The 70,800-nt window shown below is 41.6% G+C and overlaps 4 protein-coding genes across 4 annotated transcripts; all 4 read left to right on the plus strand.

Moving 5' to 3' along the window:
- The first annotated feature begins 3,270 nt into the window (after positions 1-3,270).
- rgmb (repulsive guidance molecule BMP co-receptor b) lies at positions 3,271-16,850 on the plus strand. Its single transcript, XM_036527323.1, has 3 exons — positions 3,271-3,794; positions 10,931-11,436; positions 16,057-16,850. The coding sequence occupies exons 1-3, from the start codon at positions 3,683-3,685 to the stop codon at positions 16,771-16,773; spliced, it is 1,335 nt and encodes a 444-aa protein (XP_036383216.1). The 5' UTR covers positions 3,271-3,682; the 3' UTR covers positions 16,774-16,850.
- A 10,890-nt stretch (positions 16,851-27,740) lies between these two features.
- LOC118776965 (endoplasmic reticulum aminopeptidase 2-like) lies at positions 27,741-38,412 on the plus strand. Its single transcript, XM_036527634.1, has 19 exons — positions 27,741-27,814; positions 28,360-29,038; positions 29,678-29,816; positions 30,194-30,328; positions 30,826-30,946; positions 31,352-31,506; positions 31,639-31,752; positions 31,918-32,049; positions 32,380-32,511; positions 32,610-32,678; positions 32,858-33,033; positions 33,267-33,346; positions 33,474-33,657; positions 34,096-34,252; positions 36,044-36,228; positions 36,351-36,512; positions 36,650-36,790; positions 37,125-37,206; positions 37,483-38,412. The coding sequence occupies exons 2-19, from the start codon at positions 28,539-28,541 to the stop codon at positions 37,627-37,629; spliced, it is 2,811 nt and encodes a 936-aa protein (XP_036383527.1). The 5' UTR covers positions 27,741-27,814; positions 28,360-28,538; the 3' UTR covers positions 37,630-38,412.
- A 1,027-nt stretch (positions 38,413-39,439) lies between these two features.
- Positions 39,440-50,909, plus strand: LOC118777018 (endoplasmic reticulum aminopeptidase 2-like). Its single transcript, XM_036527711.1, has 19 exons — positions 39,440-39,648; positions 39,903-40,497; positions 40,825-40,963; positions 41,115-41,249; positions 41,881-42,001; positions 42,114-42,268; positions 42,359-42,472; positions 42,601-42,732; positions 42,957-43,088; positions 43,201-43,269; positions 43,549-43,724; positions 43,986-44,065; positions 44,216-44,399; positions 44,874-45,030; positions 45,327-45,511; positions 46,250-46,411; positions 46,817-46,957; positions 49,679-49,760; positions 50,576-50,909. Exons 2-19 carry the CDS (start codon positions 40,001-40,003, stop codon positions 50,744-50,746), a joined length of 2,832 nt encoding a protein of 943 aa, XP_036383604.1. The 5' UTR covers positions 39,440-39,648; positions 39,903-40,000; the 3' UTR covers positions 50,747-50,909.
- Positions 50,910-53,227: 2,318 nt separating this feature from the next.
- LOC118776728 (leucyl/cystinyl aminopeptidase) lies at positions 53,228-66,841 on the plus strand. Its single transcript, XM_036527254.1, has 18 exons — positions 53,228-53,628; positions 56,800-57,625; positions 58,819-58,957; positions 59,385-59,516; positions 59,783-59,903; positions 60,233-60,384; positions 60,603-60,716; positions 61,604-61,735; positions 62,114-62,245; positions 63,473-63,633; positions 63,989-64,080; positions 64,211-64,394; positions 64,505-64,655; positions 64,948-65,132; positions 65,265-65,426; positions 65,697-65,837; positions 66,480-66,561; positions 66,654-66,841. The coding sequence occupies exons 1-18, from the start codon at positions 53,610-53,612 to the stop codon at positions 66,783-66,785; spliced, it is 3,057 nt and encodes a 1,018-aa protein (XP_036383147.1). The 5' UTR covers positions 53,228-53,609; the 3' UTR covers positions 66,786-66,841.
- Positions 66,842-70,800: the final 3,959 nt, after the last annotated feature.

A 70,800-nucleotide genomic window follows, 5' to 3' on the forward strand; every position in this document is an offset into this window, starting at 1 on the left:
GCGATTTAAAAAATTAAACATATAAACTCGTGGCCATCCTGAGATGCTAATTTGAACAGAAATTCCCACTGGCTCTGCCAAAGCGTTCCCAACACCTTGCGGAGTTTGGACAGACTACTTATACTGTGGGAGAGTGAAGGGATTAAGGCAGTAAATCCCAACCCTCCACACCTTCCCCCAGCTGTTAGTCTGATGCAGAACAAGACAACCGGCCCACAGACTCGCTTTCTCCCTCTGCCGCTTACAAAAACATCTGTGTTTTCCAGCGCGCACAATATACACACTGTTCAGGCGCGCTGGCAGCCCAGGAAGAGGGACAGAGCGGAGGGGAGAGCGTAATAAAACGGGCGATGCCAACAGCTGTGGGGACATCAGCTAGGCAGGGAACGGAGGCGCAAAAAGAGAGAGGGAAAACGAAAAGGCGACGTTATTTCTCATCTCCTTCAACTGGGACTGGATAAATGTTGCAGCCGTTTCTCACCAAAGAGGCGTTTTGTCACCGACGCCGTGGCTTTCATATGACAAGAATTAGCCCACACACTCGCCGCTGTCCAAAAAGGCTCGAGGAGGTCAGTTATAATTAAACTCGGCATCCGAGCGCACGAAAGCAAATGCAGGGAGACAGCAGGCAGTGTTTCACGCCACTCTCAAAGGGTGCTTTGTAGCACCGGGTCTGGGTGAGGGATAAAGGGGGGAATGGGGGTGGGGGTGGAGGGTCGAGAGGCATCTTCAAAGGAGGAAACAGATGATAAAACAGATGCATTTTATAAGCCACAATGGCAGAGGAAGAAACGAGCCCCCAATAATGGTTACCATAGGAATGGGATAATAGTTAGCCTGTATTTCCTGAATGGAGTCACACATGCTTTCACATGTTCGAATGTCAGCAAACAAACATCTCTTTGTGAACATGAAAAACGACACCAACACGCGTGAAGTTTTAGAATGGTGGCAAAACAAGAAAATAGGGTAAAAAAATATTTTAAGTGTGTTTGATTTTTGAAGCAATTAAAACTAGGCAATGGAATTTTTTGATGTTCTGTGTTTAAAAACAAAATTATCATCTGAACTACTGAAAATTATCATGCAATCCACCTCAGAAACTACCGCCTAATTTTGTTATGGTAATGGGTAACAGTTTAAAAATTTTCTTTCATGTCATTTACATATAAAATGAATCCACTCATTATCCAAATGATCTTGCCTTCAATAGAAATATGTTTTTGAGACTCATATCAGTCCATTATTGACCTGTAATGATCCTAATAAAATGGTATTATCCAATAGAATAGAGGAATATATCCTTATTTGCATAATGAATGCCAGCGGTAGACGTGGGTAGTAAAATTGCATCCCGCCTCATCCCGGTTTTCTCGCCATTAAAATAACTAAGGCTGGGGAATGAAGGAGACCTGCGTCTAATTGCTTTTGGCAGAAAAAAATGAGTATGCAAAACTACACCACATTTTGAACTGAGCAGTTGCAACCTGTCATACGTTATCGTTAAAATTATGGACCTGCTACCTATGATATTCGCTTGGAAAGGAGAAAAAAGTGAGAAAACCTACTGTATATGAAACATTAAGCCCTTAAAGTATGTATTTATGGACAGTCTCCAGATGAAGTGTTCAGGAGTGATATGCAGTGTCATTTCATGACAATTAATGGTCTTAAAATAACCCAAATAGTTTAAGAGGGGCAGTACTTTCACTTAAAGCACTTATTTTCTCGCAAAATAAGTGATTTAAATTGTATTTTATTAAATTTTGCTAAGCAGCATCCACCATGAAATTGATCAACAGTATTTCAAGCGCATACCCGACGGCGAGAGTTTCAATAAAATCAACTGAGAGCAGGAAACACTTGATTCATTAATCTGTTTATGGGCGTAAACTGCATACATGGCCGATGTATTATAATAGTATATGTACTACACAAATGTAGGTATTGGTAGTTATGGCTACACAAAACAGTAATCCTAAGACCATATCATGCTCGACATTTTAACATAATCGTTGTCCTGTATTAAATTCACAAATATATTTCTAAACTGGACATGAGATAGCCCGTAATTGTCTCCGTCTATAATATAATTTAACCACGTTGATTTTTTAAACTCTTGTGCTCCCCTTGTGGACACTGAGGGAGGTACCACCCAGCTACTTGGTAGCGCTTCAGACCCGCAAGTATCTCCTCTTGTCACTACAGCGTCTGCCTAGGAAATGAGGCTTCATGCAGGAACGAGCAGTTAATTCTTAAGCATGAAGTACATGCTCACCTGACTGTTCGTAAGACCATACCAGATTTGATCACTGAAATTAATTGATATACAACTTCAAATAATTTCGGGCTATTACCGTATTTCCTCATTATTACCAGTCATGTCAAATAAGCAGGGCCGTGCTTTATCTTTTTGAAAATTACTTAAGATCCTTTAGCCTACGTGAATGCATTGTTTTTCACGTCTGACCACATCGTTCTACTATGTTGTTATTATAAATATATATTTTTCTCAAACAGACATATTCATAGATATATACATTTTAAGTTCAAACAAGATTATTTTACTGTCATATAAAATGAAATATACATTATGCTTATTTTGTGTTTTTAATGTTTTTCCCTGTCTTTTCCATGGTGTACAGCTAATTGACGTTTACATCGGGACGATCTCAACCTAACATGATAGGGGAAATTCAACAATCATACATTGGACGAAGAGAGTGAAACAGACTCTGACCAATGGCCAAAGTAAATCTTGCGGCTATTTAGGTTTGAGTCTGAGCAGGGGTGGTCAGTGGTTCAAATGCTCAAGATAGCAGAATTAGTATTTTAAGAGCGGCTTGAAAGGCTACGCACATACCGTCTGCACCAAACGGTAGTTCTAGAGCTGCAAAGTCAGTTTTAACGTTGAAATCGTCCTTCCCTGCACATAAAGTTTCAGCCTGTGTTGTGTGCGGCTGTACTATTGAATCTGGTGCTTCGTGCGCCATCAAATATAAAGTAACATGAATGATGTGTACCTCGTGTCCACTGCATGACTTTATTTTACGGGAACACGTCGAAAGGACACACTGACTACAGCAGTTTTCTTTCGTGGGTCTCATGTGCTCTTCCCCATAGGACAGCAGACTCTGCCCCGTTGGCGTCTGAAAGCTCACGGGAACTCCACTGCTGCCTGGGCGGTGCTAGTGTTCATTAGGGGCGGGTGTTCCGCTCAGCCAAGGGTTAGGTTGATTTGCAATTGATCACTTGGAAAACGGGGTGGTGGGGGGAGGCAAATTTTCCTGGTGTGAGAGATGTGTTGTGTGCGTGTCTAGGGTGAGTGCAGAGCAGAGATTGATCGGAGCACCGAGACGAGCAACGACAGGATACTGCCAACACCAGCCCAACGCCAAATCTTGTTTAAAAACAAACTATCGCCCACGCAGGTGACCAGACAAGGACTGTTGCTGATTGGACTTTTCCCACTACTTTTGTTTCGTCCACTGCTAGATTTACTCTGATAGTGGACTCGTACGCTTCCTGCACCCGCTCCGTTTTTAATGCAATTGCGCGTCCGAGGCGTCGGGAGCGCAGTGGGAAGGAGGAGAGCAGAGGCCCGATTTCCCGGCATCGCGGCGAGTCCACCTCTGTTTCTCCCGTGGAGTATTTGAGTCCCTCACCACCGCGACCTGGATGGATGGGTATGGGGAAAGCAGGATTTTACTACCCAGGGGCTGACCGCCTCCTTCACCCACCTCCACTGCTGTCTCTCCTGGTACTGATCACTTTCTCATCCAGGGTCCAAATAGGTAACTTATTTCTTTTTTTGTTACTAATGTGTTTTGATACTAATAATAATGCTCACTGACACCTATGCGGTTACCTTTTAAAAGTTTTGGATAAACATTTAACTGCATGTGGTAATTTGATGTGAACACTAACAAGATGTCAATGACGATGCTGATTTTGATGGAGAGTGATAAAACAAAAAAAGGTGTAATGGATAGTAATTGTCGCCTTATAATAGCGCAAGGACACTTTCACTAATATGTTTATGAAACTTATCCGTATTTTTCAGTGCATTTTCGTTCTCACGCGGTTTACCCTGCGCTGTTTATAGAGTTCGGGTTGTGTTTCCTTCGACTACCTTATCTTGCTGTGGCGTTATGGATGCAAACTAAAAGGAATCTGTTCTTTTCAAAAACATATGTAATTATTGGTTGCTCGTGAATAACAGCATAGAAGCAAACTAATAAAACAACCAGTTATTAACGATGAATGGTTTTGTAAAAAGACTCATCAAATGATATTATGTTTTCAGTTTTTCTAAGGAGGAGATACTGATGCATTCATTTTTGTATTTACTCAACTTAATAAACGTAGCAAACTATATTTTGTTTGTGCTCACGACTCTGAAGATTTAATCGGCATGCAATATAAGTAAGTCTAGGCCCTAAATATTTTCATTAACTTCGAAGAATTTTAAATTTAATATTTTTAAGCATGTTATAACGGTGGTAATAAATAATATGGGTATTATGTAGCTATTTGGAATATTGGAAAAGGCATATGTTGCCTTCTAGTTCCTAATACTTAAATGGTAATTGAGTTTCGAAAAAGTGCTCTTTTAAATTTTACTTGACTGATTTTCGCGACAATGAAACATCAACCAAAGTGCATCTGCCGCAGACAGGGCGGCGTGGCAACATCGTGCAGTATTGTGTGGAATAGATTACACTGCGATGTAACCGTTAAAGCAGTGGAATTTTCAAACCGAGAACATCGTTTAGTCTCGTGTCATTCACGTTTGCGAACTGTTCCAGGGAGTTTTGCTTGAATCCGTTTTCGGTGCACAACGCCTTGCGCGTTTTCAAAAGGAATCTTAATTCGGTGGAGTGTTAAGAATTTGGCTTTCACGCCTCGGCTTCACTCTTATAAGCGGCAAATGCCTATCAATCAAAAAAAAAAAAAAAAATAGCCTGTTAGGTCAGGTCTTCTCTGAAGGCGATTTAAATGAGCCCTAAGAGGTTGAGTTGGCCAGTGAATAGGGGGCTGTTATTGCTGCACATCGGGTGCACTGTTTTCAGCTGGCTGTCTGACAGCTGCTCCACTTTGGGTGTCCTGGCCATAGCGAGTGTGCGTTGCCATTATAAATTAATGGAGAAGGAATGTTACTGGGTGTCCATTGAGCAGTCACACCTTCATAATTAATTTAACATGGCCATGGGCAGCTGGACACAACACACTTTGATAGCTCCTCTGAAGAAAAAAAAAAAGGAAACTAGCCATCTTTCTGAAGAGGCATTGTAGCCTATCCACACAATGAATGCAATTTGTAGAATGTTGGTATGGTCAAGTTCACTGTAGCTTTGCTTTCCAGGAATGAGGTGTCTTCCAAGAGAGGAAAGGATTTTGTTATTGTTATTATTATTATTATTTTACCATGGTTAGAGGGGAATTCAGTATGTTTTCACTACATTGGAGTTACCTGACCTGAGGATTCTTGTGGGAGAGTAGCTTATTCCCCAAGAAACTAGGCAGCTGGGAATCACAGAGGGTGGCAGCCTTCCCCACATCTTCTGCAGCCACATGATATATCATACTGTATTCTACAGCATTAGCCGCCATCAGTCACCCATGGCTGTACAGAACACCCATGTAGAATGCAGATGAAGTGAATGACAGTCCTAATAGTGATCCTATATTTTTTATGCTCTTGATTTTGCCAAGCAAATGGAATCATATGAGAAGTCCTAGGATGCTTCATAATGTATATGGCCCACAAGTAAGAGCCAGAATGCGGTTAAAAATAGAAATGTGAATCCCTGGATCCTAGCACTTTTGGTCCGTGCATTAGGTCATTACCACGGCCCATTATGGTTGGTACATTGTTATTCTCAAACTCCAGCTACATTTGATGGGATCGGAATGGAAGTGCTTGTGTTGGTAGTTATCCTAAAAACACAGAAGGGTTGTGGTTTCAACAGTCTTGTTTCTGCCCACATATCTAAGTAGCTACATTAAAAATAACATTGATCACATGAGCGAAAGGGTAAATGAGGCTCTATTTTTCCTCTTTGATACACCTTTAAAATGCCCTGGGACAGTGGAAGGTTTTATGTTTGAAGGAGTGGTGACCTGGATTTTTTTTTTTTTTTTTTTACCTTTTTATGGATGTTTCTCAATACTTCAAGGAAGTGAGCGAAACCTAGTTGAACAGAATTGACTTAGTTTTTGAAGGTAGATTAAGTCCCCAGTCAAAATAATCCTTCATTGGTTGTTTTAGCTCAAATGCTAAATGCAGAATGCTCAGATGTGTGACTGTAAACCTAACAAACAAGGGAAATGTAGTCCAATTCATGTCCTAACAGTATTAACAGAGGTGTTTTGTTCATTATAGTGTCGTCTGCTTTTGGTTTTGATTTTAATGCAACAAGTTCATTGCAATGTGAATGATAACAAGCTGGAAACTATGCTAATTGCATATCTTGATCAGGTTGCTCTCCAAACGTATTGCTGATCACTGTTAGAGGTGGATAAAACTGAAATATTTTAGTCTCTGTCAAATTCTGTGTAAGACTCTATGTGCAAAACATGTTGATTGTACCTCAGTCTGACTTCATTCTTATTTTGCACTTGAAAAACCAAGGCGTAATAGAAAGACTGGTTTTAGAATAAACATTTATGAGATGGCAAGTGAGAAGTGAAAGAAAAAAAAAACAAAGCAAAACAAACACAGCAGAGAGGACATTCAGAGCTTCACTTAGTGTGTACTTTAATGCCGGGTTAATACGCAATGGTATTAGCGCATACTTGTACAAAGGGAGCTCTCAGATTGGTGGCAGCGGCTTGGAAGAGGCACCGGAAGGCTGACAATGTCGTTCGAACGGCGGGCCGAGGGAAGCCCACCTCCCGCCTGCTCTCGCGGTTGTTAAAGTTCGCTCCTTGAGGAGGTGTGGAGCTATTGACCTCCCTGCCCTGGCCAAATTCCACGTCTTGAAATTTCACTCTGGCGCATGGCTGGGCCCCTTCGCTGCAGAGGAACGGGTGCTCAGAGTAGGCTGCCCTCACAAAATATTTCCATGCAGCTAATTGTGTTAAGGGTGTGTTGTTGTACTCTAACCAGACATTTTGCACTCTGTCTCTGAGGCCGGAATCATACATTAATTGAGCAGCACTGGAACAAACAGAAGTCTGTGGGTTTTTCTTTCGCTGTTGTGCCATTGTGTTTTTGAGTCTGTGGATAAGCTGTACAAAGCGTATGTTTTTCTCCACCATTAGCCCTGCCTCAAGATGGTTTTAACTGGTGTTCTGGGAGGGAAGAAAAGTGTAGCATTTGCTTTGGTTTGTTTGCTAAAAGTCAGCCAAGACACTCCAGGTCAGTCAGAACACCTTGAGCTGGACAATATGGAGTATGGTTTCATAGACCCTAATGGCACTGATCAATGACTGCTGCATGTTTAACATGAGTGAACTTGCCTGGGGATAGGAAGATCAAGAAAACTGAACACCAGCATTGAATTGCCTCTTACTTTCCATGAGAATGTGTTGCTGGTGGTTGTCAAGTCTTGTTTTAATGTCCCTTTCATTCTTCAGATGATCTGTGTCATCATTTTGGTTTGGGAATTAGCACTGTCTGCAGTTTAACACAAGTAATGAGACAGAATTTGCTTCTTAAGAGTATATTTTCTTTTAAGAGTATTCCTTTTCCCTTAATATTGAGAGGTTACTTTAACATGTATTCAATTTGTTACTCAAAGTTAAGAACAAAGTAATGTTGTGGCTGTATAGAATACACCCTGCCGTTTGTATTTGAGAAATTAAACTGTGCCTTTTAGACCGCAGTGGAGAATAAATGTAAACACATAAAATCATCTGAAGTGTTATAACTGGCCAATCATCTTGTTATATATTTATAGATTTGTCAGAAGTATGATTTCTTCATTGATATTTTCCTTTTGTATCCTTACATTCCTTTTATTAATTCACAGATTAGTTAATCCACTTCAGGAGCCGGGCATAATTAAATATGAAAGAGTGTCCTGGGTTGAATGTTAGCATTGCAGTTTAACACAGAATTGAGAAATTCTGACACTGACTGTGATTGTGCAATGTTTTCGCTCCACGTACTTTCTTGTAAATTTTAAGGATCTACTGCCCCCATGTGGTAAGAAATTTTGTGAGTTGTTTTGCCAGAGCAGGACCCACACGAAGTCAGTCTGAGACCCAGGCATCTGATTCTCCAGCTGTCCTTTTTTCCTCTTCTTCCAAAACCTTGGGTGCAAATACACTACCCCTGTCAGATTTAAGTGCAATCCCCACAGTATGACTGAAAGCAGGTGCAGTACACATCAGCCCTTCATATCATTTCATGTCATGTGATGTTCTGTATGTATATACTGGTTGCTGTAAGCATAGCTGACAGAACAACTTATAAGAAGGAAACGGCACAGAAAAAAGCCCTCTGTTGGTTGTGGCTGTATTCATGAGGGACAAAGAGACGTTCGCCTCCCGATTCACTCACGTTTGGTGATGAGAAACCCTGAAGCTCAGGAGCTGTATGAAAAGATGGGGTTGTATGGGGCTTACTGGATTGCCATGAAAAGGTCCTCTGTTCTGTTGCGGTCTCATGCGCGTGCTTTCGTTCAGCAAAGTCTTATTCATCTTGCCCCTTTTTATATTAAGACATGTATGTTTTTAAAATATACAAATATGATGCAGACCTGTGTCCTATGGACACTGTGCAGTTAAAGACATCTTGTTAAACAGTACGCATTCGCAAACACCTTGGCTTTGTGACTGGAAAGTTACTGAACATTTCAGCCTTTTTTTAATTGAGATAAGTGACAGGCAGAAGGAACTTGTACTAATGAAGCTGCAATTTGGTTTCCTTGCTGCCTGGCAGAGAATTTGAATGTGTCCTGCAGTCTTCTGATGGTGGGCGAGATAGTGGCCTCGGCAATTTAACCACAGCAAGATGACAAAGCCGGAGTGGGCGGGAGAGAGAGAGTTGCTGCTTTTTATCCCTGGATGCCCTGGCTGCATCAGTTCTATTATATCCCAAGATCATGTGAGGCAGAGCTTAATTTTGATTGACGATGTGCATTGATTGTTTAAAAAAAACACATATTTTTTCTTTCCGTTTTAAGACGTGCCTCTCGGGGAGAGGGTTTGACGTGTTCGTTGGTGTCCGGTAGTGAATTACGCGATAACCAAATTAGCTGCTTCTGAATCCATTCCAGTGTGAGTTATTGGCAGCTGATGCTGAGATGGGGAGTCTTTCTGCGTGTAAGATTCAGTGATTAAAGGCGTGTTAATGGAGAGGCAGGGGGAGGCATCAGATCAGAATGCCTCTCTCCGAGGTAATCAAATTTGGCTACACTTTGCTGTTCCATTACAGCCCCTCTCGTACCTCTCAACAGGATGGTGGGGGCTGTTTTTATATTTGGCTTAATGCTTCCTCACTATTTGTTTATGTTAGGTTATTTTCGGGATATACACATCGGTGCAGGGGAGGTAAGATTAGGGGGTCAACCCCCAAAGGGTGGACGCTTCTGTCAAAGGCTAAACAACTGGAATATGGCCATAACTTGTCGTGGAACTCAGAGGTGCTCTTCTGCTTATAGCCACAATAGAATGACAAACCTTTGTCTTGAGGCAGTTAATGGAACTGTAGTTCCAAGTTCCTTTTCCAGTTCTTACCCACATCAGTCTGATTTAGCTGTAATGATTCTCTCTTTGAATCTACTCTTTAATGTATACCCCCAATACTTTTTGTGGGTTGAATGTTTGGATGTCAGCTTGAATAGTTCACAAATAAATTATTTCATTATTGCCTGAAAATGAAACGCAAATCAATAACCAGATAGGCTGGTTATGATCCGAACAAAGGATTTAACTGGGCGCTAATTGCTTTATGGATTCGTCGCATTCTCATTGTGCCGTTTGTTAACACAGGTCTTTTCCTGCCTCCTGCATTCATTCATTCAGATTCAGTACACCTTTCCTCTAGGTGCATTAACATGATAAAAAGCACCTCTTGAGCTCCTCAGCTTTTGAACTTGAGTCACAAGCACTGAAGTCGGTTGACATTATCTTCAGATTTTATTGAACCTAATCTCTGAAGACGATTTATGGGGTTTTTCTCCCACGGTCAGAGTTTTATTTGGGCTGTATGGCTTCTTTTAAAGATTAAAGGGGATTTCACACCCTCAGCCAGCTGACCTTGTGAATATGAGGGACGCTTATCGCCATCGAGATTAAGCTGATCCAGGTTACAAAAGTAAGTGTCGGCAAGAACAGACATGGCCATGCAAATGAAGGGACTCTACGTGGTCTTTAGCGTACAATCATTTTTATGGAGCTGAATCCATGCCCTCTGGCAATCATATTAATCTCATCCATTTAAATGGAGTTGGTATTTTTTATGTTCTCTTCGTGTTCTTTAACCAAGTTCCTAAAGACTCTTTTTTTTTTTTTTCTCCCAGTCTGAAGAAGTAACCGAGCGCTTCTGTTGATGGTCTTGTGACCAGATGGTTGCTCCGTCATGCCTTTGAACTTAATGAGTCGGCTAATTTTTTCCAGCCAGCCCCAGGTGTATAAATTGACCCCATTACATTATTGCATTACATTATTTGCTTAAGAGGCCCTTGTCCAGGATGGCTTGCATAGCTTACCTTTTATATGCCGTGCATTTTCAGTGACTTCAGTTCAAGTGTCTCGCTAAAGGGCAGCACTGTCCCACCTGGGTTTTGAACATGCAGACTTTGCTTTGTGAGTCCAGGTCCCTGGCTTCTAGTCCACACCACACCCTTGAGCATGTTTGAAAGGAAAGGTGTGTGTTGTACGGCTGTAGAGATGTAGGCTGGGCTGGACAGGGACGCTGTGTGTGAGTGTTGACAGAATCATGGTCGCACTGACGTGGCTGTGGCGTTTTGTTTCCCAGGGGAGTGCCAAGTACAGACCCCGCAGTGCCGGATCCAGAAGTGCACCACGGACTTCGTGTCCCTCACCTCCCACCTGAACCCCTCGCTGGATGGCTTCGACACGGAGTTCTGCAAGGCGCTGCGGGCCTACTCGGCCTGCACGCAGCGCACGGCCAAGAGCTGCCGCGGCAACCTGGTGTTCCACTCGGCCATGCTGGGCATCAGCGACCTCATGAGCCAGCGCAACTGCTCCAAGGACGGGCCCACGTCCTCCACCCACCCTGAGGCCACCGTGGAGCCCTGCAACTACCACAGCCGTCGTCACGGCCCGCGGGCCGCCGACCACCCGCGCCCCACCTACCTCTTCTGCGGCCTGTTTGGGGACCCCCACCTTAGGACTTTCAAAGACCACTTTCAGACCTGCAAGGTCGAGGGGGCGTGGCCCCTCATCGACAACAACTACCTGTCGGTGCAGGTCACCAACGTGCCTGTGGTCGCTGGCTCCAGCGCCACGGCGACTAACAAGGTGAGTGACCCCCCCCCGCTCCCCACCGCCGACCCTCTCAGCTGCACTCACGCTCTGAAAAAGCAACTCGCGCTGCAGTTGGGCTGTGGAAATTTTCTTATCGAACGCTCGGCGTGTTACGTAACCCATAAATTGCTCCCACGCCAGATTAGAGAAAAGAACGTAAACTCCGTGACCAGCCCTTACCTTGACCGCTCAGCTCGACGGAATCGGTCCGCTTAGATTCTGGTTTCTGGGAAGAGATAGGTGCACGTTTATCGCTGATGCACTCGCACTGATCCCTTGCGGTAATTTGTTTGGCTCTGAGGGTTAAAGAGCGTTGAGAAAGCCCGCAGATGGATCTGTTGATATGCAAAAGAGAGGGATGTGGGAGGAGGGGGGGGGGGGTCCTGCTGGCTTTGCTCCAGCCGAAGTCAAAAGCCTGACGCTCCTGCAGTTGGAGCGGAGTAACTGCTAATAAAACAGGGCCGTGTTTTTTAAACAAATGAAAGCGGGCTCCCCGGACGGACGCTGCATTACTGTGGCAGGGCTCTCAGGAAGTGTACATTTGTGCGGAGCAACCCTGCGACATGTTGCTCTTTAATGCAGTCGGAGATGATGAATGTGGTCGAGTGGCACGCGGAACCTCCACAGATGCTCCGCTTCGTATACACTGGTATTTCGAGGGATGTCTGGAGTCAGTCGCCCGGCTACTTAAAGAGAGTGGTGCAAAGTGTCGGAGAGAGCCCGTCAGGTCGCCATACTGAGCGGTCAGCGCGGCGGCGCTCGCTAAATGTCTCCCCATCGTTTTTCACGAGGCCGAGTGCACCGCAAAAGGGCGAAATGCTCTTCTAAAGTGGCTGTTTGTCTACAGCGTTGGGGTTTGGACACCATGCGGAATGCGATCGGTTAGAATAACAGGGCATTGAGGCTAACAAGTCCTAATGCACTCTCAAGACTACACAAATTTCAGAGATGATTGATTGTGTTGGTAGGCTGACACACGATATCTGAGCTTTAGCATCAAACAGAAGTATAATGAGAAAGCAAAATATTGCTTTCTGTAAACTTGGCATTCCTTTGAAGAGCTGTCAAAGCTTGGATCCAAAATACAGGCCCTTTTCCAAGGGCAAACAAAAGTACATGACAGAGCAGTTTACAGGCATTTGCAACTTTCATAAACAGACTTGCAGTTTTTCTTGCTTTCAAAAGTACATGTGCTTTTGATAACATATTCTTTTCCATGAACAAATGAAACTTTTTTTTACTGATATGACAGATGGCTTGGAACACAAAGCATTTAGTATGAATGGCAAGGATTTAGCATAAGAACATTTGCACTTTTGCAGAATTTGCAGTTCACAGGCAAAGCTAAATTGCTTGGAATGGGATGAACAGGCCAGCTATCAACAATACAAAAACACGTTGCTCGTGTAGGGTATAGAGGCACAGTCTGTGTCCCATGTGCCCATGATAGCTGTGTTAACCCTGTGTGTATTGCAGATTTCTTTTCTCTGAAGGTAGAATGTAAACTTTGTCACTTGTAATCTTTAAAAGAGCATGATTAAATAGTATTTCAGTAGTTCAATACGTCAATAGTATTTACATTGAAATAATGCAAGAAAAAGTGCAGCAAAATAACTTGTGAAGGTTATGACACCTGACATTCTACTTTTATAGTATGAAATGGTGCAAAACATTTTATTTTATGTAATATTTTTAATGTGATTAGGATGCCTAATGTTTCATATGAGGTAATCTTTGCTGCTGGGGCTTACAGTTGCTCCCAAACTGTATGATTATGTCTTATTGGAATATTCATTGTCCAGCGAATGTCTTATGAAGTGATTATGATAGTAATTACCGCCATTACGAAACGCACATGTTCAAGCGTGTTCCAAGAGGAAGACCACTGGATGGAAAAACCTCCATGCTCTGACCTAAAAATGGAAGTCAACAGGATAATTCTGGTGTAAATTATGGCCACTTAAACTCATTAAAACATTTCTGAAACAAGGGCAGTTGAAATCGGCATTCCATGGGGCCAGATCGATTTGTGAAACCTCATCGTTTCCTGATCTCTCGCTGCTCTCTCTGGTCGATGTGTTCATTGCCGCCCGTTTTCGAAAGAAGTGACCTTTGTATCAGCTGAGATTTAATTTTTCCGACAGTGTAAAACCACCGCTGCGCTCTCGATGCCAATCTGCTCCACTCAGCTCAAATGTTTGCACATGTGCGCAGCGTCAGCTCGTACTCGGATTTATGCTCGGAAGTGTGCTGCTATGCGGGTATTCGTACTCAGCAGCTCTTAGTGCGTTATTAAGAAAGTGGATCATCAAGAACCGTGGTCATGAAGTCGTTGCAATGCACAATGCGAAGAGGCACAGTCCAATGATTGTTTTGTGGTTACTACCCTCATTCATCTCAAGGGTGGGCCCTCGATTTGCTTTACAAATGCAATGAGAATCGAGCGTGATGCATGTATTTTAATCTCCATTCTCCCCCAGCTCACGGCCACACGGGCTGACAAACACCAGGCCTTTGCTATGCTTCATCATGTCTTCCCAGTTAGCAGCGCCATGTAGCGCAACTTGGGTATGATTTCAAGTGAAGGCCGCACTGCTCTTACTGGAATAATGGAGGGGGTGTCAGTTTGTTGAGTGTCCTCAATTAGTCAACCTTTAAGACAAAAACTGTTGGCGGACATTTACAACTGCAGGTGCCTAGGATACCCTATTAGCAGTGTAATACACTTTAATATTACGCACGGTGATAGGAGATGATGAAATTCACTTAACTGCTGAGGCAGAGTGATATGTTTTAAGTGTGCCAAAAATAGCAGCAGCCATGGTGTTAAACCGTCATGGTTAATGTTACCTTGGTTGCTTAGTTGTAACTGAACTTAATCCACAATAAATAGGGTCCAATCTGGTTATTAAAATGTCCACTATAAAAAGACAAAGTCTATAGTCGGGTTGCTAGGGCAAGGTCCATATCAGAAAAATTCACTGAACGTGCCATATTGCCTTTCTGCTGCATATTTCGTGCTTGCTTCACTCTTTTTGATAGCCCCAGAGGGTCCCACAAAGTAAACTGCTGATGACCTTCTGCCCCGTCCCCGAAGAAGAACAACCCAAGACACAGGTTGAAATCCTCCGGTTCGGTTTAGTATTGTGCCGTGCGGCTGATACAAGAGTGCCTTTGTTCCTCAAGATTAAAGGGCTTATCAGGCTGAGATGGCAGATAAACCAGTTTCGACTTTGACCAAATATACACAGGTGCAGGCGAGACAAAGCCAAGGGGCTTGTGACTAACTGGGGCAGGGAATTGGAATCACGTTCACCGAGGCCTAATTGTGCTAGCGGTTATGCGCAGCACACGCTCCGGTGTGACCCTCCGCATAGCGGGCGTTTGAAAGAACGGGCCGTTGTTTAGCCGAATTGGCCGATCTTAACCTGAAGCCTTTAGCGCTGCGTTCCTCTCAAAGGGACACAGCTTGTTTTTGTCACCAACAAACAGCTACATAAGGCTACCAGACAAGGCATTCAGAGTGCACACCAAGTTGATATTTTATAAATAAGGTTTTTTTTGGGGGGGGGGGGGGTTAAATGTCTTGAAATAAGCCATCCCCTTCATGGAGGAGAGAGTGGTTGTGGTTAAAAATACAACCTTGTTGTCCTGGGATTACTTGCGTGGACGGGCATCCAAGGCCAGGTGATCGCCCTAATGAAAGGACAAACCCAAGGCAAACACCCTCCCCTTTGACCTCGTGACACAGGAGGTGAAGGGAGGCCATTAGTCATTTTTGGATAATTATTAGCACACCCCATTTGACTGAGGGCTCCTTATTTTGGGGTTCCAGCAGCCTGTGACTCATCATCCGTCATACCGTGTCGCGGGGACAAAGCCGCCATTCAGCGCCAGCTAATGTGACACCACACCGCTCGTTAGCAGACTGCCATTCCGACCAATCGGGGCAGAGCGCTCTGTGTTTTTTCAGGCTGCAAAGGCCGAGTTAAATCGACTTAAAATGTCATTTGGTCTTGAGGCGTCCGTCTTAAGTTACTTTTTTTTTTCTTTCTTTTTGAGTAAATTAGGTTTATGGAAATGAGGGCAAATGTGTCTGATCTGGTATTTATGTATATCACATTAAAAATGGAAATGAGAACGCGTAGTTCTTTGGATTCTTTCGACAGAAGGAACATGCACGAAATGGGATGTTTCTTCCGGGGAAGCAGATGTTGTGAGACTTTCCCTTCCCAAGCCGGAGATAAAAAGTACCGAGCAGAGAGCGAACTCATTAAATTGATGGTTAAAATCCAGTTATGGGCTTGAGGCCATGTCTTCTGCTGGCATACTCGTTCAGTGTGAAACTGGGGAAATAGACGTGTTTGCCACTGGATATACTCTGACTGAAAAGTTTGTTTTAGGCTTTGCAGTCCTGGAGGAGCAAAGTGATTTTGTTCCCTTTTGCATACAGAATCACACAGACTTCACAGATCAATCAGTAATAATTTTGGCTGAAATATGTCGAAGGATGATGTGTTTTCCTTTGGTCAGGTTCCACAAAGAAGAAGTAGACATCAGAAAGTTAATAAAGCTGTTCGGGTTTTAAAATCCTGTTGCCTGTTTTCTGCCCAGATCACCATAATCTTCAAACCGTATCAAGACTGCACCGACCAGAAGGTGTACCAGGCGGTGACGGATGACCTGCCGGCAGCCTTCGTGGACGGCACGGTGAGCGGCGGCGACAGCGACGCCCGCAGCCTGTGGATCGTGGAGAAGGCGCCCGGGCGGCACGTGGAGATCCACGCCGGCTACATCGGCGTCACCGTCATCGTGCGGCAGCTGGGCCGCTACCTGACGCTGGCTGTTCGCATGCCCGAGGAGCTGGCCGCGGCCTACGACGAGACACAGGACCTGCAGCTGTGCATGAACGGCTGCCCCACGGCGGAGCGCATCGATCGGGACGGCCATCTCCCGCTGCCCGTGCTGGGCCTGCAGCAGCCTGGGCTCCAGCACCAGCAGCAGCAGCAGCAACAGCAGCAGCAGCACCCCCGGCCCAGCCCGGGTCACGTGACCGCCCGCGGCGGCTTCACCCCGGAGACCGCCATGGCTAAGTGCCGAGAGCAGCTGGAGGTGAAGGACATCTACTTCCACTCCTGTGTGTTCGACCTACTCACCACCGGGGACGTCAACTTCACCTCCGCCGCCTACAACGCCCTGAAAGACATGGAGACGCTCCACCCCAAGAGGGAGCGCTGGCACATTTTCCCCAGGGCGAATTCTGGGCCCATCCCAGCACCCCTCCCCTCTCATCTCCTCCTGCTCCTCTTTCTTGTGGCCATACTTTTGTAGGAATTTTGTCTACGAACATTTTGAGAAGATTAAATATATATTGTCATAATATATTGAAGAAGAAACAAAAACAAAAAAAAATCAGACAAACAAGAGATATATATGTATATACTGTGTATATGAAGGGAGATTCAATCCTGAAAATGAGACACACTCCTCACTGTAAATATTGTGTAAATTTGATTTTCAGGAACGCTGGATGTAGTAGTTTTTTTTTTTTTTTTTTTTTTTGAGAGTGATTTTTTTTTTTGTGTGTGAATCTTTTATACCTCAAAAATTGAGGATGTCGTTCAAACAGAAGCACTTTATTTTTTATTTTACGAATACATAAACAGTGTTCCCTTGGTCCAAGGCTGAGACCCCTCAGTTTTGCCTCTCATGGGCTTTTCATTGCTAACGTAGTGCTTTTGTGACGTTTCAGTGGATCTGTACATAGATGCTACCACCCTCAACCTAAGAGCCCGGTCATATGGAACAGTTTTTTTTAATAAGAGTGCAAGTGCAATTTGCCTTACATGTGTGTGGGTTGGGGAAAGAGCCGTGACCATAATGGCTTGAAGCTGTTGATATTATCTGCATGTCAACACATTCACATCTGCAGTATCTCTGGGGTATTTTTCATCTGTTGTATTTATTACCCTCACTGTGTTAATAATGCAGTTGAACTATAGGTTTCAAGTATTTATGTCAGGATATCGATGAGATTCATAAAAAAAAAGACAAGCATCAACAAAATGAAAGCATCACAGATTGGCGATTATTAATGGACTTTAAGGGGGAAGCATCTAATGATTCAAATATGGTTAACCAGTTCACAAGACAATGAAATTACGACATCTGCCAGTCAGAGAACTGACTGATATCCTGTCCAAAGTAAGTCAGTAGGAACTAAAGCATTTATCAAGGAGGAAACAAGAATTTATGGAACTCAGAGTTGTTCTTTTCAGAATTTCTGTGTTGGATCAAATGGTAGAAGAGATTAGGGGTGGACACACACTGTTTGTATACCAAATGCCTGTAACACCTCCCTTGGTTTCTTGACCTTATCAGTGGAAATCTGGTAGGCCATAACCCTGCCAGTTATGTATTTTCCACATGACAGCAGGAGTTAATATTGACAGGCAGTGGGGTGATCATGTAATGACTTATTACATTTGAACTTGCAGTAGTGGATACATGTGGCTGAAATACATTGTTTTTGGGTGATTCATGATTCGGGGTCCACTCAGAACATTTCAGACAGGAACAAAATCACTCTTACAATGTAGATGAAAGTAAGAAAGACTCAAAAACATGGGACGACTTCTACAGCACAGATTTCATACAGCTGGATTTGTCTTCATGAGTACCTGAGTGGTGTCGTCCTGTCAATCCATAACAATTTCATCAAATAATCCAGTGAAAACCAGTAATTCAAAAAAAAGAAACTGTGTACAGGGTACTCTTAATTCCAGACACCAAAATCTCAATGTAGAGAGCGAGAGCCAAGAAGGTATATGGCAAATGGATGTTTCTGGCACTCACAGAGTGGATTGTACCAGGGCCTTCCAGCAAGGATTTTGTTCCCACAAACTGAACTGGAAGACACTCCTCTTCAGAGCACTCCTGTCAGTCCTGTCTGCCCCTAGTGTGGGACTGAAGATTTACGATGGACCTCTGCTAAAATGCACTTCACGAGGATGCCGGAACACGAAGACCTGGGCCGGCCTCTTCACTGTGCTCCATTTGCTTCTCTCTAGTGCTCTGCTGTTCTCAGACAGGGTAGACTGCCTAGTTTGTTGTGTTGCGTTTTTACAATTTGTGATGTCATTTACGACCAAAGCCATTCTCGTTCCTCCAGTTTCATTTCCAGCCAAACCTCTTAAGGATTCATGCTCTCCGTACACCAGTAGATCAGAAACTGTTGTATGTTTTGGGGCGCGGTAACCTGCTTCGCGAAAGCACAAACGTGTCTGCGCTCAAATGCTCTGGCGTTTCGCCGAGTCGAAACGCGCGTCATGCACCTCGGCGTTCTTTCTTCCGACACGTTTCGTTCCGTTGAATGGCAACGCCTGTCCTTCCCTCGGAGAGACGGTGCTGGTTTCATTTAGCGCACTTTTGATGTCGAGTCTGTTTGAAGGAAGGTGACATGCGGAACAGCAGCCATCCCGGAGAAATTGTGCATGAAAGGTCGTGTCGGGCCCAATTCATCATCCCACACTACAGCGCTCCGCTGCGTCCCAGTCCCATGGAAATTGAATTTAATTTCAACCTCTGGCTGACATTGACGCCCATTTGCCTAGGGCAGGTAGAAGGTGAAATTCTGTGAAATTGCATTATAGTGAATTTGTCCATCAATTCTGTTCTCTTGTAAAAAGCACTCCAGGTCACGAGACCTCCACAGGTGGCTTGTAGGTAGCTGTTTCTGTTACAAACAGAATGGCAGCATGTAGCTAACACTACCCACTTCCTCTTTCACCCTTTGAAACTTGCTACTGTAGATTGAGTCAAATTCCTTGCAACTACTGCAATTGCCGAAGAGCTGCTACCATACTGTGACAAGAGTTGTAGACTGTAGATGGAACACTGGGAGTTTATCACAGGTAGTGGTTTGCAGAACCATAGATATGCCATCCTACATTGCATTGGGGGTTATGGGATATCTATGGCCAGAACAAGGCCTCCGAGTGCAATTAATGCAAAAGTAAGCCTTCATCCTGTGTTTTGCCATGTCAGCATTTTACTTTGTGATCTTTTTTGTCGTGTATGAATAACCGTTATCTGTTTTGTGGAGAGTGACTGCTCAATGTTTAAATACTTAAATTATTTATAAACGTAGTGTCCTGTTAGAGGATATTAAGCTCCATATTCTTGCTGTTGGAAAAAAATTATTCAGATGTGATTGTACTGCCACCTAGTGGACATCAGTTGTTACGTCAGTGTTTTACTATTTTACTGGATGCGGTAAAAACATGGAAAAAATAAAAAAAAATTGTGTGCAAGTGTTTTATTTAAAAACATAATAAATGACAAGAACAACTGTTTCACAGTTTTATTTGCGTGGATTTTGCTAATTGATTTAAAGCCAACGTAAAATGGGGAAAATACAGTTTTATTCACAGTCAGAGGGCCATTTTTACAGATGACCATTTGCTGAAGACACACATTGGGCCAAATTAAGTTCAGTATGGCCCCAAATATATAATGAATATTATAAAGGCTTACCTCGCCCGTTATTGGTTTTCATAAAATTCTGCTCTCACTTCCTTATATGTAAATCCTCTGGCAGAATGAGTATAAGTAATCGACACAAGAGTTCTATGATCCCCACATCAGAAAAAAAGTGGAATGAATGTCCTCAGACACACAGGACTTAGGTTATTGGCAGCAGAAGAACAAATTCTACATTTATGGTGCAACAATATAATTTCTTTTCATAAGAAATCTGACCGTTTCAGAGTTGTCTGCTTAATCAATAATTACCACGAATTTGCCACATCAGCAACTGACTGACTTGCTTGATGTCACCACAGGCCAGCATTGCTGGAGGAACTATTAAAACCAATTTGGTGTTCATGTCTGTGAAAGAGCTATTCTGTTTGGCATTTCCTTCTTCTTTTGTAATGTCAAATTGGATTTATGAAAATATTGCGTGGTTCTCAAGGCCACTCTGGTATAGAGACTAGGCCCAAATGTACTTGTTGTTGTAGCTAATTTATTTTGGAAAAGTACACTCTTGCAGCATTTTTTCTCAAATCAAATTTTGTCTTCTCCGTCACTGGATATCCTAATGGTATTAGCTGTCATCATTGCATTCGGATACAGTAGGCATATCCCAGACAGATCAGACGCACCATATACTGATTGTTCTTTTGAATTATTTAGGTTGTCAATCAGAATAGTCTTGCTAGAATTTGATGAAACAAGTCATATGTTTTTGGATCCAAATACAAAAATTTAAAACCCCCAAATTTGTGAAGTTGATAATGTAACAGACTCCAATGCCCATGTGGTATAGTTAGCTTGACTGGTTTCTCCTCTCTGGCTGTGTCTTTCACATATCTGAATTCAGAGGGAAAAGAAGCTCTGAAGGACTCAAGCAAGTATTCCACAGCTACAGTATGTATGAATGAATAAACATAGCAACGAATGAATTAATGAATGAACAAGTGAGGAATATTGCTCCTAATTTGCCACTATGGGGCAGATTACATAGTAGTTGCATGTGACTTGGGGAAAAAAAACAGCTCCATACCACAAGCAGTTTATTGATGCAAAGTATATCTACTGAAGATTTACTTCAAAAAAGCTTATAGCATGTTTATACAGCTGTGTATGCTTCCAGTGAATATATTTCACAGGTTTCTCAGCCACAAACCATAGCAACAGCAGTGTAGATGGAAGGTGCACTGCTCAGCCCACTCTATTTCGTGTAATTTTCATGCGATTCAGAGTTTCTACGTTACTCCTCGTCTGGTAACAGTAAGCTGTTTGTCACTTGAGAAGTGCGGTTACAGGCTCCAGCTGACAGCGCCAGTGATGGTGACAATGCAGGTGGTGCAGGGAGTCTGAAAAACCACAGCCACACATGGGCTGCTGCATGACACGACACCTATCAGGTCCCAGGCAGGAGGAGACGAGGTGCAATGGCCTCTGTTCTCTGCACATATCAAAGGAGACACTCTGTGCCAAGGTTAATGGCAAACACATTTTTTGACAGGCCTCCAGTATTGGCATTTGTCCTGAACTTTGACTAAAGAGTTAAAAGCATGAGCAAGGGGTGAAACCATGACTAAGGAGTAAAAGGCAATGTTTCTCGGGTGACATAAATTATGAATTTATTAAAAATAAAACAGGGCAGAAAATGTATAAATGTTGAAAAAATAACATGCAAGGTATAGGACAACCAGCAATGTGAGATTAATGAAGCATTCAGAGTTTGTCTATTTGAGGGCTTGGACCACTCTGATGAGAGCAGGAAACCTCTGTGATAAATGTGATGTGTGAACATGAAAGAATATTCCAGCAGATATGTCATTAAGTTGTAAAGAAAAGATTACATTTAATCAACTACGAAGTAGCAAGTATGAATTACTGAGTCACCTAGTGTGGTAAATGACACATCTGCTTTGCGCTACCTAGCTGTGGGCTTGGGGACAGATGTTATCACAAAGCAGAAGGTGAGCCCCATTTTGGTTAATTCACATTTCACATGACACCTGTTCAGTCAACTACAGTAAAGTCACTATTCAATGTACTTGCAAAGCCATTTTTTCCTTAACTTTGGTAAGAAAAGTTTGCTAAAAATGTGCTATCTTATTTGCTTTCAAATAAGTCTGTTTTGTTTGTTCATTGTTTGATATCCATCCCTCCATATTATGCTTGATAAACTGCATGTATCTTGAGCATGTACAGTGTATGAAAAAAACTTCCAGTATTTCTTTCTCCTTGAAGCAATCTTCGGCTCTGCATACAAAGTTTTCTTTCTGTTCTTCCTATAACTGATGCAAACCTCTGCCTCTTATATTTATAGGCAACATATGGCTGTGTAGATTACTTTGTGTGCTGAACAGGAATGTACTGTCATGTCTGTGCCATATAGTATTACTTTATGTCTTAATTGTTTTTCCGGCATAAGATTTCATAAAGAAATAGACTGCTACAGTACTAGATGACTCATCATATGTAGTTGCTTACATAAGCACAATTAGTTAACCTGTGCATATATGTGGATGACAGTCAATGCAAAAACATTTCCGCTGTCTCTTATTGCATTGTTCATGGGGGAACAGACACTATCACTGTTGGTTGCAGTTCTGCAAACTGGTATCACCTCGGCCACTCTGTTTTACTGCAGAATCAAAGTGATTTTATTTTTTGGTGTTGTACTCAATGATTGCAAAAGAAAATTCCATGATTTTGCTGTCATATCATTCTCTCCAATTTTTTAGAGACAAAAGAGCACACACATAAAGAGAAATATTAACAAAAATGTTGTTACACACAGTGATCGTGTTTCAAACAGATGATTCCATTAAAAAAACAGATGCCCTCAAAGAAACTACTATGTTACAAATCATTATGTCAGGGGTTTCATCAAAAACAATTCCGACATTAATGCATAGGAAAATTTTCCTCTGTTTGCCATGCATGCAATTCTCCTTCTCCACACATTCCAGAGCCACAATTACATGAGAAATGTGGAATATAAGTAATTGTGCTTAGAAGAAAGAGAGGCTTGCAAATCAGGCTAATGTGTTACTTGTGCAGAAATACACTCTCCATCACACAGCATGTAGTTGAATTGACCTATAAATAATTTCCCTAGGGGCCTTTGGATTATTAGCAAGCTCAGTTGTATTTCTGGTAGTGGTAAGCCTGCAGGTGCCAGTCCTATCTGTGGAGTCAAGGGGAAATGTAATGTTGTGGAGCCCTCTTCATAACCTACAGGAACACATTTGGAAGCGCACAAATCCGAGATAATGAAACATTTTCATGAAACATCATTCCGGCAACCTGAAATCATCTCCCGGTTTTCTAATGTTTATAATTAATGGATTTGTGGATAAGGGAAAACAGCATATGTAATCAGGATGAGGAAATTATCAAAATGAATTCATTCTGGGCGTCTGATGAAAAGAGTCACTGTGGCGCTTGGAATCAATTAATGTCACATGCAAGTTCAGCCTGTATTAGGGCCCCGATGAGCAAAATATGCCTGGGATTTGAGGGAGTGCATATGGTTAAATGAGGTTAACTGAGGCTGCAGGGGCAGTTTTTCATTACGTTGGGAAATTGATCTTTTCAAATAAACTGGAAATGAAGCATTGTGCTCTGCTGTGCGCTGTACATGGTTTCTGTCTGATAAAACTCTGACACACCAACAGCACATTAGCTGTTTAAGTTCTCATGCCAGCTTGTCATGGTCAATAAATCCAATGTTAATGCTATAATCAAACACAATAACTACACAAAATCTTTGTTGAAGGCTTGATATGCAGACACTTTTCTCCAGCATTATATGAGAACCCCCCCTGCTGAAGTGAAGAGAACATCCACTCCTCCCCAGATACCATGGCTGCATAAACAAGGTTAAGGGACTCCACACAGCTCCACCAAACTCCAGCTCATCACGGCCTGCTCTGTCACATCTTCCCCGGGAACAGTCCATGGAGACATTTCTTAGACCAATCTTTTTAAGCAGGCCCATCTGGCGAAAGGACAACAGAACGGTTCATGCTGTACTTCCAGCACAGATTCACCCACATTCACAAGCAAAATGAGATTAAATACTCAATTTCTATGCAGTATACATAACTACTCCATGAATATACAGAGTAAATACATTCTCTCTAACAATGCATTGTACATAACTACCCTCTGACCATGCAGTACTTGTGCAGTGTTCATTTTTACTCCGTCACTATGCAGTGTGCATATGCATAATTACTCCATGATTGTACATTGTGTACAATAACGCTGTGACTATACAGTATACATAACTATTCCATGACTATGCAGTGTATGTTATCAGGGCATGACTATACACTGTATATTATTGCATCATGACAGAGCAGTGTATACATTGTCCATTTCATTAAATCATACTGACGAAAAGTCCCTTACCACTTTATTACAGCAACTGCAGTCATTAAAAAGTTGAAGATGATTGTCTTTAAAAGCAGAATTCTGAGAGCCAGGATCAACATAGCATCAGACTGTGTGTGGATAACTGTTGAAAAGGGACATTGGTGAATATCAATTAAGGTCACAGTTTTGAGCAGCAGTATATGTTCCCATACATGACTGGAATAAACACTTTCAGATTTCAGATCAATGCAAATGACATTGATATTTCCATGTAAAGCCCTTTTTGTCTTAGTTTTTATTTTGTGAAAAATGTAGGTATTATGATGCTAAGATTGTAATTATCCACTCCTATTAGCAATTCAATGTTTCTCAGTGGTAGATGAAGATTCTTTCATTTACCTTCTGACACATCTTCATAACAACTGTCACCCAGTCCAACATCTACAATAAGAAAGGTTTCAAGCTGTTAAATATACATGATGTGAGATGAACTCACCTAACCAAAGCAGTGGATACATACAGACAATGACATTTGTTGAATTTTATGCTTTTTTGATTTTGGAAAACATCCCAAAAATGATTGTATTTCTACAGATTACTGTAAAAAGCTAGCAATAAAGTGTAAAAAGTAGTGTGTTGAATTCATTCATTTCATTCATTGTTTGATATGAGCCTCAGAGCTGCATATATCATCAGGTTCATATCAAACAATGAATTAAGAGCAGAATTAAACGTGATTTATTACTAAATGTAATGTAATGAAATAACAATTTGAATTGCACATCTATGTAAAGGACATTTACCATTGTGGTACAGAGCATCAGATAAAAGTGTGCTCTATTCAGTGGTGAGAAGACTCCTTTTGAAGGCTCACCTGTGAAGCCAGCGTAGTGCCGTCTGATGACTCTGGCTGAGCTCCTGTAGCTCACGAAGCAGGTGTACAACTGCCATTCGTCGGACGCCACTGATAGGAGGGAAATGGCGGTGTGCGAGCCATCCTCTTCCCTAGCCACCCTGTAGGGGACGTCACTGGCCCCCCCTGCCCTGCTGGAGAGCCAGGTGACTTCCATATCGGCCTGCGGGGCATCGGTGACCAGGCACACGAGAACGGTCCAGCTCCCCCTCTCTCCGGAGAGGTGGAGTGGTGGAGCCAGGGTGGCAATGAGCTCAGCCTCCACTCCCACTGCACACACATACACACAGAAAAAACAACGGACAAGTTGTCAGCAGTGTCGTGTGAGAGGTTAGGCCTACTGATTCCAGATCAGCTGGTCTCTGATTCAAATGACAAGACGCTGTACTCTTCAACAGGGCTGAAATCCACCATAGCTTCTGTATACTGGAGTGGATTTCAGCATACTAATTTTTTGTCAAATAAGTGCATCTGATAATCTGACTAATAAGTGATCAAAATCTTAGAAACAGTTTGTAAAAAAATACCTTTTAGACTTGAGCTGTCTCTAAATGCATATACATATATCCATTTTCAGAATTAATTTTAAAAGCTGTGAAACACCAGAAAATTAAGCAAGAGCAACACAAGTCTATCACTCATTTTGACATGTTCCCCCAATGCGGGTACTGAACCAAATGTATATGAATTCATATTTATCCCAGAAAGTCTTTGTCAGTGTTTCTTGGTACTACACACCGACAAAATAGGAAGTAAGAGTCAGCTAATTAACTTCACAGTCATCTTCTTCTAAAATATTGGATTCTTTGACAGCCGGGTCCATAAGTTAGAAACTGGTCCATACTCACTTGCCATGAGGTGAATGGTGAGGACACCGAGGAGCATTTTGCTGCTCTGTGGAGTTTTACTGGGCTGAGCACCGCGGGGTGGGGGATTAGTAGCTCTCAGTCACGTGACTTCACACCCGCGCTGGAATCTCCACACCGTCTTACTCTGTGGGCACTCTGCCAAACAAGCCCGGAGATGTTTTCAAAGGGCAGGCAGACGAAGCTCACAAACAAGGTGAGCAGGGTCGTTATTGCCACTCTGATCACTTTTATTCAAGCGTTTTATTTCTTTTGCTGTCTTTTATTCACCTGGCTTTTTCCACACAGCCAAACAGTTGTAATGGTAAAATACATTTACAGTATTTGTTTATTATAATACATTTTTACACTACTGCTGACATATAGCTCTGTTCCTTTATGATGTGGACTTTTAGTTAGTATTCACTTTCTTTCCATTTTGGTGAGGGCTTTTGAGAGAGTCTAAAAAGCTTTTGAAATGAACTCATATTCATAGATGTGGTGGTGCTCTGACGTTTGCAGTAGACTTATGTACTTACTGACTTATTGCTTTATTTGTTGGCAGTAACTAATGTGTGCCACACCTGCTTTTCACTGGTTAGCTGTGAGGTAAGACACTGATGGTATCAAAAAACTGCTGTTCAAAGGTAGTCCTTTCTAGTGAATTTTCACTCTCTTAAACACCCAGCACCTGCTCACAGAATAACAGTTGTGCTGCATAACTTTGAGTTTTTATGAGTCAATCAGTTTTTCTGAGAAATGTTCCCCATATCCCATTTATTGTGTTTACATTACATTTTTTACATAAATGAGGCATTTTATATTTATTTACACTTATTTACATTATATTAATTGGTTTACACCTTTTCACTTAGCACACACAAAAAAGACACCAAAGAGAAGGCAAACACTGACAAAAGTCAAAGCAAAGGAAAGAATTACCATTTATTCAAAAAGTGCAACCACCCTCAATAATTACTGATTTGGAAAAATAACCAGTATTCCAGGATAACTTTCATGTACTTCAATTACTTTGATACTGAAAATACAACTGTTAAATGGATTATCTATGGCCAAATTGAATTGAATTGTTAAATATGTGACAGAACTTTCAAGAATTCACGTGACATTTACACACTAATATTTAATGAATATGTGTGTATGTATGTGTACATGTCCGTAGCAGTTGTCTTATACTGTCACCAAATGTTTGTAAGCAACTATGCCACACTGAGATGACCATCTGTTATATCTCAAACAATCTTAACTTAAGCAAATGCTTGTGTCCTTTCACCATATAAATGCCAGTTGCTTATGATCCTATCAGTGTCAGTTTCTTACTGGAGAAACAATGAATAAAAGCAGTTACAGTACATAAACATGATGTACACAGTATTTGTTAAAAAAGAGAAAATAATCACAAAAAACAATGAAACCACAAAATTGGAGAAACGGGGGGGGGGAAGACAATAATCAATGCAACCAGTTCTGAACTGAATAATTGGAGTAGCATTTGTTTTCTTTGCCTTTTGTTGGGTGCTTTATCTGAGTGGAGCTCTATTCTGCTGTCATTTGCATAGAGAACACAGTGAGGCAGCAGTGGCACCGGGAGCAGCTGCACACCAGGGGATTGTGGGTCGGGCACATTAAAGAGAAAATGAAAGCTGAAACCTCGGAGAGAGAAGCAGGCCCGAATGATGCAGCTAAACTGAAGGTAAATGCGTTCCGCTTCCTGTCTCCAAAACACAACGGCACCGTACCGTGTCTGAGCGCGTTTTTAGCCCTGGTGCTGAAGGGGGCTCCTGTGCTCCAGCTCACGGTGTGATCGTGCTGATCGTACATGCCAAAAGTGGGAGCGGAGCTGGCTTAGTTTCCAGCGGGAGACGTGCGGCAGTGAATGAGCGCTTCTTCCTGCCTGGATTGTCGCTGGTAGGTTAAGCTGCATCACATGCACATACATCTCACTGCCTCAGCTGCATGTGGATGGAAAGTCCTCAAATAGACACACTGACCTTGTACTTTACACACAGAGGGCTTTGTTTACAAAGGGAGATATGACTGTTAGGTACAGGACTGGCATACTTGTTCGTGTATATATATATTCTAGCTCAGCTTGTATGGTTGTCTTTTATGCTGGTTTTTATGGTCATGTTAATATGTCAAGGAGTGATCAGGCATGTTTTCTCTAAAAAACAAATGTATAATGTCTGAGACTGAGAGAGAGTTCATCTAATGTTTCTCTTATTTTCTCCCTGATAGGTTGAGATCTGTGTGGTGAAACATTTCAAGTTGTTCTCTACTCTTGTTATCTGGACTGGAATGAAAACTAAGCAGAGGTCCTGTCCAATCACAACCAACTGCCCATTTTGATTTTTGTTTTTTGTTAACTCATTCTTTACGTTATGTATTGATATTAGATCGAGATTAGATTTTAGATTATGTATTTCCTAATTTTAGCCTTGTTGCCTTACTGTGGCATTGGTGTAAGCCATGCCAATGATGGCAATGATTCTGCCACTGAGACGGCACACGAGGCCACAAACGGCCTTCCGTTTCCATGGAGCAAAGTCAGGCTCCCTAACTACATAGTACCCATCCACTATCACCTCCTCATCCACCCCAACCTGACCACGCTGAACTTCAGCGGGTCGGTGAGGATCGAGATCGACGTCAAGAACAACACCAACTGGGTGGTGCTGCACAGCAAGAACCTCAAAATCACTGCGGCGACGATTCTGGATGAGAGCGAGGCCCACCATTCGGAGAAGCAGCTACCTGTGCTGGAGTACCCACCCCACGAGCAGATTGCCATTTTCTCCCCCAAAATTTTGTTCACGGGGGAAAAGTACTTTCTTCAACTTGAATTTGCTGCTCCATTGGGTGATGGGTTTTATGGCTTCTACAAAAGTACATACAAAACCAAAACTGGGGAAACAAGGTAAGGATGTTTGGAAATGAGATGACTCGGCTCATATCTTAGTGTGTTACAACACAAGCAATGTTGTGGGGGGTACCTGTTTTATTGAATATGTTTGGTCCAACTACAAGGAAGAACTGTATGTTCATAAGAGAATTTTGTACAGGATACCCCTGCTATTTGTGTGGGATATGTTCTGGAAATAACTGTGAAATCCGCAAAATGCTGTGCTATACTTGTGCAGAAAGACTTGTTTCTGACCCAAAACATTTTTTCTGTGAAAAATCATGTGAAAATCAAATGATTCAAATGTGTATTGACGTAATCAGGCTATAAATGCATGTGATATGCATAATAAATACAAGAGAGAGTATGGCATGATGCCTTTTGCCTCAGGAAGAGAGTGTCATCTGACATGAATGTTTGAAAGCAAAAATAACAATTCTGCAAATGGAGATGGTCTCCTGTACATTTCTGCTTGACATAACAGCACACATACAGTAATTATTTGAACACAGAACTTGCAACTGGTGAGACAAGGCATGTGTAGACCAGTTACGTCCATGAAAGCTAAGCACGTAAAAAATGTGATTTGAATTATTATGTGTGAATTCTGCTAAGGAATTTCTTTTTGTGTTCCTTCTGGCTCTTCGTGTTCAGAGTGCTGGCATCCACACACTTTGAGCCCACTTCTGCTCGGATGGCTTTCCCATGCTTCGATGAGCCAAGCTTTAAGGCGAACTACAGCGTTAGGATAAGGAGGAGTCAGTCACACATTGCACTGTCAAACATGCCCATTGTATGTATGCATCTGTCATTTATACCTACAGCATGAAAGTATGAAAATCAGTGTTTCTTTAGGTTACCTTTATGGAGTGAGCCATAGAAGGCCTCTCAGTACAATAAAATTACTGTCATTCTATGTGAGTATAAGATTACTTACTTCTATCAAGTGTAGAGGAATGTTTCAAGCTTTTAAAACGATTAGCAACATCTGATAGTTAGTATTAGGTGTACAAAAGTAACAAAAAGTTTAGAACAAATTTATCTTAATAAAATGTTATTTTAATGCAAATGTGCCTATATAAAACGTACAAAGGAGCTCTTTACTTTCATTGTTATTGAAATAATACTAATGAGATAATTACTACTATTCCCATTTGGTTCTGTCTGTAGGAGCAAACTGTGTCTCTGCAGGGTGGTCTGTTTGAGGATCACTTTGAAGCGAGCGTGCGGATGAGCACTTACCTGGTGGCATTCATTGTGTGCGACTTCAAGTCTGTCAGTGGAAGAACTGCATCTGGAATAGATGTACGTACTATTAGCAATACTACACTGGCCGTCCCCACATTTTGCTTCCTTGACATAGCACAGTAGACACAGACACTACAGATTATGACCAGATATCCCCTGTATTGCATCCCTCCTCCATCCAGGAGGTTCTGGATGGTAAGAGGAGGTTCTGGTGCATTCCTGGATGTTCTTATTTTAGATCACACCCCTTCAAGAATGCTCATAGCAAGCCAGCAAATTACAAAACATGTAACTTCAGCAACGACAGAGACAAAATTTTTAATGTGGAATACACCCTGCTCACTATCTGGTCCTAAGAATGTGTATTGATACTGTGCGGGTGGGATGATGTCACTTAGCCTCCAGTATTAGCATTCAACACATGGCAGACATAATATTTTCAATGGTGTCCATTAAAATGCATAATCAAATGCCACAGCACAATATCTGTTTCAAGTGCCTCCCAACATCAGTCAAAATGAACAATTGTGTAATATTATTTCTTCCCACTGTAGGTCTCCATATTTGCAGTTCCTGACAAATGGCACCAAACACATTACGCCCTGGAGGCTGCTGTGAAGCTGCTGGAGTTCTATGAGAAATACTTTAACATCTACTACCCCCTGCCAAAACAGGGTAACAATGGCTCCATCTACAGATTTTCTGATCTGATGTTCTTCTAATTTATTCAGATTGTAAGATGCAGAGGCAGTTTTTTAATCTAAAAAACATTGGCTTTGGGTACTGAAAGGAATTGCAAATATCAGACGATTTAAATTTATTTAAGCAAGCAAAAAAAACAAAAACAGTCTAAAGCAAGTCATGAAAAACGAAGCCTTGTCAGAGTGCATCAAACTGCAGTATCTTTGGTTTTTATTTATTTATTAGTATTAGGTAGACTTCTTAAGAACATGTCCTGTGTTTCTACTCACTCTGTCTTTTCTGCTTTGTTATTCATTGTATGTCATTTCAAAGTTTATCATCTACCCACGTCTGTTAAAACTGAAGCTGTGATCCTGCTCTCTGTTTCTTCTTTGTTAGATTTGATCGCCATCCCAGATTTCCAATCAGGTGCCATGGAGAACTGGGGTCTGACCACCTACAGGGAGACCTCCCTCCTCTTTGACCCCGACACATCGTCTGCATCTGACAAGCTGTGGGTGACCATGGTGATCGGACATGAGCTGGCTCATCAGGTGAGTGCAGCAGAATGCATTTGGGTCTGAGGTTACTTTGTAGATTTATTTCTTAAATACAGACATCCATTTATCTAAAATGTACCCTTATCATAATAAAAACTTCAGTTTGTTCCTGTCCCCCTGCTCTAGTGGTTTGGCAATCTCGTCACAATGGAGTGGTGGAACGACATCTGGCTGAACGAGGGGTTTGCCAGATATATGGAGTTTGTCTCTGTTGATGCCACCTACCCCGAGCTGAGAGTGGTATATTTGCATCTTGTTTTTGAAGAGTGTAGACGGAACTAAAACTATGATCATCATTAAAATGGGAATTTTCTTTGAGAACATTGCATTCAAAGAATTCCACCAGCTAAAGACACTTTTTCCCTCTGGAAAAATGAATCTTATGAATCCTGTATGCTTTCTTAGGAGGACTATTTGCTCGACACCTGCTTTGCTGCCATTGGCAGGGATTCTCTCAACTCCTCCAGACCAATATCCAGTGCTGCTGAGAACCCCACACAAATTAAAGAGATGTTCGACACTGTGTCATACGACAAGGTAAAACACACCATATCCTAACCGCTGTCAACAAGATGCAATACTCATATTCAGGACAGTAATAAATCAGGCTCTTTGTGTTTGGGAGAAATTCTGATTGAAATATCATTCAGTGAAAATCAGTTTTAGTCTTGAATGAATCTTGAGTCTTTTTGAAAACCTTTACACATATTTGTATTTAAGTTACACGCTGAGTCTCACAGCTGACACGTGCTTAGAAGTCCAGTAATGCTTCATTGGGTTTGGTGAAAGCTGTGAAAAGGCAAGCGGGGTAATGGCTTTATATGCAAATGCAGCTGTTTTCTAACAGACTCTAATCTGGAATGTTAGGGCGCCTGCATCCTTCACATGCTGAGGCACTTCCTGACTGATGACGTCTTCCAGAGTGGCATTGTGCGGTACCTGAGGCGCTTCAGCTACCGCAATGCCAAGAATGAAGACCTGTGGAACAGCATCGCCAGTGTATTAATTCATTGCGATCCTCTGTTTTCACTCTGTGTATAAATACATGCCCCAATAGCTATCTTCATTTGACAGAAATCAAAACTGTTCGGTTGCAGACTTGCAGTGATGAAGATTTCACCTCAGGGGAGTACTGCTACAGCAGCGGTCAAGCGTCAAAAAATGCAGTGAGTGGCTAGTAACGTTTAACATTGGACCATTTCAATAGGTTATGGTTTCTTAGAGCAATATTTTACGTGGCTGGGATCACCTCCCAGAATGTTGTATTCTGACTTCATTGCACGGATGCATATGTATGGTGGAGCTGAGCAGTAAATGTCAGTCCTGTTTGTTGGCTCATCAATAGTACCGCTACGCCGGGGAACACCTGGACCTGAAGGTGATGATGAACACCTGGACGCTGCAGAAAGGCATCCCCTTGGTGATAGTGGATCGGCAGGGCTCGGCTCTGAGGGTGAGGCAGGAGCGCTTCCTGAAGACGGTTCAGCCCAGTGACCCGTTATGGCTATCTATGCAACATGGGTGAGAAAAACAAAAGCACCATTCGACTGCCGCTACCCACTCATCAGTATTATTAGGTATGAGAAATGGCTGTGTAGTAGATCTGTTTCATTCTTTTAATGCACTATGCGAACAGTTGGTCTGGCTCATCCTCTAATCACACATCCAAAGCTGCCTTACACTGTTAAAGCAATGTGGCTACAATAAGCCACACAGAAATAACTAAGCTGTGTGTGTGGAATACTGTTTTTCAGCTACCTGTGGCATGTTCCCTTGACGTATAAAACAAGTAACTCCAAGAATACTATGAGACATTTGCTGGAAACAAAATCGGGTATGGACAATTTACTCTGACTCAATGCACTTAGTATTTTGTGTGTAAGTGTGCAGTTTTCAGCCATGTAAATACTTCACAGTATATACAAATCTCATTACAGTTGCACTGATTGTCTTTCTTTCAGATACCCTTGCACTGGAAGGAGATGTAAGCTGGGTGAAGTTTAACTCTGATATGAATGGATATTACATTGTCCACTATGAGGGAGATGGATGGGACACGTTAATTGACCTCCTGAAGGAAAACCACACAGCTCTGACACATAAAGACAGAGTCAACCTCATTCACAATGCCTTTCAACTGGTCACGTAAGAGCCTCTCACTTCACACCACACTGTTATCTGCTTGGCTTTTCAAATACTTTTATCCAGTGTTTAGATCTGATACATGTTTAAGACCCTCTTAATAAGATCTGCGCCTTGCTTTAGCAATTGTGGTGAGCAGCTAAAGAATGCAACAATCATACCAGTCCAGAAATCCGTAGGTCTCTAGCATGTCTGTATCAACCATTCTACAAATAATTTTGATGTTTGAAATATACAATTTTACAGCATCACACATATCATTACAGTTCAAGTATTGTTACATTTAATGGGGTTGATTAGCCATTTTACCATGGCAGCAAAGGAAATTGTTAAGTTATTAATTAAGGAATCTTAAGAACATTTCTAACTGTTCATATTGCATGCATTGCATATTGGTGGATCTGACCAGCCTGATTTTACTACAACCTTTAATGTATCCAGGGCAGGACGGCTGCCTCTAAGTAAAGCTCTTGACCTCACTGGCTACCTGAAGTCTGAAACGCACAATGTTCCGCTGCTGCAAGGCCTGGGGTACCTGGAGACCTTCTACAAGATGCTGGAAAAGAGGAACATTGTGGATGTCACACAGAACCTGAAAGTATGGCTGCAGAGTGCATAAATGATATGCTTAAGTTACTTCAGCAGATATGAATTTCCATGCAATCAAAGCATGAGGGCTGTAAATTGATTTAAGTATAGTGGTACTTAATAGTGGTATATTCGGCTTTGAATCTGACAAGGAGAGCCTGTCTGGCCATAGGTCAAGATTGCTGACCCCATTCATAGGAATCAAAAAACAGGGAAAAGAAAGAGGGAGATGTGAGTAGAGGATAGATGCCATGAACAGCTGACATGGCAAAGAAGTCATAAATGGGATTTTTATAGTCGTGGATGGGACCGGGTTGTGCATATTTTGTTAATTGTGTAGAGACTAGAGATTATCTGAAAATTATCTTCCCAAATTTAGAACTTCAATGAAATTCTACTTATTATAGCCTCCCCCTGGCTTTGTGACTGGGTTTGTCATGGGTTTATGACTGGCTGCTTTGCTGCAAGATGTTAAGGGGTCAGTCACGATTTTCTGGCGATCAAGTGGTCAGGCAGTGTCCTTTGTGCAAAAAATACACCAGGCATTGTTGCTCACTACCATTTTATATATCTATTAACATCCCATAGCCCATGGGAGAAGGAGCCTCTCAAAGCTGCACTGGACTCATCACAAAACATTTACAGAGAACAGAAGTATTACTTGTACACAAAGGACCATGTGCCCCATTCACACTCAATGAGTGAACAAGGCATACTGTGTCATTTTGGCAACTGGTCTCCATTTAGCATTGTTAGTGAAAGGCAAGCCTTAGCAAGAGAACACCAAAGCAAACATCTTCATGGTGTGGTGTGGACTGGAGGCAAAGGGACCAAATCACACTTAGAGTTAGGATATTCCCTTTTTCATAGCAGAGAAACACAGAAGAAAATGAGCATATGTTTAACATAAACATTACATTTTTAGGAAGCGCAACAGTACCTGAGTCACATGCAAAGCAAGGCAAATACATTTTGACAGAACTGCCAGTCAATGGCTAATGATACTAAAATCTATCCAGGTCACCAAAAATACTCAGAACCCAATTTTGCAAGCATGGCAAAAAGCCCAGCTGACACCACCCAAATGTTACAAGACCCCACCACATGAGGGCAGAGATGTTAACAGAATGAACCCTCATTGTGACAGAGGTTACTGCACATTCACATGATCCTGAGCCCTTGAAGAGATAAAAAAGAGTCTCCATGAAGGTCAATGCTAGTGACATAACCCTTTACACACATAGTGCCGGGTGTGATCCATGAAATACAGTAATAGCACAACCTTGGGCAAGAGAGTGTCTGACAGTAAAGCCATTACAGAAAGGTTAATGTTAGTTATCTGACATCAACAGGGACTTCAGTTTCAATACTGTGTTTACAGAATATGTTGACACTAAAAAAAAAGCCTGTGACTTCACTCCGTCTACTCAGGATATAGGTCTGCAGTAAGGGTACAGTTTCATCTGGTCACATGTTCCAGCCTGTGTTGTCAGTATTGATTCAGAACATTTCAATCAATGAACTAAACAGAGCACTATGGAACAATATTTACTTAATCAAAGTCCAGTTGTTGCTCACATGGCACTGCACCCCATTCGGTTCACAGGAAACGTGGACAGTAAAAGTCACCCAGTCTGCTCACTGTTGGAGTTTCACACAAAGCACGATTCTTCTGACTCTGCTTAGTTGTTTTTTTATTGTTGAGCACTGAAACAAATCTAAACGCATGAATGGATGTAGCCACATGTGAAATTATTGTCTGGTTATTAAGTAGTCTGTCTCTTGTGTTCTCTTGATGCAGACTTACATTCTGCAGTATTTCAAAGCTGTGATCGACAAGCAGACGTGGAGCGACACGGGGTCTGTCTCTGACAGGAAGCTGCGATCAGAGGTCCTGTCCCTGGCCTGTGATCTTGGCTACCTTCCATGTGTTGAAAAGGCAAAGCAGCTCTTCAACAGCTGGGTGAAGTCCAACAGCTCAATTAGGTCCTTAAACGTTCAACCTCTCTGTGTGCCTGCACATGTAGCCATCATATCTACCTATCTGTCCTCCAATTAATCCAATTAGATTTTATTTTAACCAAAACGATTCTCCTCCATCTCCACAGCCTACCTACTGATGTGGCTGAAACGATTTATTCAGCTGGGGCTCAGGACAATGAGGGCTGGTCCTATCTTCTGGAGATATATCGTGTTTCCTTGTCTGAAGCAGAAAAAGACAAAATCCTGGGAGCACTGGCTAGCAGCAAAGATTCTGATAAGCTGTCAAGGTACATGAAAGCTCTCTTTGAATGCAGAATCTGAAGTAACACTTTTTCAGATACCACCAAAAAAAGCAAATGTGGTTCACAATTTCACAATATGGGCCTTGACACTGGACTTGATGGGACCTCTGTTTCTGTGACAGGTTGTTGGACATGGGCATGGAAGGAGAGGTGATCAGGACACAGGATCTGTCCTCATTAATCTACACTGTCGCCAGAAATCCCATGGGTCACTTTCTGGCATGGAACTTTGTAAAGAAAAACTGGAACGCACTGGTGGAAAAGTATGGACAAATTTTGCTTTTACTTCAGAAATGTTGAAAACAAACAAAAAAAATCTCATGTACCCACTCACTTCTGGGGCTATTTTCAGTATATAATATATTTTGTCTGATTTTGATTTTGTTTCTGGAGGCAAATGATTCCCTTGCTTGATTTTATCTCGCTTTATTTCACCTTAACATCATTAGATATTGCACAACCATCGGTTTGTGAAGGTGTGAATGTATTAGAATGTTCTTGATGTGCATAGTTATAGTAAAAGTATACTTTTTAATTTGTGCAGTCACTAAGCCACTTACACATGTACTTGTTCATATCTGTACGCTTTACCTGCAGATTTCAGCTGGGTTCTTTCTGTATAAGAAATATATTAATTGGCACAACAGCACAGTTTTCATCAAAGGAGGAGCTTGAGGAGGTAAGATAATACCACTACATTACAGAATTTGTAGCTTTTTAACTTGTACACTGTTATAGTTACACAGCATGTAGTTGAGTTGATTCAGTCCATGTACCAATGCAGATAACACTGGCCTATGTACACACGATAAATTTGATCAATGCAATGTTGCATAATATAAACAATTACAACAGGTTATACAACAGTTACAGCAGTTCCCAATTTCAAAGAAAGACAAAATACTGCGTCGTGCCCACAGTAATGTGATGCAGAGTATGCTTGTCGTTGTTTCAGATCAAGGCATTTTTTGAATCCGTACGGGAGCAGTCGTCCCAGCTGCAGGTCACTCGGGTGGCTGTGGAGAACGTGGAGAAGAACATCATGTGGCTGGAGAGGAACCTGGAGCCTCTGAGAACCTGGCTGCAGAAGCATCTGCCCTGAGGAGCACCACATGAATCCACCAGCCAATCACAAACAATAAACACAATGCTGATGTCACACTTTTCAACTTCATGGGGCAGGCCTCTGTCAAACAGCACACAGCCATTTGCACCAGGTCAGCTGTTTGTGATTATTGGGTGGATCCTCACTTTCATGCAGTTCTGAGCAGAAAGGTTCCTTTGCTTAACGTACGGTAACTTTGTTACTGTTCACTTAACTGAATGCAAATCCTCAGAGTATGTTTACTAAACACCATTTTTATACTGTTCTGAAAACAGGCTCACCACAATGACTTCTTGTCATCACATGATGTGAACTGTGCTGAGATGTAGACATGCAAATCCAATGTTCTCCAGCTAATCAATCCAAATTGTAGGGCACAAAAATGGTCAAGAGGCCATGGGTTTCCACTCCACAGATAGATACAGTATGCTTGCAAACAAGAAAATGTTTTCATTATGAGGAAACTGATGGATGCTGATGGCAACAGAAAAAATCCAGTGTCTGAAGCGAATGTCTGCCCATCCAAAACGTTTTCTTTCAAATATGCTGAATGCTTAAAAAGATTTGCTTCTTGTTTTTGTAATGGCTTGTTATTTTGCATGATATTGTAGCTGGAGGGGTAAAAAATATTATGTTGCATTAAAATCCCAATATTGATGTGTGAATGCATTGGTGCTTGAGTGTTGTGACGGTAGCGGGGTTTCATGTATATTCATTTAGTATTTGTAGAATACAAGCTGGGGAACAGAAAAGCTACAGACCACCAAAAGCATACCCATAGGAAGACACTTTTGTAAGTTTTTTGTAAAATAAATAAATAGATAAGTAAAAGGGAAACGATTTTTTTCTTTTCTTTAAAGGCAGTAAAGGTCCTGGAACCATCTGCTGCCTGAAATAATTTAGGATGTGCTTATTCATCATCATCATCATCATCATCATCATCATCACCTTTATTTGTCAGACTCAAGGTCCACACAAACACAAGACAGACATAACATACAACATACATAAAAAAGGAATATTGCACTTCTTATAAAAGACACTTGTACCAGTATTTCCACATAGATGACTGGTAGCGTAGCGCACTAAATCTAGGATTTGACAGCATCAAAACAAGGTTGTTCTGGGAGTTGTTCAAGTGACAAATAAATTTGTGCAACAAATTTCTCAATGCCTGAAAGGTACTGACGTGTGCATTACAAAACATATCACTTGCACTACAGGACCTGGGTTTCTTGAGCAATATCCTCAGAGAATCATTATAAGCAACCTGAAGCTTTTGCATACTAGCTCTTTTAAATTTACACCATAGGGGAGCAGTATACAGAGGGGTACAGTAAGCTTTAAAGAGATTAATCTTTACATGAACTGAGCACATGTGGAATTTCCTAATTATTATTGACGATTTAACATTTAAAAAGGATCCAGCGACATTTTTACACAATGACAACAGCAAGTTTTCGGTACGTTAATGGACTGCTGATTGTATCTCATCCGAATGGTTTTCCTGTCCCCGTGTTGTGGTAACATGAAAAATAGGCTACAGTCGAAGGTCTGATACCGTATCAATGTTTTTCCAGCACGCCAGAAAGAACTAAAAAAGAGGAAGAATCACCAGAAGGAATTTAAGGTGTCAGTTTTATTTATTTATTTTTTATTTATTCATTTTTTTGTAAGTTCAACAGCGTGTGCGCCATGGTTAGAACTAAGTCAACACAATATATTGATTAATGCCCTGACAAATGTAAACAGAAAGTGAAACTTTAACGCAGGATCAAACTGCCTGGCAAATTGGCGCGTTCTTCTTTCAAAACTACTGACGTTCCACTGAAACTTCCAAAATATCCCATGATCACTCGCAGGCAACGAAATATTGTAATGAAAACATCAGATGTAGAGTATGCTTATAGTTTCTGTCCTCGTTAGCAAAATGGCTGTGGTTGGTTAGTTTGTTGACTTATTTGTACATCGACGGTGCTGCCTGCGTCTTTCAAGTGGAGAATAACATTAGTGAAGGTAGGCTATATTAATACAAACATAGGCCTACTGACCACCTTACAGCACTTCACAATCAACTATTGAACGGCAGCTATACTCGTTTAATGCGTTACAGTGTTCCGCCTTCGGAATTAATCCAACATTGTTCGCTTTTAGCACGAAGTTTCTGCTTTACTTGTTTAACCCTTCGGCATGTATGGTTTCAAAATAACTGTGTTTGGGTCTGCCTTTGTGTCGCTAAACATTATTTTGTATTTGTTTCAACTACACAGCACAATCTTCGGAAGCATAATCTACCCCAACCTTAAAAATGTACTGAAGAAATAGAGACCTAATAGACACAATATACGGCAAGACACTAATTTCAAAGATGGTTGCAAATGAGAAGCAGCATCTCGTGAGTATTCTGAGGCTTGCAGTATGCTTTCAGCTATTTCTGGCGTGCCTTATGAATGAGACCACAATTAAGCAGCCTTTTCCCTGGGACAAAATGAGACTCCCACCTAATGTTGTACCGACCCACTACGACCTCAGCATTCATCCAAATTTGACCACACTGAAATTCACTGGATCTGTGACGATCTGCGTCGATGTAAAACAGGACACAGCTTATATTGTACTGCACAGCAAAGGCCTGGAGATCAACAGTGCGAGGATTACAAGGGAAGAAGACAGGTCGTCAGTGCACACGGAACAAAGTCTTACCGTTCTTGAACATCTACCTCACGAGCAGATTGCTCTGCTGGCCCCAGACAAGTTAAGTGGATCCAAAAGCTATCAGCTGTACATTGAATTCCAAGGGAGTCTGGCAGATGGCTTCGATGGCTTCTATAAAAGCATGTATCGGACCCCAGATGGTGAAAGAAGGTGATTTGCAAGAAAATCTACAATTATCGTAATTATCATGTATAAACCTTGATTAGAACTTTAAAACGGCCTTAAATGTTTAACATGACAGCTTAGGGACCGCTAAATGTCTATATGGAAATATTTAAGGTACATACATACAATGCATATACTTACAGTACGACTGTGAGTTTCAGATGCTGAGTGTAAATGATTTATATTGTTTCAAGCATGCTGTCACTGTTCGTTTTGCGGCACAATATAGCAAAAACGACATTCAGATTGTGCTTCACCTAGCAGTGAATTTTACGGCAGAGCTGAGCAGATGTTGCCTTTTCTTTCCTACAGAGTATTGGCAGCTACCCACTTTGAACCCACTGCTGCCAGGATGGCTTTTCCGTGTTTTGATGAGCCATTGTTTAAAGCCACATTTACCATTAGGATACAGCGGGAAAGGAGACATATTGCACTGTCTAACATGCCTCGGGTAATTCGTACTCAGACGATATTGTTTATACTATTACCTGTTAATATTGACAGGACACAGCGATCGCAATTTAGTCTGTGCCGGCCAGACCACAATGAGTTTGGTTCTTTTCTTCTGAGTACCCCAACCTAAATGAACCTTTCATATTTAGATCCAAACTGTGGAGCGTGAAGATGGATTAGTGGAAGACGTCTTTGACAAGAGTGTCCGAATGAGCACGTACCTCGTGGCTTACGTAGTCTGTGATTTCAGGTCCGTTAGTGCCAATACATCCTCCGGGGTCAAGGTGAGATGCTTTATTTTGCATTTCGAGTTAGCATTCCATTAATTCTCCAGTGGTTCACTGGTGTGTATTCAGTGCTTTTTAATTTGATGCCTCCGTGTTTTATAACATATATATATATGCTTGATATACAGAGTGTTCACCAAAATCATAAGCTTTTTTAGTATCTTATGTTTTGCAATGTCCTGGCACTGATCCCTGTCTTTTATCAGATATTTTGTTTAACTTTGATGCACAATGAAGTGAAATATTTTTTTTTCCTGTGACTTTGTGTAACCTGATATTTTGGACTCAAGACACTTGTATCATTGTTTCAGTTGTCTTTTCTGTGTTAGTGTGCCCTAGTATTACTTAGAGAGGATCAGTAAATTACTGCCACTGTTATTGATCTTTGTAATGGGTCTGCCACTAGCAGTACATTTACATTTAGTGACTTGGCAAACGCTCTTACCCAGGGCGACTTACAAGGCAGGATGTACAAAAGTGCTTATTACGCATCAGACACATATTTTATTTTATTTAGGAAGCGAAAGAAAATTGATTCATTTTTGCATCCCTGCCCAGAGCGTACAGGTGTTGACCTTGGAGCGAAGGGCAGTGAGAGAGCATGTTGTAAGATTGTATGTATTTACAGGTTTCAGTGTACGCTGTTCCAGAGAAGTGGAGTCAAACCCACTATGCGCTTGAAGTGGCGGTGAAATTGTTGGAATTCTACGAGGGTTACTTCAACATCAGCTATCCCTTGCCAAAACAAGGTGCAGACATAATTTGTCTTTCTGTACTGTGTTTTGTTCAGGTTGAACATTTCTTTTTGTATTTGTATCAGAGATAGGTTACAACATGCATTCATCAGGCTTTCTTTCTCAGACCTGATTGCCATACCAGATTTCCAGTCAGGGGCTATGGAAAACTGGGGCTTAATAACCTACCGAGAGACTGCTCTACTTTACGATCCACAGACGTCATCTGCTACAGACAAGCTCTGGATCACCAAAATCATAGGCCACGAGCTTGCTCATCAGGTAAGAGATGGTGTACAACCATATAGTCGTGGAGAACTCTAATGACCGAAGTCAGTCTTGACCTGTATGTTTTTGTCCTTTCAACTGCAGTGGTTTGGTAACCTAGTCACCATGGAGTGGTGGAATGATATCTGGTTGAATGAAGGCTTTGCAAGGTATATGGAAAGAGTGTCTATCAATAGCACCTATCCTGAGATTCAAGTGGTACGTAGGCTTTTTTTTTTCTTTTCACAAGAAATTTGATTACATCACTGCACTTAAGAGTCAAGCCTCTGTTTGAGTTTCCAAATCCATGGAATTATTTTCCTACTAAATACAAAACTCTTTTGCAGGATGACTATTTTTTAAATGTGTGTTTTGGGGCCATGATGAAAGATTGTTTAAATTCTTCACACCCGATCTCCAACCCGGCTGAAACCCCTGTGCAGATTATGGAAATGTTTGATACAGTCTCTTATGACAAGGTAGGTAGTTATTGTAACCTATCATGCAACTTCTCTTGCCAAACTAATTGTGTTCCCTGTGAGCTGTGCCTGGCTTTGATATTACAAGCCAAAGAGCTCTTTTTATACTTATGAAAGTAGAGTCTTATGGTACTAAAGAGATACAGGATGAAATCTGCTAAGGGGTTACTATCTTGGCTGTCTAGTAGAAATGTTATGCATGTCCCATTCCGTTTATTACTTAGGGTGCCTGTGTCCTGAATATGCTGAGAGATTTCCTGAGTGAGGAGGTATTTCGGAGTGGAATCATTCACTACCTGGAGAAGTATAGCTACAGAAATGCCAGGAGTGCCGACTTATGGGATGTCATAGCAAACGTAAGCCCTAGGCTATGGAGGAAGGAGTTTTGGACATTATATTCTCGGTTAAACAGAAATGATATTACAGAAGTAAATGTACATCTTGGGCATGCCCCCTTGCTTCCTCCAGACATCCACTGAGAGAGACTTTTCCACTGGTGGTTTCTGTTATACGTCGTCACAAGCCGAAGAAGGACTGGTAAGTGCAAGGTGAAATGACTGTTGTTTAGAACATGGATTACTACCAGTCTGCCAATGAACATGAAAAAAAAAACTGCAAAGAATATATCATAGCAAATACAGCTATCTTACCCCAGATACAGTGGCTCTGCCTGGTATGTTACAAGGTTATTGTAAACTGACAATATTGAAAGGATTAAAAACAGTTGGTTTGGATTTGCCCAGGCACTTAAAAGAGATTACAGTCATCTAGGGTGTGCCTTCTGGTGAGACCTCTGTGTGTCTGTTAATTTCCCAGTATCGGTACACTTGTGAGAGCCTGGACCTGAGGGAGATGATGGACACCTGGACTCGCCAGATGGGTATCCCACTGATCACGGTGGAGAGAGCGGGGCGGCAGGTCAGGCTGCAGCAGAGCAGGTTCCTGAAGGGGGTGCTTGAGGATGACACGGAGTACCCCGCTCTACAGTCAGGGTTAGTGTTTACCCATAATCCCTTCAGTTGCGCAGTGCACAGTCCAGCAGCCCTTTTCCTGGAGCACTTGCTACGAGCTCTCAGAATTACAATGCATTGAGCACCATTAGCACCATTTGATGCATTCAGCTAACACAGCCAAATAATAAGATCCAATCAATAGTGTATTTTTGTTTTTGTCTGTATGTATAATGTGTAGTCATATAATGGGTTAAATCTTTTAAATGTAGTGTGTGTTTATTATGTCCCTTTGCTCAATAGATACCTGTGGCATATTCCTCTCACTTATGTAACAAGCCATTCCAGAAGCGTGCATAGACATTTGCTCAAAACAAAAGCAGGTATGCTTGACTAAAATTTTTAGAAAATTTTCTTGACTTTTTCTCCACTTTTTTTTCTTTGGCTATTTCCTCTTGCTTTCACTGGTCATTTTCATATTTGTTAAGCAGTAGAGCATTTCAGGGGTTTCAGACTGATTTCTTGTAATGCAGACACAATTCAGCTAGAGGGAGATGTGAGCTGGATTAAGTTCAATGTGGACATGAGTGGATACTATGTTGTTCACTATGGAGACGAAGGATGGGATTCACTGATTGCGCTGCTGGATCAGGACCATGATGCAATAAGCAGTAAAGACAGAACAAACCTCATTCACAATGCACTCCAGCTTGTCAGGTAACATAATGCATAAAAGCTGTCATAGCCTTTTTTACAGCCAGCCTGAGATTTTTTGAGGCCCTTTTATAGCCTCAAAAAAATAAAGAAATGTCACACCTGAGACATAGGGGTACGTTTATAGGTGTATGTGTGTATCTCGGAGGTGTTCAGTATTGCCAACAGTTTATTTATTGCTTATTAATTACATGTTGAAATACTGTTTGGAAACAATTCACAGTCTTTAATTATATCATATGAAAATACATACAGTATATTTGCTTGCCTTCACAGCGTGATTGGCTAATTGCAAACAGCTCCTCATAAAAATGTTGAAACATTTGTATTTTATTCAGGAAAATGAGTATTATGGTCTGCATTAACGAGAAAAAAATGCATACAAAGAAAATCACTGTATCCATTTCTGCTTTTAACTAGCACTGTATACTTAATTTAAGGATTAAATTACTCTGTGTTGATTGTCTGATTTTCCAGCACTGGGAAGCTGTCCCTAGACAGAGCCCTGAACTTGACACGGTATCTGAAGGAGGAGACAGACAACATCCCTTTGTTGCAGGGAATATCTTACTTCAACGTCCTGTACCGCTTGATGGAGAATAAAAACATTACTGACACTGCAGAAAATTTAAAGGTTGGGGCTTCTTTCAGTTTTTCTTTCTATCTGGGCCTGTTTTGAGGTCTGTTTCAAAAGTTATCCTCTGAAATCGGTAATAGGTACGTGATCCACTGTATGAGTGAGAACTGAACAGAAGCCTTCACATTGTGATAAAAGCATTATCAAGTTATCAAGTTCTGGTATGTAACTTGTGATAGGTATTAGTCTGCAATTTAAACTCCCTTTTCCAAACAGCACCATTAAAATTAGGGAAATTGTGTAGGCTTTTTGTTTCTGGAGGCTGCCAAATGCCTTCGATGTTGTCGTTTCAGAATTATATCCTGCGGTATTTCAAGGATGTGATCGACAAGCAGACATGGAACAATGCAGGCTCTGTGTCAGAGCGGAGGCTCCGCACGGATCTCCTTCAGTTGTCCTGTGACCTGGGGTACCCTCCATGTGTGGAGAGGGCCTCCCAGCTCTTCAGTGAATGGGTCGCTTCAAATGGCACCAAGAGGTGGGCCGTCCCAGAGGCAGAAAGGCCTGTTGTCAGGCGCGAAGGTTGTGGAGTCGGTTGTAGAGCCCTTAAGAGCTGTCCTGGTAGCGCTCAAATTAAAATTTGTATTCCTTGTCGCACAAGCTGTTGTTTCACAAAGTTTCATTCACTTCTGCCCATTACTTTTTTTTAGCTGTTTTGTTCAAGTGCAGGCAAACAGGCAGACGCACAGAGTGGCTGCATTACGTCTGCTCTACCTGCCAGTAGCCGGTGATAAAACGCAGAGAAGATGTGTAGATGTGCCAAGTTTTTATAGCTTTGGGTTGCCAGGGCTGTTTACTTAGGGTGGGTCTAGTGTAAGTGTTAATGGACTTAGCCTCTTGAAAACTTGTAAGATCATCTAAGGCTCCAATTTGATACACATGTTAAATGATATTTGTTAGGTAAACAAATGACAAGTTCACAAAGGACACCTAAAGATACCACCTCAAATCAACAGACAACCTTGTGTCATTCATTTTGTAAGATTTTATTTGGCATTTAGGAACAGAACATCCATTCTCTGCTCTGCCTTTCATTTCTACACTTTTCATACTGTGGAATGTCCGTAGCATTGTTATAGTACAGTATTATCCCAAGACCTGGACTTCATCCACCAAACTGAAATCTGCACCAAACTGCTCCCTGTTACTTGGTCACAAACTGATTTCCCTGCAATGGTCAGTGGTGAAAATGTGTCTCTGTCATATCTTCCATTAGCCTGCCCACTGATGTGCTGAGGCCAGTGTATCTCGTTGGAGCCCGGAGCACTGGAAACTGGAACTTTCTACTGAATGCCTACAAGCGGTCACTTTCGTCCAGCGACAAGAACAAGATTCTGTTCGCGCTGACACGCACCAAAGATGCAGAGAAACTAGCCAAGTATGTGTCCTGAGAAAAATGCAGTGGCTCTTTCAGAGGGGGCCCTACAGTTTAAATGCCCAAGAAGTACAAATGCAATGAAATGCAGTACAATTTTAAATATATTGGTACTATTTTAAATGACAAATGAAATTTAGTTTTGATGTATAGATGTATTAGATGTATTATTAGATGTATAGATGTATTAGATGTATAGATGTATATTATAGAAGGTTGCTGACCAGTTTGCTGTATAAATGAATGTTATGAATCATTTTCAGGAATATTGTGACTCGAGGTTAACTTAATTCCTATCTATGGTATATGCTTTAAATGATTGCTTGTGATTACTTATTCTGGAAGGGAATGTGCAGCTGTAAGTGTGTTGAAATCTCAGGGTTGTTTTTGCTCTGGGCTTGTCTGCAGATTGATTGACCTGGGCATGGAAGGAGAGGTGATCAGAACTCAGGATCTCCCTGCTGTCATTGTCACTGTAGCACAGAACCCTGTGGGACAGGCACTAACCTGGAACTTTGTCCAGAAAAACTGGAATAAGCTGCTGGAGAAGTAAGTGTTCAGCTGCAAAGCAAGGCGACTCACTTCCTTAATACCTCTGGGTTTTAGTCACATTACACCAACTTCCTTGTGCAAATTTACTTTGCTGATATACATATTTATATGGCTACTGCTTTACTGCTGCAGGTCATTACCTTGATCGGTGTCATAAAAGCTTCCCTATGGCCGACCATGATGATAGCTCTCTACTGCATTACCGCTCCCCCCACCTCCTTAAGGAAAACCATGGCTGTCCTTCCACGACAGAGGACACCTCAGGTTGCAAGTCGTGACTTGCAGCAGCACAATGATGAGTGTTCACAGAGTTTGTCATGCGGAAATGCTCTGCATGTGATGGCTTAGGCGCCGCACAGTGAGGCTATTCATGCATTTGCAACAGACATGGCTGTGTCTAAACAGCAGGTCAGCAGCTTGGCCTCCATATACTCTGCAGTCATTCCGTTTCATAGCGAGTGAATGTGTTATGCTGTTTGCTTAGCTTGGATGCGACATATTTCACATTTTTTACATCTTGGCTGCTTTTGCAGCTGGATATTTTCTGGAGCAGTTTAGGTTAGGCCTCGGGAGTTTAAATTGCTTGCTATTATATGGCGAAGATCCCTATATGTAGAGCAAACAGGACATGTCTGGATCAATGAAGTGGTTTGACATGCAGGTTGCCTTTAAGTATAACCACCTCAGAAATATGGCTCGGGCCGGTGTAGAACTTAGATACATATAAAACAGCCTCTCTCTTTTTCTTCTTTTCGCTTATGAATATACACTGATGAGCCAAAACATTATGACCACCTGCCTGATATGCTGTTGGTCCTCCGGGTGCTGCCAAAACAGCGCCAACCTACCGAGGCATGGACTCTATAAGACCCCTGAAGGTGTCCTGTGGTATCTGGCACCAAAACATCAGCAACAGATCCTTCAAGTCTTGTAAGTTGCGAGGTGGAGCCACCGTGGATCAGGCTTGTCGGTCCAGCACATCCCACAGATGCTCAATCGGATTGAGATCTGGAGAATTTGGAGGCCAGGGCAACACCTTGAACACTTCATCATGTTCCTCAGACCATTCCCGAGCAATGTGTGCAGTGTGGCAGGGCGCATTATCCTGCTGAAAGAGGCCACTGCCATCAGGGAATAACATTGCCATGAAGGGGTGTACCTGGTCTGCAAAGATGTTTAGGCAGGTGGCATGTGTCAAATTGACGTCCACATGAATGGCCGGACCCATTAGACCCACTGCTCCAAGGTCCAGTTCCGATGCTCATTGTAGGCGCTTTCGACAGTGGACAGGGGTCATCATAGGCTGCGGGTACGCATCCCCATACGCAGCAGGGTGCGATGCACTGTGTGTTGTGATGCATTCCTCCTGTATCCATCATTAAAATTTTCTGTGACTTGTGCACAGTAGACCTTCTGTCGATTCGGACCAGACCGGATAGCCTTCATTGCCCTCGCACATCAGCACCTTGTTGCCAGTTTGTGGTTTGTCCCTCCTTGGACAACTGTCAGTAGGTAATCACCACTGCTGACTGGGAGCACCCCACAAGGTTTGGTGTTTCAGAGATGCTCTGACCCAGTCCTCTGGCCATAACAATTTGGCCCTTGTGAACGTCGCTCAGATCTTTACTCCTGCCTGTTTCTCCTGCATCCAACACGTTGACTACGAGAACTGATTGTTCGCTTACCATCTAATCTACCCAGACCTTGTCATGTGCCCTTGTTTGGAGATGATCAATGTTATTCGGTTCACCTGTGAGTGGTCATAATGTTTTGGCTCATCATGTCAGTGCTCCCGCCCCCTAGCCGTTGTGTTTTGGTTTTTTTTCCATGTGCTTTTGTTTTTCCCCTTGTGTTTCAGCCCTGCCCTGCTCTCTGCCCTGTCTCCGCCTGATTACCTGCACACTTGCATCTCATCCCCTCATCAGACTGTCCCTATATATACCCTGTTTGTTGTGTAGATGTTGCTAGTTCGTAGCAGTAGTTTCCAACTGTTTCGTCCCCGCCGTTTTTCGTCTTTTGCTGTTTTCCAATTTCGACCTGCCTGTTTTTTGATCTGTTTTTGCCTGCCGCTCTGTTTTGTTCGCCCTATTGTGCCTGCCCGTTGTCCGACCCTGCCTGTTCCGACTTTCCCGTACCTGGATTTTCCCTTGGACTGCCTCTCTGGTTTTGACCCTGCCTGTGAACTGGTTTTCGATCTGCCTTGTGATTTTGTTAATTCTGCCCGGAAACCGACGCACTTTTGGGTCTGCGATTGAGTCCTAGCCTGAGCTCCCTGACACATCAGTGTATTATATACACCAAATTGATATGATTGGCACATTATCCCTGAACTAGACATTAATGTTGTGCATCTTTGGACTGACATGTTAGGGCTGGTAAGCAAGTGATACTGAATGTGAACAGATGCTGTGTTGTGTCTTAAGAAAGTGAAATTTAGCTGTAAAATTAAGCAAGATATTTCTTAAACCTGTTAAATTACTTTCTCTTTTGTTAGCTGCTGTAGAAGCACTAGTATCTGACATCAATAGACTGAAGAAAAGAAAATATGAGAATTTGAAAGATTTGCTTTTTATTATGTAAGTGATCATTTCTTATATGTATGATAACAAGCAACGTGTGTTTGGTCCTTCAAAATTTCTTTTCCACGTGAGCACTGTCCAACGCTTCATGAGTTATCATAAATTACCTTGTAATAACAATGTGTTGCCAATTTTCCAGGTTCCATGTGGGATCATCAGCAATCAGGGGAATCATTATGGGCACCACAGGACATTTTTCCTCAGAGAAAGAACTGGAGGAGGTGAGATTTGTGCACTTCCTGTCTTGAGGCTCAACAGAGGCATGCCATAGTGTAACTTCCTTTTCGAGCATGGCTTAAGTGCCAGTATTAAAGTGGTGGAGATTTTTTTCCCCCTGTGGGCTGCATTTAAGCAGATATCATGTGACTCTCAGGTACTCTTTGCAATGCTTTTAAATGTAGAGCCTCCATAAGCCTTGATCAGTCCGTGCCTCATTTTTTCTTGGACTGCCCTAACATGGTCATAAGGAATGACTTTAGTGTCTGAAACTACTGTACATTTTAAACATGTGAATATTTGCAGCTCAGTGGTAAAGGCACTCGCCTTGAGCCCAAGCTGTACTTTATGGCTCGGTTTCAAACCAAGTTCAATGTCATCGGCTGAGAATGACCACGAGCCCACAGCGGCAAAACAAATTGTCTTTGTTCTGTCAAGGATAGGGGTGGGTAGGTCGGTCAGGGTCCCGTCCTCTCAATGCTCTCAGGCTCCAGTGTGATTTGTCATGCACCTGCAGGTTGCTTGGACGTAGCACCTATCTTCCAATGAATGCCCTCTCTGCTGCAGTGTGCTGTGTGACTTGTCTTGCAAAAATAGCCATTGGCTGCATGCGAGTGAATTGGAATATTACATTCGTCTCACCCGAGTGCTCCTCAGTGCATGTAAAGGTTGTCACGGTGATGCAAGTCTAATATACAATTGCTGAGTCTAAAATAGAATCACAAAAAAAAAAGTAAAATTTAAAAATGTGATTAGTTGGGGGGGGGGGGGGTATGTTGGCATATTTGTAATTAATTTACAATTTGTTCTCTTCTGGCAGGTAAAGGCATTCTTTGAATCATTGAAATCTCAAGGACATCAATTAAAAGTGACAGAAAATGTTTTAGAAATTATCAAGAAGAATATCCGTTGGTTGGAGAGAAATCTTGTTGTGTTGAATAAATGGCTGTCAGAGAACTTACCACAAGAACCCACAGTGTTCTATAATTGAACTGTCTGTAAATTACTGTATGGTACAGTTATGTAATTTTTAATGTACATTAATGTAATTAGGCATGTATTAAATGATTGTCATCTTTTATTTTTTGTATACTTAATATTGTGGATGTCAGATAAGATAAGATTTCATTGTCTTACGGGAAATTAATAAAACAAATGACTTCTCTGCTCATCATGAGTTTGATTTTAAAGTTATAAATGAGAAATTGTATTATAAATATACAGAAAGGTAAACAAAACAATGGAAACACCAAATCATTAACGAATCCAGTTTGAAGGAAGTAAATCACTTAAAAAGGAGTCATCACATGCACATATTAATGTCAATAGTAATTACCAATATGTTTCTGCTATGAAAGATATTTTAAGTCAACCCTTTGATATGTGCGTTTCTAAAGCAACATGAGAGATCTAACAGATTTCGAAAGAGGTCAAATAGTCTGTGCCCAAACTGCAGTTGTGTCGGTGACAGAAACAGTAAAATTATTTAATGTGCCAAGGGAAGCAGTGTCAAACAGCATGATGGCATATGACAAACAAGGAAGATCCACATCAGTAAAGAGGAACAGTGGTCGCAAGTCAAAGCTCATTGATGGGGATGGAAGAACAAGTAACAGGATAGTTGCTAAAACCCCCCCAAAACCACAGCTTCAAAAATTATGACAGAACTGAATCTACACCTCCGTGACCCAGTCTCAACAAAACTATGCCATGAGCTTCACAAAGGGGATGCTAAATGGATTCAAGAGCACTATGATGAAGTCAAACACCCTCCATGGCCTCCCCAGTCATGAAATCTAAGTATCATTGAACCTTTAAGGGAAGTTCCTGAACGTAAAGCATGGAGTAGATTTGCACCTCTTTCATCTCTCAAAGAGCTGGTGGCTTTCCTTACAGAAGAATTGTTCAGTATAACACTAGAAACAGTTCAAAACTTGTGTAACCACATTCCAAGAAGGATTGAAGCTGTTTTTGAAAGCAAAGCCTAATTGCTTATTAATTAATAAATATTCGTACACTGTTTTGTGTTTTCCATTGTTTTGTCTACCCTCTGTATTTCTGACAACTCTTTTGCTAGTCTGTAAAAATACTACTGAGTCTTGATTCCTTCTGTAAATACATATTCAGATTAAGTGTCCGCTTCAGGTAGTTTGAGAGAGTTCTAAAGTGTATATTTTACTGTGCTGTAAATAAGAAGCCATTTTATTACTACTTTTATAGACTGCCTATTGCTAAATCTTTGCCAGATGGTCACTTTATTATGCTACAAAAGGAAACAAATTATTAAGAAGCATGTGCTACTCCTGAGGTCAGCAGACCCTGAGATGTTGTGGAAAAATTAAGAAAAATTATACTGTTATCTTATCTTATGCCCACGGTTCACCTTGTGAGTCGCGGGGAGAACACATGTTACCGAAGTGCAATGCCAGATATTTGATAGTTAACGCAAACATAGTTAAAGCATGCCAATGCAAAAAACCGTTATATCAGACATGTACCAATTTTACACCCCCACAAAATGTATGGAATTATGTTAGAATGAAACATGTTAGCAAGTAGAATAACTGAAACTGACAGAAAAACATACTGAAGGCTACAGACTGAGTGACAGGAAACTGGACAGATATGCATTTGCAGGCTTCTGTCTTCAGAATATCATGTGGTTCCTCTGAAGGAGCCATGATCCCATCCCTAAGTAAGGGCTCAAGAGCCTGGGAAGTTGCATGTTTTTATTGGTTATCATGTCGTGATGTCACACATACTTTGTTTCACACCCGTACAGGTGTGAATGCGGTGCTGCAAGAGTACATTCCCATTGTCCCGTAACAGAGGCATCCACGTGCACTTTAAGATGGTAGTGGCAGGTAAATATCAAAGGACGAGGTACACAATGACAATGATAAAACCAAACATTAAAGTGAAAATAACTTTTTGTTTAGTTAAAAAGGAAGAAAGGGCAGCCAGGGTCATGGGAATGTGATCTGTGGTTGGATGGTCTCCCATAGAAGACCTTAGACCAGATGACAGTCAGGCAATATTACAGTAGTGCTGACGCAAAGGAACTACACTTAGAATGAAAGGAAAATGCATACTATAATAACATAACGTTTAGTTCCTTAAAAAGGGGGGTCGACACAGTACTGTTATTACACATAGATATGTTACAAGCCAGCCGAGCCAATGGCATGGGACGATAACTGCAGCCTGGGCAGCACGTTGATACTACCCCAACACGAAAAGGAGAAATTGCCTCAACTCAACAAAGCAGTTGCATTCAATTAAACACGATATGGACCAACTGCATGCTTTTCCCTTATTTTTTTCTTTTGGATGTGCATAAGTCCCGCCTCACAAAAATAATAACCAATGACAAGCCAGTGTCTTTTCTGAAAAGACCAGTAAAAGCACGAGTTTCTCACGTGGTTCATAGGTCCCATGGTTGGGTCTGGATGGTACGGTTAGCCGTAAATAATCGAAGAGGAAGGAAATGTGCAGTGGCTAGCTAGCAATCAGTGCTTGAAATGGTTGGGTAATGAGTTCTGTGTCAAACGCTTGAAACAGCCTTCAGAATAAGTGTCATAGTTTCCGTGGCTGCTGCTTCATATGCGTTTTTATAGTTGGCATAATTAAACAACGCCCGGCATTTTTGTTTAGTTCTTGTTTCGAAGACCAATGGACTACGTATTGACAATGCATGGAAGGGAACTGTGATCAGATGATTTGAATAGACACACTCGGGCTGATCAGATAGCCTGGGGAGCTTTATTTTGTTTAGCTAGCTAATTATAGCTTTGATTTTTAACCCGAGAGCGAACAAGGACTTTGATCACACTGAAATACTGTGGTCATCTAAAATGGAATCTTTTCAAAACGGTGAGTGGATAACTTAGCCGACAAGCTAGCTAGCTAGTTAGGTGTCCAGTCGGCTGGTTAGCCAGCGGGATGGGGTCGCTAGCCAGCTAGCTAGCTATTTATTTAACTTTCCAACGCTATTTATGTAGTTAGGTAGCTACCCAGTGCTAAGATGTCAAATTAATTCTGCCATTAAAAGTAATATGTGAAGTACGTTTTGAGCCACATAGCTAGTTAGTGACATTAGCTAGCTTTACAAACAAATTTGAAACTACACCGGGGCCTGTTTGAACAGTTCTGTGGAAGGTCATTTTTATAGCCAACCTTAGCTAGCTAGCCAGGTTAGCATGCTACATTCTGTCTGTAAATTCATGGAAGCCGGCAGTGTTGTTTTTCTCATTTTGACACACTGACACGAATGCCATGAATGACTGGTTAGCTGGCCAGCTTGCTACCAAACTTACCTAACCTTACAGGATGCATTATGCCAGCTTGCTAGATAACTTGCAAAACAGTTGACGTTAGACGGTATAGATAGCTAGCTAACGTACTTGAAAAGTGATTCAGACCAGATGGCCGCAGATAACCCTGAGCATCCAGGAATATTTAACGTTAGTCTGTTAAATTGAAGCAGCAGGTGTGAAGACTATGCAAAAATACTAGACTAACATAGCTAGTTATAGTTATCCAGTGACAGCACATAACTGGCTGCACTCATCAAAGCAACGTCTAGCTAGTATAACGTCAGATAGCTGTCAAAATGCGGTGCTAGTTAGGTAAGTTAGCCAGTCATATATATGTAATTTTCTCTAAACGCATGGCGTATAATAATATTTTAAATCCGCATATTAGTCTGTTTTAAAATGGACTATTCATCTATTGAGTTTGTTGATGAAATTCACTTCTGACACCTGCTGCACATTTTTACGATTTCAAATGAACTAGTGCGGATTATTAGCGTGCAACATCTAACTAGGAAACGTTAGGATAGGCCTGCTAAACAGCTGCGTCCATCTGGCTGAATACACCGGGGTACAATTTGTTGCAGAATTTGACTCGTTTATCTAAGTCAGACAATTATTGATATATCAGTTATTATTTACTATAACGACCTATATCAGATATCAGACTGCATGTGACAGGATGACCCAGCTGCCACGCTAGTTACTTCGTGAAAATAGCGTTAATTTGTGAGTCGAGCGAACAGATGTCATACAGACTATCTACTGTTGATGACATTAAGTAGGTGGCAACAAGAACGGCTTTAAATAAAATTTTGAATTTAGATTTTTTTTTTTTGGGGGGGGGGGGGCTAAAACAATAGCAAATGTGACGATCAGTAGCTATATTTGCGAGCTAAGTCCATTCCATTTAAATCAGAATTGCTGTGCTGTTTAGGACAAGTTCACCATTTACACTTCCTGTGTTGTAAAATTTAGTTCTGTATTTTGCCAAGCTATTGAGTAATGCATAATGTAAACCCGTACTCTCAGCAAATGTTGGCATTGTTATTGTTAAGCCTTTACGTTTAAAATTTAGTGTTTTTTGTCACATTTGTCATGCAACATCATTAGGCATTTGCCAAAAAATGTTTCTTAGCTTTCAGTTCAACAAAAACGGAAGTCTGTGGTCAGAAAGACTGACTTGCTAGTCTCATTGTTACTGCACTTTACCCAAGATATTGCAAGATGTAGCGCATATGCCCGACTACATGAAAGCAACATCAGATAACTAGTGGCCTATTTCCCAGAACACGCAGAGTTTTAAAGGGCGAGGTACAGCTCCACCCACATACCACTTTGGGTTGCACACTTGTTTGAGTCTTTACAACATTTATTACACTTTGAAAAAGCTGTGGTATTTCAGAAATATTATAAGGAATTGGCTATTTAAAAATTGTGTCATAAAATAAATGTAAGGTGTGTATTTCTTAGTTAGTGTCACTAGACTAGTTTTATCTTGCACTATTAAATGGGTTAAAGACCAGTCTAATTTCTAAGAGTTGCAATCCACAGTTTTAGACAGTTCCACAACATTTTTTATACGTATTGCACTTCATGCACAATCACGGCATTCTGACGGTATGGCTGGCTAAATAAATGATGTTTACTTTTAGCATTTACTTTTAGTGTAAATAAAGCAACAGTCTGTCATATGTGAAGCATTTTCACGATTTCTGCTTTTCAGAAACATTTCACTATTTCAGCTTTCTGTTTCCTATCAAGTCCTTTCAGCAATGCTAACAGTAAATGGACCCGAACCCAAGGTTAAAACTGTAACTGCCAAATTACTTCCATTTTTTTTTGCACAATGATGTTTTAGTTCTTCCAGGGTCCTTATTTTTAATGTGCCCTCTTTTGGGAATTGTATGCAATGCTAGGCTCACTTGCTATTAATAGGAAGTTGCCTCCCTGCGTCAGTAGGATAGACTTTAGTTTAGCTTTACTGTGTTTTGCTCGGTCTCAGACTGGTTTGCGCTGCTGATTTTGCCCTTCTCTAAGTCGGCTCATTCCGGTTATCAGCCACTCCCAACATCTGCACTCCGCACAAACACACAGGCAGCACACAGTTAGCTTTGTTTTGCATGCAGAGAACAGTGATTAATTCTCGGATACCAAGCCAGCCACGGAGTTATGCAGAAAATTCAGTTGTAATAAACACATTAGGAGCAGTCTCTTGGGAAATGCTTTTGTCGTGAGGTAAAGGTTAAGTTTTGCAATGCGAGAGCACAGGTCTGAGGAACCTGTCTGAGTGTTCTCTAGAAGTGTCTGTCCTTTAATATATTGCAGCTGAACATAGGTCAGCTGGACAAAAGAGAATACTTTCCATTGGTCGTGAACTTCCGTCTTAGTCAAAAAATCATCAAAGCTAATTTTAAACATCTAGTTAACATCCTGTTATCCTGACGTTATCCTGTGCTTTGAAAGGTCTTTGTGCAGATAAGACAAACGGTGTGTAGCAGTCATTGAACCTGAATCCTGGTTCATAGCATGCAGAGCAGGTGTGGATGAATTTTCCACTCAAGGACCAGATACTTTTAGGTGTCTGTGTAGATGTAACGTTCATAACTTTAACTTTTTAATGGTTTCCGCCTCTGTCACTTTGAAAGATGGCCCCTCTGACAAGACTTGCTGTAGAGTTTCAGTCCATAAGATGTCACTTTTATAAATTCCTATGTTTTTCAACTTCCAGACAGGGCCTCTTTGCCCAGGAACATGATTGAGAACAGCATGTTTGAGGAGGAGCCGGATGTAGTGGACTTGGCGAAAGAGACTCCCGTGTACCCTCTGGACCCGGACGACGTGGTGTACGAACCCCGCAGCTCCAGGCTGCTGGTGCGGGGCCTGGGGGAGAACGACATGGACGAAGAGGAGGAAGACTACGAGTCGTCGGCCCGCCTTCTGGGCATGTCCTTCATGAACCGCAGCTCCAGCCTGCGCGGCAACGCCTCGCCGTACACGCGGCAGGAGCCGCCGGGGGCGTGCGCCGTGCCCTCCGCTCGGACTCTGGTGGTGGGGGTGTTCATCCTGGTGGCGGTCGCCTCCGTGGCCATGGTCATCTACTTCCTGCCCCGTTGCACTTTCACCAAGGAGGGCTGCCATAAGGTCAACACCACCATGGAGCTCATCTACCCCATCTCCACCAGTGGAGACCTCTTCCCCTGGACTGACCTGAGGTTGCCGGGCAGCCTCCGGCCTCTTCATTACGACCTCTCCCTCCACCCGAATCTGACCACAAACTCGTTCCAGGGAAGTGTCTCCATCACAATTGAAGCTGTGAGTGACACCAAAACGATCGTTCTCCACAGCTCCGATATGGAGATCACCAAGGCCACCTTTCAGGACACAGACGTCAAGGTGCTGGAGTATAAACCTTGGCAGCAGATTGCCATCAAGCTCCCAGAGAACCTCAAGAAGGGGAAGTCATATGTTTTAACTCTACAGTATAAAGCAAACCTCTCAAACAGCTATGATGGCTTCTACAATAGCTCCTATACTGACACGAGTGGTGTCAAAAGGTACGATTTGACATGTTTTTGAGTTGTGTACACAATTTCATTCATTGGTTTCATAAGAAATACATTCAAAGTATGAACATTGAAAGCAATGCCAGCTTAAGTGACCAGATGAAGTATTAGTGTTTGGAACACATTTGGGAGCCTTCTGATTTTCAAACCATCCATGAATCTCAGGATAAAAAAATGATACATTAAGTAGGGATGACATTATCAATGGTTTACCCCGTGATCCTTAAAAGCTGTTTTATGGATTGAAATAATTCAAATAATCTTGTAGTGCATTGAAGGATAGGCTGCCAAGACTCTATTGTTGCTTTTCTGCTGATTCAGGTGACATTTTCTCAAATTCTCTCATGGCCTCATTGCTTATCTTGATCGATTTACGCATAGGTTTTTTACCTGCCCCGGTTGCTCTTGTATTTGAAGCATTACCACTGAAAACCATATGCTGCATAAAGGCAAGACATCACACTTTTAGAGTTTCTTGTTTCCTTTCTCCACTGGCTTATCACTGGAGTTTTCAAGTTTGAAGCTTTTAGAACTAATTTACATGATTCACAGCTCTGCTGTTTGTTTCTGTGGAGGCAGCTGATTCCCTAAGCAAGCCGAACTCTGGGACCATTAAAATGTTTATCCTTTGCCCATCATTTTTTTTCTTTTCTATTCAGTGCATCAGTGGATTAATGTGTCTGTCTCAGCCCTTCAGGGAGTAGGCTCAATGTGAGCAATTTCCACTTGCCTTTGCAAAAGCATGCAGAGGTGCTTCAGCACTTGACATTCAGTAATCCATGGTTTATTTGCTCCCCAAATGCCCTCTTTCAGCGCAGGTTACCTAGCTAACGTTTTGGATACAATCCATTCATACAGGTTGATATTTTAAAGTACTTTGCACAAGAGTGCAACAGCCATGCGTAGCCCAAGATGCGACCTTCCAGTTTAAAAGCCAATTTCTCTAATCATTGTACCACCCAGCTGCCCATCATAATCCCCGTTGCTCACTCGCCCTTCAAGAAACTCTAGACCCTCGTCTTCCTGTACAGCAATGGAGATCTGAATGGAGTTAACTACTTGCGGCTGTGAAGCAGATTATAATGTGGTGTATTGTGTCTCCACTGATAGCGTAGGTGCGGTATTTGTTCAATGATGATGATCATGATGTTGATGTTTTTTTCCTCCCTCTCTTCTCTGCTCAGGGTGCTGGCAGCGACCCAGTTTGAACCCCTGGGTGCTCGGAAGGCCTTCCCGTGTTTCGATGAACCGGCTTTTAAAGCTACTTTTCTAATTAAGATAAAACGAGAAGCTGGATACATCAGCCTTTCCAACATGCCCAAGGTAGTAATGTGTCCATCGTTAATTCAGTTTTACTACTAACTGCAATATATATTATATGTAATATTAAGATGTTAGCAAAGCATAATCAGTCTGAGGACAATGTTGGATACTGCGTGCTTGGTTCTCCAGTGCTGTGCTTTTCACTTTGATAGATCTTGAAGTTTATGTATTATGTATCATGTGTCGTAACTAAAAGGAAATGTTACTTTCCTAATTGTACATACACATGAAAATTATGCCATGAAACAGCTTTTGAATTTATACATTTTATGATATTCAGGCAAATAGTAAATAAAAGCATCTTGATTTTGCTGTAGAAGATGACAGTGCTTGCAAGTATTCGATCTTATAGTAGTGTATATTCCCAAATGACTGTATTGATATACAGAAGTCTAAACCATTACAACTTCTGCATTATTTTTTCTAGAACAACACAGTACAATTACCAGATGGACTCTTCCAAGATGAATTTGAAAATAGCGTGACTATGAGCACATACCTGGTTGCTTTTATTGTGGCCAACTTCACAAGCATCAGCAAGAATGTGGATAACACTTTGGTAAGCACTCTTTTCAATGACTAATTTGATATATTTACTTCTCTTGTTTTAAAGGCAAGTGTATTGTGCATTTTTAGCCTTGTTACCAAAAAGGGAAAAAAAAACTTGTTTAAAAATGTATGTTTATCCTTGCTTACTTAATTCATGCTGTTGTCATGGTTATAAGTGGAGCTTACGCTTGTTTAAATAAACTGACAGAGTTAGACATACTGCATTGTCTGTTTATACTTGGTTTTTATACCTTTTTAATACCTGTTCTGCCCCAGGTGTCTGTTTATGCAGTTCCAGATAAGATGGATCAAGTAAGCTATGCACTGGAAACGGGGGCAAAGCTGCTGGGATTTTACAACGAATTTTTTGACATCGAGTACCCTTTAAAGAAATTAGGTAATTTTTGTGTTTTTGTAAAATTATTTAAAACGAGACGTGAAGAGTGTCTCATTAAAAAAAAGGCTTGAAACTCCAGTTTGCATTAATGTTTCAGGATAATATGATGTTTCGTAGTTGTGAAAGAACTTGACTTCTTATCCCTTTGGGAATTGTTCTGTGAGTGGCAAATTGTGTTAACACATAGATAGCATTCAAGACTGAAAACACACATTCCCTGTAGACTTCAACATTACATGTGCCAGTTCCACCTTGGAAGGCACTATCCGGAGAGTGTCTTCCCGTTGTCTTTACTCGTGTGATGTTGCTGTCACTGTTTCCACTGACAGACCTGGTGGCCATTCCTGACTTCCTTGCTGGAGCCATGGAGAACTGGGGCCTAATCACATTCCGCGAGACGACCCTCCTGGTCGGAAATCAGTCCTGTGTCCTCGACAAGCAGCTGGTGACGTCTGTAATCGCCCATGAGCTGGCACACCAGGTACAGCCACTTCCTCCCCTCTGAGCATGCGGTGCTCGCCCCTTACCTGCGGGTGACGTCATCATTCAGGTCATGCACTACTCCCGGTGATGTCAGAAGCATTTGCTACGGAAATGTTAGCATTGTGCTGCACCCTGGATAAGGACAAAGCGATGTTTGACCTGTTGTTTGTTGATGACTTTTTTTCAATGTTTTTTTTTTTTTTTTTTTCTTTTCAGTGGTTTGGCAACCTGGTTACCATGAAGTGGTGGAATGACCTTTGGCTAAATGAAGGTTTTGCAACCTATATGCAGTACATGTCTATTGAGAAAGTATTCCCTGAACTTGAAATTGTAAGTTATACCTTGATTTGAACGTTTATATGTAAAGATTGTATGACTGTTTTTAACCAACCTAAAAACTGTCTTCGGACCGTTTTTTGTCCTTTTTATGATTGGGAGAATAGCAGTGCATTTTTTTATTCTGTGCTGAAATGCAGACCAAATGCAGATGGAACAGATAGATCAGAACAGTATGACAATTGTTCAAGGCTTTGTAACCTATACTGTATTTAGCACATTGTTTATTAAATTAGGAGACACAGCACCTTTTGGATCCACTTATACTGACAGCCTACAAATCGATCTCAAAGTCCTTGCCAAAAAGGAAATTGTTACATGTTGTCCTGGAGAAATTGAAAATTTTAACAACCTTTGTAAGTCTTGATCTGGGAATGAATCACACCTGCAACTCTCATCCCAAGTATGTGATTTTGGAAAAGATTGTGGCTGACCAGGGTCTGTGAAAGGCCCTATAGGTATAGATTTAGAACTGAATCAAATCAATCAGAGAGGAAATGTTTAATTTCATTAATTAACTGGTGCTATTAAGAACAGTACACAATAGTAGTTCACAGTGGTTTCTATGTATTGATAGTGTCTAAATCAGATCTGAGAAGCACCCTCACAATTTTGGTGACATTTTATGTACAATAGGTAAGAGTAACCAAATAGGATGTCTGTGAAGTTGCTATGCATTTTTCTTTCGAGTGTTTTATGACTACAGTTATGCCGAAAGATCAAGTTTTCTTCCTCTGTGTGTGTGACCTACGAAACAGCACGACATGAGCGTGATCTCAAGAATGCCACCCTTACACTTGTTTGTTCAGTGCTTGTCTTGCTAAATGATATCCTTTGGCATCATTTAGCAGAGATCTCTTTTGTTTTTTTTTTTTTTATAGAGCAACGATTTCTTAAGTATGCGCTTCAGAGCGTTGGCCAAAGATGCACTAAATTCATCCCACGCAGTCTCTGCTGTGGTTAATACCCCTGAACAGGTGGCCGAAATGTTCGACTCTGTGTCATACGAGAAGGTAACATTCTTTTTTCCCTCTTGCCTTTCATTTCTCTCCAAGGAGTCTTTTTAAAAATTAATCAATCTGTATGTCTACATTACATGAAGTGTCAAAGTATGTTAAAATATGCAAAGGAAATCAAGTAATCTGATTCCATTTGCAATGGATCAAATACCTGCTCAGGGTAACTTTTGTTTGAAAGTAGCTATGGAGGAAAAAAATGACATTATTTTAGGCTTACATTAAGTAAATGTAGCACCCTGTTTTTTTCACATAAGACAAGCTGGAACCAAAAAAATGCAATTTGATATAAATGTCCCACTTCAAGCCTCTATTGAAGTGTGCCCCTGAATATTACAATGCTGTGTTCTGTTGTACCCCTCACAAATCCTCCAGGGCGCCTCTATTTTGCTCATGCTGAATGCAACACTGTCTGAAGAGCAGTTCCGGAAAGGAGTCATCGAGTACTTAAAGGCATACAAGAACAAGAACACCAGAAACGATGACCTTTGGAATATCCTCTCCCAGGTAATATTTTTTGTTATGACTGTGCATAAATATATAATTTATGAGCGTTGAGTGTCTATTAAAATTCCATAGCCTGCGCAAAAAAAAAAATACTTCTGCTCTCTGTTTGAGAACGAGAATGAGAATGTTCATTGGCATGAAATGTTTTTAGGCATTTTAGTCAGTTTGATTATTAAAAAGGTTGCAGTTTCATGTTCTCTGCTTTCATAAAAACAAACATTTTTGAGTAAGGTTACATCCATATTACTGTATGGAAAATTGTTAGGCATAATATACAAAGGGACATACTCCTGTTGGTTGCTGTTTCGCCTAAAACTGACTTGATCTCAAAGTGAAACAAGAAGATTTGGTTGTGTGAAACACGAGTTTCAACTTTTGTACTCTTTCTTGTTTTCCCTGTTGAGGGTATTTCAAGTAGTTCCTCTTTTGTTCTTGCCTGAAATTGCGCCATTCTTTTCCTGTGGAGTGCAGGAACACTGCCCCCTTCAGGCAAAATAAGTCCCTTGAGTTTGCCTAATAGTGCAAGCAAGAGCCTGGGTGGCCTACTGCGTTTCTAGTTTTTGATTCATTACTTGTCCACCACTAGGTGGAGCAGAGGTTATGTGTTCATGCCTGCATTTGTGTTTGCTTGTGCAACTATGAAAAGGATAACTTAGAAAAAAGGACAGATTTGGGTGAAATGTGGTGAAATTGATGCATGTGGGATTTGAAAGGAATGATTTGATTTCAGGACAGTGCTTTAAGAATGGCAGTGGTGCACACCCTGCTGAAGCTGTCATTTGCAGTATTGACTCATGCAGCTATCAGTGGTGAAAGGAAAGTTCTGTCTCCATATGGGTCAGTCAGTTAGACTGTGGTTTAAGATCATTATATGCATAGATACAATGGATCTGTAAAAGACCAGATAATATCATTACTGCTGTACAGACAAAATATGAGAATGTCATGCAGTATGAGACAATTTGAGCAGAGCATATCGTTCATGAGGGCACTTTCACTTGTAGCTGTTCAGGTAGAGGTGTGGTGTGGTTTGTTTAGAGCTATAAGTAAAACCTTCATGCTGGCATAATTGTGCCGAGATGCAAACTGATAAATCAAGATTACCGCAGAAGGATAGGCTGAGACTGCATTTTTAATTTCAGTCCACTAAAAATGTGTGCTGCATGAGTTACGTGGGGTGATATTAAGTGACATCAGTGCTTTTCTGCACCCTTCCATTTGTCTCAGGTAGCGAAGACTTCCTACAATGTGACAGATATGATGAACACCTGGACTCTGAAGAAGGGTTTTCCCTTGGTGACGGTGACCAGAGATGGCACACAACTGACAGTGTCCCAGGAGCACTTCCTCCTCAAGGTGGACTCTGACAACTCCATGGCCAAGTCCAGGTGGGTCAATATGTGCTTCTCCTGCTAGCCCATTTTCCTGGGTGTTGTGAGGCCGTTGAAGGCGTGGGCCGATGGTAAGCATTTTGGTATTGATGGGTATTGAAATTTTAGAACGATTCTCTGAAAACATGTCAACCACATTATCTAATGGAAATAAAGGTAAAATCTGTAAGTGTTCTAAGTTAAGCGTTTGAAAATGAACTGCAGAGATGGTGCTGACTTCTAGGGTTTGTTTTGCCTTGCTAGCCTAGGGTCCCTTCTGTTAGTCTCAGTTAGAATATTAACTTGACGTTCTTTGTTGACTTTATGTAAGATGAAAGCTGCGTGCAGACAGTCTCTTCTTTTTGTCCTATAGCTACTTGTGGCACATCCCCCTGACATATGTCAACGATAGCTGCAGCAACTCCTCTGCGTGCAAACAAGTGCTGCCCCTTAAGGACAAAACAGGTATACAGACATGTGCTTTGCATTACTGCTGTTCTTACTAAATCCTAACAAACTGGTATAGCTGATGCGTACAGTACGTGCTGCTTTCAGTTATCTTTACGTGTTTCGTTGCTTATCTCCCCTTCAATAGCAACTTTGAAAATTCCGGAAGGCGTCAAGTGGTTGAAGTTCAATTTCAGAAACGATGGCTTTTACATCGTACACTATGAAGGGGAAGGCTGGGAAGATTTAATTGGTGCATTAAAAAGTAACCCAAGCGTTCTGACACAGGAAGATCGTGCTTCCCTGATCAACAACATGTTTGCCCTTTCCAGGTACGCAGTTTGTGACTCCATGCATATTCATATAAGGTTTCTTGGTTCAGTTTGGGAGAAAGGTGATTGGTGGGTCATTTTATGTCTGATCTGTTTGTTTACTTTGTCAGACTAGGAAAGGTGAACTTCAGGCAGGTTTTGAGTCTTCTAGAATATATCGGAAAGGAGACGGCAGTCGCACCTTTGACGGAGGCATTGTTCCAATTGGACCGTATCTATAGACTGCTTGAAAAAAGACAGGAATTGGTCTCAAGAATGAAGGTACATTTCAAATGAAGGGTGTTTTATATGTGTTGTATTTCTCATTCTGTAATAAATGTTGAATGAACTACTATGTTGAAGACTGCCTTGAACAGTGGGTGCTAGGTTTGTATTCTGAAAAAGCAGAAATGAGAAGTGATGTTTGTTGATGATGTTTCAGCAAAAATATACTTGTGGATTTACTAACTTTGTGTGCAAAGGGGGAAGTAACTAATTCCGGTCACTTGCGCTGGTTGGCTTTAAGTTATGATTTTGCTCAGTGTTTTTTTATTCTTACCATTTTCCAAAACAGGGTTACATTTCAAATCACTTTGGAAAGCTGATGGACAGTCAAGTCTGGGAAGAAGGAGGTTCTGTTTCCCAAAGAGAGCTAAGGTCGACCCTGCTGGAGCTTGCCTGCAGTTACGAGAGGGACAGCTGCACGCAGAATGCCAAACGCATCTTCGATGAATGGCTGGCTTCAAACGGAACGCAGAGGTAGATAAGGCATCTCAGTCAGGATAAAAAAGTTAGATGAGTTAGACCGCATGCGAGAATAAGTGGGCTCCGGTTTTGAAAGGCGAGCTTGTTTGGGGAGCTTTGGGGTAACGGGTCTGCTCCGTGCTGCAGGATACCCGGAGACGTCATGAGGGCCGTGTTCTCCGTGGGCGCCCAGACGGAGGGTGGTTGGGTCACCTTGCTGGAAGCCTACAAGCACTCCATGGTTGACGCTGAGAAACGCAAGATGCTGCAGGCGCTGGCCGGCACACAGGACATTCGCCGAATCCTGTGGTGAGTCTGGAATTGCATAGGGCTCTGTGCTAAGGATGTGGAGGTATTGCGTTTCATCTGTGTTCCTTCTTTACGAATGTTCATTAGTACGGAACTGTGATTTTTTTATTGTTTGTTTTTATGTACGCCTCGAGAATGCATTCCGATAAAAGTGAGTAAGAAGCAGCATTGTTGAAGTGGAAATTGTCCTCACCCATGCTGCTCCTTTTTTGTAATTTCTGTTCCCCTGTGCTCTGATAACGACCTGCTGTGGACTGCTGTTTCCTACAGGTTGCTGAAGGCCAGTCTTGAAGGCAGCGACATTCAGACGCAGGAGCTGCCTCTCATCATTAGTACAGTTTGCAAGAACTTTGCTGGCCACCTCTACGCTTGGGATTTTGTCAAGGAAAACTGGGATAAAATCACACAGAAGTAAGTTGCGTGTGGGGAAGGTTGGCTGGGTCTGGGGAAGTTTTGGGTGAGATTACAATAACCAATATAATGTTGTCTGTAATTGCATATTCATGTCAAATTCCAGTGGATCCTCAGTAGCTGAGCAGTTAGCTGTTCGCTTTAAGTACATGCTGAGCTGTACAGCATGGGTTCGATCTCAGCTGAAATGCCTGGAAGCCCACAGCAGTGGAACCAATTGGCCTTGTTCCGTCTGGTATAGGGGTGGGTGTGACGGCAGGGGTGCTGGTCTCATTGCTTTCAGGCACCGTGTGAATAATCAGACACTTGCAGGTCGCTTGGGTGATGTCAGTGTAGCCCCAATCCTCCATCGGGCTCTTAGCTCACTGTAGCTGCAGTGGGTAGTAAAAAAAAATAATAACAGTGTTTAAAATAGTTGTGGTTGGCGTGAGTGTATTGGAAGATTGCATTTTCTATACCCCAGCATTTCACTACATGAGATCAGTGGTTGTCTTGGAGAGAAGATTGGCAATTACAAAGTAGGGCTGCATAAAAAATAAATGAAATCAAATTCCATCATATTGCTCAAACCACAGCATAAATATAGGTTTGTTTGAGAATGGGGTTTTCCATGTGCTTAACGTTTACTTTCTGGAATCCTAGGTTTCCCATTGGATCTTTTGCCATGCAGAATATCATCATTTCAGCAACCTACCAGTTCTCCACAAAGACGCACCTTTTCGAGGTTAGTGGAAAAACCGCTTGCACCCTTTCGCACATGCGGGAAGCACGTGTCCAGTGCATTTGGTAACGTTTTTGAACATCTCATTTTTACAGGTAGAGAACTTTTTTGGATCTCTTGAAGAAAGGGGCTCCCAGCTGCGGAGCGTCCAGGAGGCGGCAGAGACTATCAAACTGAACATCCAGTGGATGGACAACAACCTGGATATGTTGAGGCAGTGGCTGTAGGCTGGCCGCTCCTGGCATTAGCCCCTCTCTGCTTTTTACCCAAGCCCCCCCCCCCCCCCCCCCCCCTTCCCCGTGCTGTTGACGTTCTCGCCACAGAACGATTGTTTGCACTATTAGGAGTTCTAGCTAGCTCAGGGCCACCCTTGTTTGTTTGTGTTCGAGTTACGTTGGGTTAGAACTTTCTTCGGAAATCTCGGAGTATGCTGCAGACCAAACTGTCGGACCGCATCAGCGCTGTTACCTTGTCTTTACTGGCGCCCGTTGCAAAAATGCCAGATTAAGCCGATGCTGGACCCTTATCACGTATCCAAGGATTCACTCCGTAGTTCCCCGCTCTCCAAAACATAACGGTGCACTCCCATAGCATTATGATTGTATCGATCTATGGATTTTACTGGTATGAAATTCTTGAGGAGTTGGCATAGACTTTCCTGTAGTTTTCATTCGGACACTGTGCAATCCGATCTATGAATTAAGGTTTTGCAATGCCTGTAAACTTGTAATTATGATGTATATAGTCACATTACATAGATATTTACTCCTATATGTTTTCTGCATTTTTGACAGATTACATTCTTTTGCTTTCGCTTGAAAGTGTGTTTTCAGTTGTATATATGGCGTGTAAAGATTTGTGAAGGCTTGCACATATGCATCGCAGGGAAATCCTTTTTTTTTCACTTTTTTCAATGCAGGAGCTGGTAAGGAATTGATGGGGTGAGATTTTTGGTTTTATATTATATTCTTCATGTATGGTATCAGACAGACAGTTCTCTTTCCAGACGATAATGTAGCCATCTTGGGGCCAAAAATCAAATATTGCTACCTAATTTCGATCCAGTTGTGTTGTCAAAGGTACTGGGTTGTAGTTCAGTAAACAACAGCTGTAAATATCTTTATCAAGCTGCCATATCAGTTATTCTGCATACATTCGCTGAATATATGCTGAATGGTCACATTTGGAGATTACCCCTAACCCAAAATAGTGCTTATGTGTGGCCATACTCTGGAAGCATAAATACACACCAAGACACCATGTGGTCCAAAATTTTCTTGAATGTAACAAGAGCCGGATTGAACCTACAATAGCAACAAAAGTCTGTGTGAAACGGGATGTATTCTGTGACTTTAAATGTAAGCATTTATGAAGCAGAGTGCCATTAAATTAACACTTGAATGTATTCAAATCATGGCAGTGGTAGCAGACCAAGTCATTTTGCATTTCTGTTTTTCTCATTATTGTATTAAAAATGCACACACACACACACACACTTCTTTTACACACACACTTATGTCTGCCATTATATTTCTGCTGTGCTTTATAACATTTGTAGGTATATATTTACAGCAAGGTTTTTACTGTTTTTATTATACATATTTTATTGTACATATTTATTATAGGCAGCTTTTAAGCTATTGTATTAGCGTTGGAAGGAAGCAATACATTTTTTGCCCCAAATGGCTGCAGTAGCTGTTGAATCCAAGGTAGATGGTACTCCTCTTGGTATGTATGTATAACCTGTACGTGAGTATAATTTGCTGTTGCTTGTGTGAAAGGTGAAAGCTGAGGACCCATATTGTCATGTAAAATACCTCAGCACTCCAGCAGTCACTGACGTTACTCAAGGAGCTCAGTTATTCTATAGAATTCTATTTATTGATTTGCCTCTCACAGGTGGAGCCATCATGAGAGTCACCCAGGAAGTAATATTTCTTAAGGAAAAAAAAGAAGTTAAACTGACTTCTGGAGGAAAATGATCATATGTTAGGTGCTGCCACATTTAACCTCCCTGTTTTTGTTGCAGAGTTGAGAAGTATTTTTACAGGTAGAGGATATTTCAGTTTTCACAACATTTTCGTGACACAAAAAGGAGATGGGGTTTTTCACACTGGGTGACACTCACTTATAGATATTTTTTAAATTAAAATAATTTAAGGTAGTTTGTTTTTATGGCATTTGTATGCTATGGGGCGGGTAGATTATGTGAGTTAGTAGTTTCCTTTATTAATACAATTGCTTTGATCACTGATTGATTGTCTCCTAATTGCTATGTGCAACATTCATGGTTCATTAATATGCTCTTTAAATCCATGTTTTTAAGTGGAGATCACTGAGAAAGGTCATATAATAAAGAGAGGATGTATAAATACAGTTCTTATTCTGTATACAGTATGTTAATAAAAAGAATCTAAATCAAATTGTCCAGTTCTGCTCGATGTAAATGCTTTTCTGTTATTGAGTTCTTAATATATTTTCCAATAGTCACCCTAGAGAAGCTTACTGGTGGATTACATTTGTGTTTCCTATGAGGTAAAAAATGAACATTTTCAACTGCATAGGAATATCTGTAAATATCTGTTTCTGCAGGCTTTCTCCATGTTAAGATGTTCAGGCCAAAACAACAGAAAAGATTAAAAATATTTTTAGGATATCTTTGGATGCTTGCTTCTGTGTGTTTCATGCATTTCAAGCTGAAAACAATCTCACTGCCTTAGGGAGAGCCAGGATAATGTTTTTTGCCGAGTTGCAGTTGCAGGACATTGTCAGAGGAGGGAACTGTTGTCACCCATTTTACTCAGTTCCACACAGCCTTTCATAACAAACGTTTGAACGCTGTCCTGGTTTTACCACATTTTATCAAAGCAAATGGCAGCATGATCATTTTCTACAACATGGCACAAAAATGTGAAATGTTAGCAGGTAACAGCCATTCACTTCACCTTTTCTTAACTAGGAATATATAATATGGTAAACATACTTTCTGATTATACTGTTCTGTGCACATGGAAAATTCCAAGCACATTTTAAATGAAATTATATTAGCATAGTGGTGTTATCACTAAAGTTCTATGGGAGAATGGAGTGAGGTCAGTCTCTTTTTCAGGATGGAGAATTGTAATTAACACAAAAAAAAGTGTAGATGATTGTGAGCGTGACAACTCAGCTTTCACAACAGATACACATCAATCATTTAGAACAAAACTTTCTAGGAAGTTGTGCAACTCACGGTTACAATGCCGGGAATGCAAAATATGAGTGCCTAGTGTGGCACATTATCTTTGGTCTAAACTGGCAGCTAATGTCAGGATCACAGGATCACAGGAGCTGACGTCTCTGACGTCTTGCTGTGCCGCTTTGGACCTTCTCCAAAGAAGGTGATAAACAGCGATACCTCTTTATTATGCAGTTCAATAGTTCACTCGGCAAGTGAAATAAGACCTGTTTTCTGTGGGCACAGGAATCGCATTCAATAATGTGTTCCCCAAGAGGAGTGTGTGGCAGTTGACTGAAACATTACCATCATTACCATTTTAAAACCGAAGCAAGGTTTAATTTGAACCCCAGCTTCTTTAGGCAATTGATTTATTGAGGTCATAACTAGTTTGTCCCACCTACATTCAATGGAGCGGGCTGAGTAGTAGTAGCAGTTGTGCCACTGTAGTGAGGACTGATTTACTTTGACAAGGTCTGTTAATCCAACTCCAAACCAATAGGTTGAACAAAGCATTGCTGTTGACATTAGCTGACCCTTTTCCATGCATTTCACAGAGGAAGTCTAGAGAAAAAAATATTTTTCCACTCCAAATTAGCTGTAACTGACACCACTGTCCAGAGAATGTGTTTCTGATGTCTACAGATGTATGAGGATTCCAGAATCATCTTCATCACAATAGCCTTTTTAATTGTGCTTCACTGTCTTTTTTTACTTCCTTCATTTCTACTCTTGACCTGCATAGCTCACATTATCCGTTTATACAGCTGGATACATACTTATCTGTGAATTGTCTCAGTATCTTCCCTGGGGCCTAATAGTTGCCCCGCCTTGGAATTGCACCTGCACCCTGCTGCCGCCCATTTGCTGAGCAGACACTCCTCAACAGGTTGCAAGGCTCAAGGCCGCACCAGCCCTACCTGGGATTTGACCTCAGCCAACCTCTGGTCCCAAGACCATACCTTTAACTGCTCCCCCCACAGTGTATAATACCCCTCATCATTCAAGCAGAGTCTCAAAGCCAA

The sequence above is a fragment of the Megalops cyprinoides genome, chromosome 4, assembly GCF_013368585.1.
Source record: "Megalops cyprinoides isolate fMegCyp1 chromosome 4, fMegCyp1.pri, whole genome shotgun sequence".
NCBI classification, from domain to species: Eukaryota; Metazoa; Chordata; class Actinopteri; order Elopiformes; family Megalopidae; genus Megalops; species Megalops cyprinoides.

What these genes read in the sequence shown, in the direction of transcription:
- rgmb (XM_036527323.1), top strand. Translation starts at nt 3,683, where the DNA reads ATGGGTATGGGGAAAGCAGGATTTTACTACCCAGGGGCTGACCGCCTC. An exon ending in CTCATCCAGGGTCCAAATAG is followed by an intron (nt 3,795 to 10,930) that starts GTAACTTATTTC and finishes TTTGTTTCCCAG; the next exon opens with GGGAGTGCCAAGTACAGACC. An exon ending in GCGCCACGGCGACTAACAAG is followed by an intron (nt 11,437 to 16,056) that starts GTGAGTGACCCC and finishes TTTTCTGCCCAG; the next exon opens with ATCACCATAATCTTCAAACC.
- LOC118776965 (XM_036527634.1), top strand. Translation starts at nt 28,539, where the DNA reads ATGTATTTCCTAATTTTAGCCTTGTTGCCTTACTGTGGCATTGGTGTA. An exon ending in TGTGGAACAGCATCGCCAGT is followed by an intron (nt 32,512 to 32,609) that starts GTATTAATTCAT and finishes GTTCGGTTGCAG; the next exon opens with ACTTGCAGTGATGAAGATTT. An exon ending in CAAAGGAGGAGCTTGAGGAG is followed by an intron (nt 37,207 to 37,482) that starts GTAAGATAATAC and finishes TCGTTGTTTCAG; the next exon opens with ATCAAGGCATTTTTTGAATC.
- LOC118777018 (XM_036527711.1), top strand. Translation starts at nt 40,001, where the DNA reads ATGGTTGCAAATGAGAAGCAGCATCTCGTGAGTATTCTGAGGCTTGCA. An exon ending in ATACATCCTCCGGGGTCAAG is followed by an intron (nt 41,250 to 41,880) that starts GTGAGATGCTTT and finishes ATGTATTTACAG; the next exon opens with GTTTCAGTGTACGCTGTTCC. An exon ending in TTTGCTCAAAACAAAAGCAG is followed by an intron (nt 44,066 to 44,215) that starts GTATGCTTGACT and finishes CTTGTAATGCAG; the next exon opens with ACACAATTCAGCTAGAGGGA.
- LOC118776728 (XM_036527254.1), top strand. An exon ending in GCCCCTTAAGGACAAAACAG is followed by an intron (nt 64,081 to 64,210) that starts GTATACAGACAT and finishes CCCCTTCAATAG; the next exon opens with CAACTTTGAAAATTCCGGAA. An exon ending in TGGGATAAAATCACACAGAA is followed by an intron (nt 65,838 to 66,479) that starts GTAAGTTGCGTG and finishes CTGGAATCCTAG; the next exon opens with GTTTCCCATTGGATCTTTTG.